We start from the raw sequence: 72,089 nt of genomic DNA, 5'->3' as shown, positions 1-72,089 counted from the left end.
ATTCAGCGTCAAAGAGAGATTTGCAGCCAAAATTAGTTAACTGCGTGATGGCATTTTTCTGCAAAATAACGAATCAAGTTGTGAACGTAAGTAAGAAACAGGGAAAGAAAATAGTAAATGCATCCTACCAGGATGTGTCAAACTATACCGTTTTTATCACAAGATGAAATTGTGGAAGTGTGTTCACCAGAAGCATGCTCAAATGTCAAAGCTCCTCGAGAGCTTTTTTTTTTCTTTTTTTTAACCACCGCGATTGTGCAGTGGTTATAATGTTCGGCTGTTGACATGAAGGATGCATAATGGGATTTTGTCCGCCGTGGCCGCATTTCGACGGAGGTGAAAGGCTCGTGGTCCGTGCGCTCAGTCAAGAGCCCCAGGCCATCGAGCTTTCCCAAGACCTCATGTACGGCGTCTTTTGAGAATATATCGCTGTTTTGTACGTATAAACCAAACATTTCATGCTTTTTTATGGTGCATTAAAAACATGTATCTTATTGCCACAAACAACGGCTGCAGTTGACCTGAAAAAAACTACTAAAACATTATCATGGGTTATTGTTGCGGAAGCGAAGAATATATGTAGGTGTGTTATTTCAATGGCTCGATACAACTCAGGCCATACTGTGCCGAGGAATACATTATGGGTGTTATCGTTAGTTCTGTTCTTTACGTTCACGGATGACGTGCAGTTTGCGTCATGTAGCATGTTGTATCAGCCTATTTTATGCATTGCAATCAGATGCTTTGTCCCTGCAGCACCTGGATTCCACTGACAAGTCAACGCTTGATTGATTGATATGTGGGGTTTAACGTCCCAAAACCAAACAAGTCAACGCTTCGTCAAGCTCATGAACTCCATAAGAAATCGCGTGATTATACACACTGATACAGTGGATTTCCGGCATGCTAGTGAGTTTGAACGGTCGACACTTGCGATGAAGCATGAAAGAAAAATAATGGGGTGGGGTGGGGTGGGGGGGGGGGACACAGGAAGGACGCTTCTCGCTTACGTAGTGCTATAGCTTGTCTTCTATCTTGATGATAGCGCCCAAGAAAAAGTGAGCTCTTGTCCACATTGTGGTCTCCATGCATGCCTTCCAAGAAACCAAGACAAATCGTAGGCCACAGTTCGATTAGTAGGGAAAATAACATTGAAGTGCAAGTGAGCAGGCAGCCGAGGTCTGCGGAGGACCTCGACCCCTTCGTGTATTTATGCAGACCGTGTAAAGCGAAGCAGATATGTGCCGATCTCCTGGCTTTTTCGTAAAGCTCGTCTTGACCATATTTATTCAACTGTGTAGCCGAGCTCCTCTTTCGCGCTTAACAAAAGTTTTCCTAGCCTAATCAGTCAAATAATTGAAAACATTGTCCACGCTGAGGAAGCTGATTACTGCGCTCTTAGTCAAGTCCTGGCTAGAACACACGCCTGCAGGGAGGAAATCCGGTCAAATTATGGCCGCTTCTATTCAGTTCGTTACGCGGCTCTGTAGCCGTGTCTCAGAGGAAGCAGCTCTATTTCCAGTGGCCTTCAGAATAGCCGTGACAAAAGTTAGCCGGGATGTTACGTCAAATTTTTTCTGGCTGGTACAGCCTGTCCTAACGCGTGACAGCCCGTAGGCGGTCTGTCTGTAGGAGGCCCTAAGAAGGTTGTATGCTTTCAGTGCGCTGCAGCGCTTTGCCAGTTTGCCGCATTAAGTCTTTTTACTGATAATTAGAAAACGCACATTACCACACACATTCAAATCTGTGACATTAGCATACAAATCACACACCAAATTGGAATCGGGACAGCATGCATTCGAAGCAGACACCTTACACCACAGTTACACTGCATGAACCATCGGTGGAACGTTTGACTTCTCTTTTTGTACCACATGCATGTGTTTGAATGTATATTAGGTCAGCGAACAGTTGGCAGGATTTCGTGAAGTTAAGAGAACTATGGTAAGCGCCATTGGCTCCGACTTCGGCTCGTGGTGCGCCGTGACGCAAGAACCATTAACATGTGTTTATGCGTCGTTTTAATGCTTTTGTGTACACCGGAGGTATTTCACAGACCGAAAATTCGCGGATGCCAGCGGGACGAGGCTATCTTCAGCTCTCGAAGCCCCGGTATGATTCTCTTACGCGCGTGTGCTGTGAGCGATTCTTTTCGCGAGGTACGTGCGTGTCAGTGACAGCAGTCCATTCTCGGCTGCTCGAAGACCATCATCTCTCGCACGTTAACGTTACATGGGTATTATAGCGTGCCTACAAAAACATTTGCATTGCGCGCGCGTGAAATATCACGAGCTGCACGCTTACCCTGCAGCACCGTTGTAGTATATAAACGATCATCTACTTCCGCAATAGCATTTATACGTGCTTCTGCAATATCGGCGGATTTTTGCAGTCCTTAACTTACCTTATATATAGAGACTAGCTACGCTTACCTTTATTCAGCATCACTCCGTTGTTCAAGTGAGTGCCGAGAAGTGCGCCAAGGTCAAGGACGACGTCCAGAAATCAGTGACGGATAACTCTCCTTCCAAATAAATAGCTCGTGCTTTTGCACATCTCTTTCGCAAACGTCTGCGTGCAGTTAGGGTGAAGAAATGGTGCAGTGCGAACCTGAAAATTTGTATTGTTAATGCATACCTCAATAAGAAACAGCTGCTCTTTAGAGAATGAGGACTTTTTTTCATAGCTGGTGCATTATTTTCACAGCAGTATACACAGGTACTCTGGTTGGCTAGATCGTAGTTCAATGTTACAAATGTCGTGCTGGATTGTGAGAACTGTAGCATATATTCAATAGTGAGAAGATGTCGGTTGCCCGCGCTCTCCTGCTCACTTCAGCACGGGTAGTTATTGTTCAAGTTCATCATACAATTTCGTAACCATTGTAAAGCATGAACCGAACAATTTTCACTGTTGATCGCTTTCGGTCTCGCTGCCTTCCGTTTATTTTTTTAGAGCAACGCTTCACAAAAACCATCTGTTGAACTTGTTTTGTAGAACACGAGCATTACCATTTACAAGCCAGTGTATCAGTTAGGTGTTGTGCTTGTGCGAGTACTTTTTTAAGTGCATGACACTTGTCACAACTTGACAACTGATGAAATAAATGTTGTTCGTAGTGTTTTATTGGCTCAAAACGGTAACTGGGACTATGCTAACCAGAGTGTATGCCCTAATGAGGGGAGGTATGATATCTTGAACAAAGTGTGCCATGAGGCACTGGAAAGTGTTGTCCGTCATAGGCCATCTTGTAAAAAGACAGGTGGGCCAGTAACTCTCGCTGCTTCACCAGAAGAGTCTTCCTGAAAAAGATATAAAACAAAAAAGCGCCAAGGAGACATTGTGCAGCGGATTCGCAAGTCCACGCTTTTGCAGGACCAGCGCCACGACGGGGATGCGATCTACGTTCACGGCCTAGACTGCGCATTCAACCACGTGGCCTGCGTCATACACCACCGCGCTATCGATGAGACAAGAACACTTTGCGCAAGGTTTATCTACATGCTTGTAGATCCTGAAGAAACGCACTCTTATTGAAATTTTGAAAAAAAAAACACCCGAACTAGTTAGTATCGCATGACACGAATCGCAGATGACGAACGAGAACACTCACACATAGTTTCACTTTCTTACCAGCAATGCGGTCGACAGCATCAGCGTGCTCGTCGGCCATTTGGGAGGTTGGTTGCCCCTGTAGATTGGGTCGCAACTGAAACAAATTCATAACTGCGCTCGAAAACATTCATTGCTGGCGTTAGTTGACCCTCGCGACGCTGTTCGTTTGATAAAGTTCCGGCCAGAAGCACACCATTCGTGCGGTTGAGAGCAGTCCTTGAGCTGATGTCACACGCGAGAGGACGCCACTTCAAAATCCGGAGGCCAATATCCCCTTAATGCCCTTCCTTATTGGTTTTGCTTTTCATTGTGCTGTCACCGCGACACACTGTGCAGAACAAGGTCCACAAGCACCCGAGTGACAATGCTGATGTGCTAACAGAACACAGAAGCATTACTTACCGTTCGGTTTCCGGACTGCGTTGAGCGCGCAGCAGGCGTATCATCTGGCTTGGTAGAAGCGGCGGCAGGGCACTCGAGGCCCGAGACCTTCCCGAAGCGAACGGGCTTTCATGTCCAGTCTAAATACAGTCAAGCTGCCAGCACAAAACACACACACATGGCTGACACCACCGATAGATTCGGGAACGACCATCACAAGACAGCAGGACGAAATGGCGACGCATAAAAGCCACGGTGAACGCGTGTGTGTCAGCTGATGCCAGCTTCAGGCACCGGGGCTGGTGAGACGGCGGCGAGGTGGTGGCTTTCTCCCTTTTTAGGGGCGAAGCTCCTTATAGTCTAGTCGCCTGTAACGGAGAGAAGAAGAGACGAGAAAGAAAAGAAGTCCAAATGGACTACCCAAAAGGGTAGCCCATTTCTCGTCTCATTTCCTAGACGGCGTTACTCTGCCGATACTTTCCGAAATGTCGCTACTCCCCGATTAGCTGCTGCGCGCGCTTTGCCAGTGAGTACCCCTGTCAGTCTCCCGGATAGTCACCGTACGTGGCAGATCGCTGGTGGAGCATGGACGGAGCAGAGCGGTGGGTGCGTCGAAGACACTTGCGCTCAGCTTCCTTGGCTCACGTCTCGTCGGTGTTATCCGTGCGCCGACTGCATTCTCGAACGTGATCGGACGCACGGACGCATGGAAGGATGGTTGGACACACGGACGAATCGACAAACGGACGCTTCGCCCCACTCATCATCATTCCCATCGTGGATATGCTGTGATTTTTTTTCTTTTTTTTTCACGCTTGCACCCGCCACTGAGCGCATGTGCGAAAGTGATGCCGGCTCCGGACGCCGGTGCTGGTGAGACAGCGGTGGCGGCTGCCTCCTATTTTTTTCTTCTGCCACGCTTGCGCCCGCTCTTACACGTTTGTTGGCAGCACTCCCGCGCCGCACAGTTGTCACGGCAATTTCGTTTTTTGCTGGGCTTCCTTCAAACAGTATTTTTGTCAGTACAGAAGAACGCGCCGCCTCTATGCCATTCGTTATCCGGCACCTGACTGAGAGTGTAGGTAAATAAGAAATATGGTGTTGTATTTGTCTTTGCGCACAATAATATAGATGAGAGAGGCACAGACATTACGTGAATTCATGCGCATCATGCAGTTCTGTGCCACCTATAACGGGTTTTACACCAATTTTTGTTTCTTGAAGTGTCTGTTTTGTACCTGCTATTCACCAAGCGTTTCAATGGTTCAACTGAAACTTCATGAGATAACGTCGTTTTAGCTTACGACGAATGGTTATGAGATAGTCTGGGTAAATAATTTTAATAAAATTGCAGTCACCCTTGCATAGAAGCAAAGCGATTCAGCGTTCCCAAGAATATATATATATATATATATATATATATATATATATATATATATATATATATATATATATATATATATATATATATGTGTGTGTGTGTGTGTGTGTGTGTGTGTGTGTGTGTGTGTGTGTTTGTGTGTGTGTGTGGTGTGTGTGAAGGGGAAATGGAGGACAGAAAAGTAAAAAAAAAGAGAATTAGAGAAAGAGAGCGGAACGGAACACACAAACACACTAAAATGTCACAAACGTCCGATGAGGCAGGTCGATCGCAGACACTTCAGGAGGGCCTTCGTCGCTTTTTGGCGTGAAGCTCGATCTTGCCGGTATTCCAAAATTAATTTTTCGGAAAGCGGCTGGTCGTCGAGGCGTGCAAACACTGCTGACAGAGACTGTATCTGACAGTTGCACAGAGGGAACTGGCACCAGATATGTTCGATGATTTCTTCAGCGTCGCAATAGCCACACGCCGCACTGTTAGCTCATCTGATGCGGCAAGCAAAGGCGTTCATAAAAGACACCCCAAGCCACATGCGACGGCAGACGTTATGTACCTCCTAAAACAGCACCCCGACAAGTGTGTCGCAAGTGGATCGTTACCTCCCCGTGTTAGTGGTTGTGGGTTGCCTCGTCGTGACATAGTCCTAATATATAAGCTTGGAGTTGGATCTTTATTAGTGCGCGAACAATCACATCATCAAGGACGTGTGGGCAGTCTGTTATGTACGTCTTGTGGCGCCTGTGGGATACAACACCTTATTTCAGAGAATTCCACATTTGTTAGGCAACTGGCATTGCTCATTTAGGAATATGGATTTATTGGGTCAAAGGGCACGATTATTGATAATTGCGTGTATCCGCGAGAGCACAATGCTCAGTGAGACCAGGCCCTGCTAACTATAAATTAGCAAAACGGACTTGGCTTCACATTGATTACCATTTTTCTATGTTGTTTTTGTCCCTGTATGTGTTATTGGTTTGTGTTCATCTTTTCTTTTCGCTTTATCTCCTCAATATTCTCCCTTCCCGAAAGAGCAGGCGGGCGTTATGCACCTTTGGGAGGCAGTTGTCAGCCGGCTGTCTCATTTTTAACGCGATAACGTTAAAGGGCCCCTAAATCCCTTCCGATATTTTCCCAAACATCTCAAGTAAACAAGCGCATCACGTGTAGAATGCCGTCGCGATCAACGATTTCATACGCCGCAGCACTACAGGTAGCAGGTGTGCCACAATTTCGAAAAAAAAAACAATACCTTTTTCTTTCCGGTCCCAGTCATTCCCGCCACTGACATGTGTGACATCACCAGTGAAACTCGATGGCGTTACCTATTGCGATTTTTGAGATTGGCCGAACGACAACCGATGACTTCCGGTCACTGTGCAAACAGGTGTTCGCGCACACCTTGCTGTTCTTGGTCGTGTTGCCACTTGCGAATCAACATCTGCGGCCCGTAACGCAACACAGGGTCCATACTGGCACGATTCGTAGGGGTGCGGGCCGGCACGACAGCAACAGTGGTTAGATAACGATAAGTGCACCCAGATGACACACACAAGACAGTTGACGACGAGCTGGGTCGTCGGAGTGGTAGATCGCGGCAACCGGATGTAGACGCTGTCTCGAACAGTGCGTCGACGGTGACGTATACCACGCGGGATGAGGAGGGGCACTCAGCTGACTCGGCGAGGAGAAGACAAGCGGTTTTGGAAGAATGTAGCGTAGGAAAGAGGGAAAGAGGCGATCGTCGCGTTTCGATCCTCAAACGCGTGTAACTGCGCGGTTATGGCACCCTTTAGAAAAATTCTCACGGCTACGTGTTCGATGTAAACTCGAGCACAACTTCCTCACCTCAACTAAATTTCGACCACTGGGTAGTTCAGCGGCCTTTTAAAAATCTCGTGTCGCAAAAAACCTGCCGCCAGCATCGGCCCCGTTGGTTGTGAGCGAAAAATCGTCTGTGCGTCTGTGAACGAAAAATCAATTTACCGAGATAGCCGCGGGGGGCCGCTACTTGTCCACGCGTGCGCGCGCGATCACACTGAAAAAGCCGCGGCATTCGAAGAAAAAAAAAGTGCCCAAGGTCACGAGGCGTGGTAGTTTCTTTGCCCTGCTTAGCTTCCAGCGCATTCGTCTGGGCGAGAGAAGAGAGAATGCAATTCCAGCATGCGACAAACCTTTGTAACTCCACTCGCACTGGACGGATTCTTGAAATTTTCGCGGTGTTAAATTCGTGAAACAAAAAGCTCTTCTAGTGAATTCATTCTATGGTTACTTGAAAAAGTGTTTCAGGGCCCCTTTAACGCATTTTGTTCGACAGGTGTCACGACAAAAAGGAGCCTATTCGGCGATAATAGCGCGTGCTGGTCCAATGTATGGTGCGCGTGTTTGTGCATGTGCGTGTGTATGTAACAAAACATATGCATAAGTATGCACTTAGTGGTTGAAGGGTGCACTAGGAGCTGAATTTCGCTATCGCGTTCAACTATTGAAGGCGAAGCTTAAGGGTCCCCCAATTTTTTCCTATGTTCTTTTGTATCCAAAGCAAATAATAATAATAATAATAATAATAATAATAATAATAATAATAATAATAATAATAATAATAATAATAATAATAATAATAATAATAATAATAATAATAATAATAATAATAATAATAATATAATAATAATAATAATAATAATAATAATAATAACAATAATCTTTACTGTCTTCTTCAGTTGTACAAAACAAATAACTGGCTTGTCAAAGCCAGATGGTGGCTTGGAGGACTTGGCCCGGCACATCGGCAAACGAGAGAGATGACATCCATATTGAAAAGCTTTTCATGTAAAAAATCAGAGAAAGAATACTTGTAACTCATTTACGCTACATTAAAACACAATAACAATCAATCAAATTAGCAGAAGCAATACTACCTAAACAGCAGAAATGTGAAGATAAGTATTGAAAAATTTTAAACAGATATTACCCATAATGCGATAACTGATGCAGCATTAAAGAGACCTTAGGCTCTTTCATAGACTGCGTTTAGTCGTTGCCGAAAAAACACTGTCGAGGATGTCATTAAAAACAATAGGTACATATGCCTTTCTAGTAGCTTTGCCATGTCGTGTTTTGACGAATGGTACAGAAAAGCGGGAAGTTTTTCTAAGTATACGAGGGGCAATGCATTCGTTTTTGAACTGAGAGCCCCAGAAATGCCGTATTACAACAGTTTGGTTAAAGGACGCTTTGAAAGACAGCAGGCGATGTAGAGAAAATAAATTTACATTGTCTGTTGAGGAACGATCATACACAATGGATTTCAACATACTTTTTATAATATTGTCAACCCGACGGTGCCATCGCGAAGAACAGAAAGCAAATAAAGTGATGCCATATCGTAGGATACTATACGCAAGAGCAAGCATGATGGTCACTTTAATATTGGTGGGCGCATTGGATCTAATATTGAAGAGTAACCACAAGATTTTTCGTAGTCTGTCACAAACGTAAGCCAAATGATTATTCCAGGACAGGTCGCTATCGAAAAACACACCAAGATATTTTATAGAATTAACATATTCAATGGAAGTACACTTACAGGAGGCGCAATCACGGGCATGAAGAAGTAGGTGTGCATTCGTAACAATTGCTTTCAATGAATTTTTAAAGCAAATTAATTTTGTTTTTTCGGATTAATCACCAGGCAATTATCCGTCAACCATGACGCAGCCTCTTACACATTCTCTTGTAGTAGTGACAACGCTTTATTGTAACTTACATGTTTCGTTAACACAACAGTGTCGTCTGCTTACTGAAATACAAGACATTTTGGAACAGCAGCAGTAAAATCGTTTATGAATAAATTAAATAAAAGAGGAGATATAGTGGATCCCTGTGCTACACCAGCTTTCAAGGGAAGCCTATTACTGAAAGGTAACTGATTGTGTAACCGCACTACCCGGGAACCAACAGAAAGATAATTTTTAAGAAAGTCGTGGAACGGACCCCTGAAGCCAAGAAAATATATTTTTTCAAGCAATATAGAGTGGTTTACGGTGTCAAATGCTTTGGAGATATCAAGAAATAAAGCACAGACAAACATGTCATGTTCCAAAGCATCATTCAGTTCATCAGAAAATTCTTCAAGTAAATCAATTGTGCCACGACCGGTGACAAAACCAAACTGGCGGCTTGAAATGAGCGAAAATTTATCTAGAAAGGAAGTCATGCATTACAATAAGAATTTTTCAATTATTTGGGATAAGATAGGTAAAACTGAAATGGGTCAGTAACAGTCAACGCTATCTTTTGTTCCACCTTTAAATAGTGGTTTTACAATTGCTGTTTTTAAGTCTGATGGGAGAGAAGCCGTCTCCAGGAATCCATTAAGCATAAAAAGCAGAATTTCTGATAATGCGTCCAGATTCCGCTGCAGCAAAGATACAGAAATACCGTCAATACCTGCTGGTTTATGCCTTTTGAAGCCGGAAACTATTCTAGCGAGGTCGTATATTGTTAAAGTTGGAAGGAAGGCCGAGACAGGTGTTGATTTCTTTAAACCAGAATGGCCTTTCGCCGCTGAAGAAAGTTCACCAGACACATTTGCAAAGTGGCGATTGAAAAGATCAGCTGTATGCGCAGGGTCCCCAGTAAACGCATCAGTACGTTTAGCATCGCCATTTTCCTTCTCTCGAAGATGGTTTATCTGTGACAACATCCGCGCCGGGTTTCTGGCAGATAACTGAAACTGATGATGGAAGTATCGACATTTTGCGCATCGGTTAAGGGCAACAATTTGTTCCCTTGCAATTCTGTAATTGGTACGAAGTTCTGCTTTACCAGGGGACCATTTAAATTGTTTCCAAAGCATGCCTCTGTCAGAGATTGCTTGTAAAATATCTGGGGACAGCCAGTTGTGATTACGTCTTTGCTTAGCCCTACCAATACGAGTACAAGAATGTTGCAGATTACGCATTTTTGAGCAAAACCTATCATATACTTCACCAGGAGAACCAGAAAAAATGAGAGAAGACCAATCGAACTCTTTAATTAATGAATCCAGTTCGCGTTGATCAATAACGGACACACGCATTTCTTTACGCGGGCAGTCCGCTTTCAAACAGCAAGAGGCATAAGGCAGTGTTTTCGAAGAAAGGCGGCAGGAAGTAAAGTAATGGTCTGCTAGGCGTTGTGCTATGACACAGGAGGTCATGGAGCTCAATAATAATAATAATAATAATAATAATAATAATAATAATAATAATAATAATAATAATAATAATAATAATAATAATAATAATAATAATAATAATAATAATAATAATAATAATAATAATAATAATAATAATAATAATAATAATAATATTGAAACAATTTCCAGCTATACGTTTTACTCTCTTTTTGTAATGGGTGAAATATTCGCCGTCCCTAAACAGATGCGTTCTTGCTTTCTTGAAATTAATCTCATGAGTCGGAATCGCAAAGCAAGCTTGGTTGTCGTACGTTAGCATGAACCTGCTGATACATTCAGATGGGTAATATGGATTTAAAAATCGAAGCCATCGAGAGCCAGAACGAACGTCCGTGATGATCAGATGGCCCATTTTGTCGAGAAACAATACAATTTGCATTTTTAAAGAAACAGTATCTTCGCTGTCATTGAACTCGTTGCTGTTTCCTGCACCAGCAGTATCACGTTGCCTATGGTAATAAGAATGAACGTTGTTTCCGCTTAGAGGATCGTGTTCAATTCAGTTGAACAGGTATGCAGTGCCGGTGATTGTGGAGCCTTGAGCCTGACAAGTATGCTTTCGGTTTCCAAGGAAAAAAGGAAGGTGGTTTCCTTGTGCCACATTTTAGCATTGATCAAATCGCCGACTGTTCATTGTATATTTGTATCGTGTTTATCGACATTTCAGTTTACCTCAAAATATAAGGCCACTCGCTCATTTCAGCACCAGCATACAAATGAAGTCTAAATTCAGACGCCAGCCATCAGAGATCTGGTTGCGGGCTGCGTGTGACCCGTGGGTCTTATTTACTCGTAAAACACAGAGACGAGTTCCTGTATTTTTGTCACTGAAGATTTGCAAGATACTGTGTTGTATCGAGCTACATTCGTAAGACTGTCTTCTATCTTGGATTGTTGTGCAGCAGTGGTGTAGTGGTAAACTCATCGCTGTACAGCACAGAACATGTAAAGACCATACGAAGAGAAATGCGCTTTCACCACAGACAATAACCATATAGCATCCGTGTCGGACCTTGAGAGGGCCTCTATTTTCATCTGCTAATGCGATTCTCAATAGTGCTTCTGCGCATTCCAATATTGGTTAGAACATCACTTCCTCCGTCGCCGCCACGCGCCATCCTCTCATTGTGTGAGGTTCTTTAATAAGGGTTTGATGTCTCGCAAAAAACACCGAGCTTCTGTCTTCGGCCCGCTAAGGCTGAAGTTTCCTCATAGGGTCGTTGATGTTTTTCTTCCAACGTATGGTCAAAACGAGCGCGACGTTTCCTTTCCTCTGTCTCCAAAAAGTAGATTGGCTCTGTGGGGACGAGATGGAATCCTGCAGGAAACCTGCTGCACAAAACGTCCTCAAGGCTGGAGGATGAACGAAAGATGAGAATTTATTTTTCCCCTATATATTTCAGTTTTGATGGGTTGCTACCGAGTCGTAAAGGTCGAACAAAGCGATCGCGGGTGAAAACATAGGAGGAAAGTTACTATAGGACTTTAGTGGCAGTAGGATAACAAGACACGAAGCGAAGGACGGCAGGTTGTTACAAAACAATAACAATTCATTTTTCTCACATCAAACACAAGCAAGCACTAAGTTATTGCTTATTCTTAACTCGACCTTAGTTATTACAGCTTCTTTGTCTATTTTTCAAACAATTAGGAACTGGAGTAGAGATTGTAAAGCAAATGGTGTTAGCGTATTTGTTTCGTCCACATTTTGGTCAACGTTGTTTTATTCCAGGTGCTACACACAGCCACTTTTCAATCCAGTACTTACACCTATTACAGTTATTTCAATATACAAGCCCGCAAACAACAAACATATCCAAAAAGCATCATTAGGAAATGCATCTTCCCTCCATAACCCCTGAGCCCCCCCCCCCCCCCCTTCTATTTTTTGGTTCCTTGTGGCTTTCAAAGAGGTGGTTTTATCCGCAGGGCCATACAAGCATGCATAACTGGCGAGACTGCATATAGACAAGCATGGTTCTCATGACAGATAACTGACAGACTGTCAATACTTCTATGGGGTCGTGGCTTTAGATGCATATGAACGGTGGTACTTTATTTGTAGTCCTTAGAGACCCCACGAGCACGCTGTGGGGTTCTCCCGCGTGCAGGACGGGCAGGCTAAGCCTGACCTCGGCATCGTAGGCTCTCTGAACGGCCCAGAACTGATCCCCCTTGATGCATCTGTCGGTGTGTATTTAAAAGTTAAGCAGAAATTGTTGAGGGTGAGGATGTTGCAAACAAACAAAAATAACCTCGATGAGCCTTAGTTCACGCAGTAGTGGTGGGGTATAGCCTGACCTAAATTTACGGTTTTTTTATTCACTTCAACATTACAGTGACCTAGGCATAGCGAAAGCTTTAGCCTAGTTGAATGTTCGACGATAACTAGCTCGTCAAGCGAGAGTGACTCATTATTTTCTTTTAAACAAGGTTAGTGCTTGTTTTGCTTTGACAATTCAATAATCCTTGACGCTGTCGAAGTTAGTTACGAAAATGCGTGGCTCTTGAACGGAAAGTTACTATAAATGGTTGAGTGAGTGAAAGCTTGCCAAAGTTGATTCAACAATTCTTCTAGCAGCGTTTGATAACGCGATGCATAATTGTAACCAAGCAAGGTAAGTTGAAAAAATTCTAGATAGGCTAGAATTTTTTCAACTTAAGAATGGAAGCGTTAATTCCACACTCTAAGGCAACCTATTCCTGCTACAAGTAAAGCTTAAAGCTCCTGCTGATCCTACGCATTCTGGTTATTATTATCATGAAAAGCAGTCGGCGAGTAGCAGCCTATATGCCGGATCTCTTGCTTCAACCAAGTACCACGAGGTGAGTCAAGTGCACTATGTTTAACGCGCTCAGGGTAGCCCATGGTATGATGCACCGTAGTCATTCACTTTAGAGCAAGGGCGTCATTTTTTATCGACTGGAAGCGCCCGCTACGGCGCGATGATTGTGCATAAGTAGCGTTCGTAGGTGTAGTCGGGCAAAGTTTGACTGTAGTGAGCGGAGTAAGAGGCGCACATGTCTGATATTTACTACATTGATACAAAAGCGGATATCTAACTCTGCAACCACAACTGACGTTGTCCTAACATGACGCTTACTTAACGAAGGAGTTTGAAGCACTGGCGTTGCTTCGAACTAGAATACGTCACTGTCATGCGAAAGGCCCGAGTTCAAATCCCTATCGAGCAGGGATTTCTACTCCTTACTTCCGAAGGGATATTTTGCCTATTGACAACGCCACTGGTTGGGGTTGCGAGTTTTCTACAATACGGGTTAAGATTTACGAATACCACTTCGATATAGTCTTCTTATGCAGCATCAAAGAAAGAACGTCCCCGCACTGCGACCACTGTGATAATGCCGATTTGTCAGGGGAGCATATTATTAGAGAATGTCTGCAATATGATGAACGACGCGCTCAACTGAGTGAACGATTGAACCACCTCGACAGACGGCCACTTACAATTGACAAAGTGCTTGCAACATGGCCACATCTTGATAATTGAAGGCCTACAGTGAGCACTCTTCGTGATTTCTTAATGAACACAACTTTAACGGACTGGTTATAGCACCTATTGCTCCTTGTTATAAACAGTTAACTTTATAGACTCTGTCCGCGGCATGACCACACTGTACGAACAGGAATACGCCCATAGTCTGTGCTCAGGCGTCGTACGTTCTATATTTTATAAACACTCATAGTGCTTCTGATTATTTTAGGGGTGAAGCTCCTTAGGACGTAGGCTAGTCTCTCAACGTTTTCGTAGCCACCCGATAGTACTCGGAGGGCTCACTAGCAGGCGCTGCTCGCTCCTTCCCATCACCAGCTTGTTCACGTGGCAGAAACTCCAGAGCAGATAGCGCGAGTTCACGGGTGACGTGCTCGACCGAGACCTGGCGTTCATGCGTGGCGTATCCAACATGGTGCAATACTGAAAAATGTGGTTCAAAAAACTTTTGTAGCGTTAGCTACACTGGCCTCGCTGAGCCAATTTTGCGCGGCACTGGTTTGCGCATGCGCAATGATACTCCGCCGCCGCCGCGCGCGGCTCGCCGCGGGTGTGCGCGCAATACGATGCGATGCGCAGACGATCAGTGGCTGTGAGCCACTGATCGTCTGCGCAACTCAAAAATGGCTGTGAGTGAGATTCACGGTTTACCGATGTACCTCCAGCGCTTCGCTTACTCATAATCGTGCACTGCGCGGATATGCTGCTATTTTTCTCTTATTTTATTCCTTTCATATTTCTCATGTTTGTGAATATCTTCTATAACTATCATGATTTTAGGATAGCTGGCTCTAACGTAGCATATCTTCCCATATTTTTTATATATCAAAAAATAAAAAAGGCAGTGGATCATTCTGGCATATACCCGCCTACCATGAGCCGCGTGATGCGGGCATGTGCCACACGTGACTGGGGGAAAGGATTGCGCTGCCTGCGTGACATTGAAATCACGTTATTAGTTTCATTACCCGTGAACTGGGTTGGTCATAGACTCGAGTCCTTCCACGTATATCCTGTTATAAAGCAAACTAAGGAGGCCGTCATGCCCTGGCGTATCAACTCTTTCGCGAGTGGGGGGCAACACTCGTCAGCCAAGATATATATATATATATATATATATATATATATATATATATATATATATATATATATATATATATATATATATATATATATATATATAGGGAAAAGAAGTGTATACATAAGGGCTCGTTTTTTCGTGTTCTTGACAAAATATTAATAAGATCTAGCAGACAATTTCATTTCGTTTCATTTCATTTATTTGCTCTCAAAGCCGAAGCATTACAGAGAGGAGCGGGTATACATCGTACAGAAAATCAGGAAATACAGCAAATCAAAATTATATGCGCACAATGGCGGTCTGAAAACCATAAAAGAAAAGAAAGACTGCGTGATGTGAAGAAGAGGCAGGGTGGTTGTAACAACAATGTTCAACATGGTTGCGTCTTTGAATGACACGCGCACACAAAAAACTAACAAGAGAAAACACAGCGTGACTTAAGTGGCGAATTTACGCGAAATGGTTAGAGAGGGTGTTTTTAAACAGAGTGAGGTCAGTGATAGCAGCGATAGGGGCGGGAAGGTGGTTCCACTCATTTGCAGTTTTCGGGATGAATGATTCAAAATATAAATTAGTGCGGGCGCTAGAAACGCCCACTTTAAACTGATGATCATTGCGTGAGGAAACGTACGATGGGGGCTGGAAAAGAGTGTTGCTAAAAGACGGAATACAATGAAAGATCTTATGGAACAGGCAATGCCAAGGAATGTATAGGGGAAGTTATTAGAACCAATGTAATGTAATAATAATAAAAAATTGGTAAAAATAACTTGCCGTGAGCAGGAATCGAACCTACGACCTTCGAATAACGCGTTCGATGCTATCTATATATCAGGAGAGAGAGTTTTATCGACGTGCTGGCACTTTGATATAAATTTGCATATACACAGAGGTACCACGACGCGCATTCTTAGATACCAAAAAGTTCAACCACACTTTAACACGTCGAGGAATGACGCCCTTAGCCCAATTTCCGCGTCCAATGTGCGACGCTCACCTTGCTATCACGCCTTTTTTTCTGATTATGCTTTGACGATTAACATTTACAGATACCACAATACTCTGTTTAATAAATTTATCATGCATGTTAGTCGTCTAGATGGAGATGCACCAAGCATAAACGAGGATACATCCACGTTGAAAGAAGCTATAGCTACCAAATACCAAAACATACATTCGGTAAACCCTCGATCCTTAATAAATACTTAGCAAACATTTATTTACCCCTGTAAAGGCGCATTCTACTTTCGTGTTATATGCCGATTTCCATAACGGACGGACCAGCCATGATTTTTCAAGGAATGATTGCTGTTATATTTTTTCATAAGTATTACACCTTTTCGCATATAATCAGGCATGCGTGTATTAAAATTTGCTTATTTGCTAATAGTCTAATTAGTATAGCCTGATTGCTGTTTCTGGAGCGTTAATATAATAATAATATTGCGATTGTTATATTACCATTATTAACTTATTTTCAACTTCTCAGCCCTTTTGTTTAAAAATGTTTAATTTGTAGTGTTAGGGGCGCAGTAGATTGTTTGCATTCATTGTATTTGTATCAAAATTTTTTAACGGGTCCCCAGATGTCTGTATAAATACACCAACACAAACGGTGTAAACAAAATTTTCCTTCGAAAGAACAAAGTGTAGCCAATCATAACGTTAAACTACCCCGCGTTGCTTCCTGTCGAAATGATCGTTAGCTGTATATTGAATTCAATCAAGTTTATTGCGCAACAAGGTTGCGCAGAGACCAGGTGAGAAAGCTGCACTGGGCAGCTTGAGGGGAATCTTGAGGGAATAATGGTGTAAACAGTCTTTTTCACGCAAGGGGCGGGGGCTGTGGCGTGCCTCTGTAATCCAGCGACCTGGAGCCCAGTACTAGAGGACGGGTTGAGGCTGGGAGTCCTGCCTTACGCTGACCCATGTTGATCGGGTGTCCGCACTAAGCTGGGCGTCGATATGGGGACCCCGGGGGAACCCGGTGGTGACCAGGTCGCCTAAGGAGGAGCGAACCAGCCCAGGGCAGAAGAACAAGCTTTTGTAATGGGTTGGAGCTTTTTACAACCAACTCGTTACGCTGTTCACATTGTGCGACGACTGGTTGTTCTTTCGCTGTTTCAAAACCTTTTTTTATAAATCGTATTAACACGATTGCTTTCCCGACATCAAGCCTGCCTAAGGCAAGATCGTCAACGAGTTCCAAGCACCGGCGTGGCTAAGTGGTCGCATATTGGGCTGGCACACAGCCGACCGGGGTTCCAGCCCCACTATGTCATTGGTACTAGGTTTTTTTCTAATTTCCTGTGATAGAGTTACGGACACCGGCGGGGGCGGGGACGGCGGCGTACAACTACGGCACTGAGCGTGGCCCGAATTTCGATCTCGTAACAGCTTACGCTGTAAAACCACGGCATTTATCATCTCCCTGGTCCGGTGGGTAAAGTTGTGGGGTGAGTTTAAAAGCTGAGCGTCTTACTGAGCTCGTGTTCACTGCTTTATTCGTGGCCACTTCGCGAGCTGCCGCTACGGCTCCAAGTTACCATAAGCAAGGTTGATCAGGTTCATCATAGACTAAAGCGGCAAAAATGTTTAGTCTTTCAGCAGAGAAAACCTAAACATCAAAAACGATTCGCCACAATCATCGGCTCGCAACAGCTTTGACAGAGCAGCGGTGATGGTATATCCTTTTCGAAGAAAATTATTTTGCGGAAGCAACAATGCTTTCCCTGGTACATGAACAAATTGCTCGTTCCCATGGGTGACTGCATCAACAAGTGAGAGAAAAATAAAAACACGAAGAAGTGATGCAATATTATAGGGCCCCTGTTCAGCGCTTGCCTGCTCTGCAATACTACAGGACGAGACGTGAAAGCATCGCACAGGTGACCCGCACCCAAAGAGCTTGCAAGGACAATCATCACAGCGGAAATATTGGTCAAATTTCGCTCTCTTATAACATTGACTCATAACACTTTCATTCTCCCGTAAGAACAAAATTGAGTGACCACTGTTGTGATGAAAAACTTCACCTTACTTGTTAGTTTCCCCAGCGTGCAGCCAAGAGTGACCATGGTGCACTGTTGAAAGTGGGGGGGCTCAGCCCCCCCCCCCCAACTTTTCTTAGGGGGAGAGAAGGGGGGGCTGGCGCCTCTTTCGCTCCCCTGGCTGATACGCCTATGCCGTCATGAACGTTCTGAGACATGCGGCAAGATAACTTGATAGAGACAGCCAATTGTGCCATGGAGACGTCGAGAAATGATTTGCATTAAAGAAATCACAGCTCCATTTCGTCAAGAGTTGAATAGCATTCACAAACGCAAACGACATCCGCGAATGATGACAGTAGCATCTGATGCTTACATTTCCTTTGTTAGCAAAATTTTATTGGTGAAAGAGTGAAAGGGGCTGTTCAAAGTCGAAACATTAGGACGTAATTGAATAATCCACCCACTTCTTGGCCAATTTCGTGCATTGGGCGTGAGTTATGGTTTGTGAGGTGGAGAAAAGGAACAAAACAGAAAAGCAACAAAGTAGATCGAAAGGCCTTCCATTCCCACCAATGTGCTATTACGGCGATGTAGTCACAGAAACGTTTCTAATCGACAACTGTTCGAAGCAGCACCTTTCATCCAATCAGTATGTTTGAGCGAAGATGACTTGCAGATGTTGAAGAACATTCACTAATAATCAAAAAGCAACATAGGAACATTGCATCACAGCATGTAACCCAGGTACACACTGAAGTCACTAGGAATCTCACCGTAGGCCCCTTGCTTGTATGGACCTATAGTTACGGAGAATGTTCTTAGCATATACGACGAGATGTGCTTCGACACATAGGCCTTCTGGGCTCTATACAGCTTACAGAATTCCAGAAAGGGGGCCGAGCTGTCGTGCATTCACCCAGCGCTGCCCATTTTCTCTTCATTAAAACCCATACAGCTCTTTGTTAAGTCCAGAAGTCAACGAAAAACGGCGGTAATTCTTGCTTCACGTACAATGAGCTCTGTCACTTATTTGTTCCACAGTCAGGGGACAAAACGTATACATACGTATTTAGCCATCCAGGCGGTCACACCAAGTTCTTTGCACATACATCGAGAAAAGATGTAGAATGAGTGCTTGCATGTTTATTTTCCTGCTCAAGATAGAGGATTCCCGCCGACGTTCAGCTGATGAAGAGGACATTGCGGTGGATTATAATAACAATAACGATAATTTGGGGTTTCGAGAGACTTGGTAGTGGAGGGCTCCGAAAATACCACCTATTTGGTGCTCTTTAACATTCATTGTCGTCGCGCAGTTCACGGGCCTCCGCAATTTTGCCTTCAGCGAGACGCGACCATTGCGGCTGGCATCGAAACGGTGACCTTCAGTTAAACAGCCGAGCACCGTAACCACTGATACGCCATGACAGACGGTGCGGTGTATGAAGAACGCCCCAAAGTCAGCCTGTTCGAAGGGAAGTGTAATCGCGGTGAACACGGGTTTATCAGCTGGAAGCGCTTGTCCCGTGGTCTTCGTTCCTTTCTTGTGCTGGTTCTAAGCACACTTTTACATCATCTAATCTACTTATATTATACGCTGGACATCTAGAAGAAACTATCATCAAATGCATCTCGTACCATTGTTTCGAAATGAAGTGCTTTCATTTCGTCATTATTAGGTGGTACGCAAAAAATCAATGTCTCGGAAGCTTCCACAGTCTTGTCTGATTTAGAATATTCCGCTTCATTCCCTATTATAGCTGCTGTACATTAAGCAAAACAGCACTCATTTGTTATCTACAAATTGTGGTACATCAACTCCTTCTGATACGTTCTCAAGGCTGTGTTGGAATTCTAACAAATAATTAGACTAGACCCTCGCCTTTGAGGCTCATACTTAGCGTTCGATGTGATGTTTTGCAGCATGCCTTGCTCTTTTTTTCTCCTTGTAGTGTTTCTTTACCTCAAGTTTAAGTTGGTCAGTATAATCTTTCCTATACAATTACCAGCGCGCTTCTCTCTATGCAATGTTCCTGTTTGTTTACATAAGCAAAAGCAATAGTAATAATAATATTAACAATAATAATACAAGTTATGATGATTACCTGTGAGGCCCTCTTTCACAATTTGCAGCGCACCCATTTTCAACGAAACAGTTCAATTATAGTGAGTATTTAATGAATATTCATCTCATATATTACTATATAAACTGTTGATTCAAATGGCGTTTGCTGTGAGCGTTGCACTGAGTTCACATGGTTGTCGCGCTTAAATATAAGTGCTTGGCGATCATCAGTAGGTATACATACGAAAGCAAAACTCGATGCTTGCAGAAAAATAAAATGAGCACTTCTTTTGTGCATTGATAGAAATGGTTATTTAATGTTATGTTTGCTAATAAAATGGCATTAGATAGCGTGAAATTCATGACTGGTATTGCCGTTAATACGTGTAGAACAGCTTACAGTGACCAAGAACTCGGTCTAAGCAGAAAGAAGGCCTTTGCTTGGCTCGTTTCAAAGTAACGTTTTCCTGTACTAACATACGTTGAAGTGTGTGATTTAAAATTGAAATTTTTGCTTTTTTAACGCAAATAATTTTTTCTTCAATTTGCTCTGAAATCACATCTGTCTTGTTAATTGTATGAGCTGGGTTTTGTTCTTCAGCACAAACATACACAACTTCACCATGGTATTGATTGATATGTGGGGTTTAACGTCCCAAAACCACTATATGATTATGAGAGACGCCGTAGTGGAGGGCTCCGGAAATTTTGACCACCTAGGGTTCTTTAACGTGCACCCAAATCTGAGCACACGGGCATACAACATTTCCGCCTCCATCAGAAATGCAGCCGCTGCAGCCGGGATTTGAACCCGCGACCTGCGGGTCAGCAGCCGAGTACCTTAGCCACTAGACCACCGCGGCGGAGCAACTTCACCATGGTAAAAAAATGCTATTCATTCTCGGTTGGCACACGTACCGGTCGCGCTACTACCTGCTTGCTTGCGTCCACTTCAGTCGTTCTAAGCGTTATAAACCTCAAGTGCGCGTGCGTTTAATGTGTTCTGTCCTTGAAGGCTATTTTGTGCCTGCCCACCAATCATCCAAAGTGGAATATCCTTGTGAGATTGTTTGGAAAGTGACGTCTGGGCACATGCCATATCGCTGGCAGAATGGACGATTTCGTCGATGACGCATTGGTCGAAGCTCGCAGATGAGGGAGGGAAGCATCCGCTATTGTTGTTATGCAAACAGATAATTCACCATATTCTGTTCGTATAATGTTTGTACCATTTTTCAGCATAAATGCCAACAAAAATATTTGAGGTGTTTATTTTTTTCAGTTTATTTAAACGAAACTAATTGCAACTGACAACACGGCCGAGTATGCTGCATCATCTTTCTGTCAGTCGGATCACGTCATCAGAGCAACCGGACCCTACATTGCAGAGGAATTGCAGAAATCCGACTTCGGCGGTAATCAAGAATAAGCCCAGTATTCGGCCCTTAGATTCCCGCAGCATATACGTATAGTATGTAGCTCGTTATTATTGGAACTCTTAGTCTGATTCGACTAGACAAAGGAATGAAGGAACGAACAAGAAAGAAAAAAACAAGGCAGGTATGTTAATCAGTCGAAAAGGACTGGTATGCTACAGGGGGAAGGGATGAGGGAGTGTTAAAGATGGAGAAAGAGAAAAAGTAAAGAGTACGCACATAAAGTCGGACTTCACAGTTACCATAGCGCAGTAAGTTTATTATCGCTGGCGCAAGTCTTGCCTTCAGGAAGTTGAGCACCGCCTTCGTCGCCTTCACTCGTGATGTCCTCTCCGTTCGACATGCAGAGCTGCTTTTGAATAGCTGAAGATTGACCATTGTTGAGGCTGGTCACGGTTGACCACCTGAAGTGAATACAGCGTGAAGAGCAACAAGTTCTGCAGCCGTCGAAGTCGTTGGGTTGTCTGTGTCGAAATTGACAGACAGTAATAGCCTTCGCTGGGACTATACCACTGCTCCGGACGAACACTATATAGTATACAGTTGATCTGTCGGTATAGATGTGCGTGTGATCAGCGTACTTCTCGTGAAAAAGAATAAGAGCGAGCTATTTCAGCACTGGTGATCACAGCTCCAATTTTTTTTCCGATTTCCGGTACGTTTAAGTGCACATCAGGTCGAATGGAGCACCAGGGGGATATCGCGGTTTTAGACGCGGGGCTGAAGCCTCACGGAAAGTGGGCTGCGTTGCTGACTAGGAAAAGAAGATGGGCTATTGGAAGGAAATATACGTGGTGGCGCGAGAACGATCTTGCAATGCCATGTGAGGGAATGAACGAGATTATGTCATTTATTGATACCATCCTTTTTTGAATTGAAAAGAGTGACAAATAGTACCTATAATCATCGACGTCTAGAATAATGCTCAGTGGAGCGTGATTTTGTTTATACATTTGTCGCTTGACAGGTACCAGTGTGTGAAATATCAAAGTGAGAGCGTCTCACTACACTTCCGCAAATGCATAAATTCTCTTTCTCTGGTGACGTGCAGTCGAAATAGAGGGAAATAACCGTATTTGTACAATGGTTTGAAGACCAGATCCCCTCCTGAACGGCTGCCAGTAGCCCTTGGGCCCTGGTGGCACATCCAGCTGGCTGAACGGACCAGAGTTGCTCATCCGTATTTGAGCTAAGACACTTTCTTTGGACGCTTTATGCGGCGCAACATAGTATAACTTTTCCAAACAAACTTATTTTCTCGTTCAAAGGTGCGCTTAGTTAACGCAAATGCAGCACAAAATCAATAAAATACAGGACGCATGACGTCGAGCGCAAATCCTATTCCCATCGAAAACCTATCCTCGTCGTTCATTCTAGGTGCAGCAGGGTGGAACAAAAATATGGCAGTATAAGGTGACCGGTCAAGCGTGAGACAGCCTGCAGACGGCTGATTTGGCCGTTTCGGTCACGCGGTGTTCACTGGGCACGCATATTGATCAAGTGGATCTGGTTCCCCTGGAATCAGGCAGGTTCCGCATTTCACTGATGTTTATTGCGAAACTAATTGGCGAGTAGAAGTTTTGAACGGTAATTTGTAAATATATATGAATGAAAAATGTTGTATATTAAAATCAGCCTATATGTGCTTATGTAACTGTTAAATTGAACCCAGTTCCATTTTCTCAATAGCTGACTCATGGTGAAAAAAAGTTATCATATAGCATTGCATAAACAATTTTTTTCCTAGCGCCTTATTCTCACTACTTTCAACCTTTAGATGGAAGGTTATCGCGGAGCTGCACCAACCGTTCTCTGTACGCACCACACACTCAATTTTCTTGGTCATTGTTTCATAGTTGCGAAAACGATTCGAGACTCACAACTGGTCATTCTTGCACACATATTTATTCACATTGTTTAAACACATTACATAGCAATATTTACACCATCATCTCTTCTCGCGTTAAGTGGTCAATGATTACGAATCGCAATAATGAATGGTTCCGTGATAACGTAGTGCTCAACAACGTGCCACCACTCTCCTTATCGGGAAAGTGCAGCAGAACCCTTCTCATTATAATATCAAGTCCGAGAATCGAAATAAAAACGCGTCGTGATATAAAAGATAGTAGAGGCAAAAAGAGTGCAACAATATTTTTTTTGTGCACTGGATGGCTACCGCACGGAATGTCATTTTGCTTCTTATTCGCTTTTTTTTCGCTGAATGAAGTGGCAACGAATTTTCCTTAAAGCTGTTTTCGTCTGTTTGCCGAAAAAGACCTTAGAAGTATACCTAGACAGCCACTTGGCTAACAGCGACACATTACTGTGCACTGCTGAGTATGCCAACCTCTATGTTTATAATAGATCCGGCCTTGATAGCCTCCAGTCCACCATGTAGTCACCAATGGGTGGTCTCTCCATAATGCAACTTGCCTCAGGCGGGATGAGCGCTGGTGTGTGGGATGACTGTCGATACAACTCTGCAACCGTTGCCATGCGGTCGGTGATCCTTTCTTATTTTCGCTAGCTGCCGCAACGATAATGGAAAACACGTACCTATCAAAGTTGCACTTAATACTGCGATAGAATTAAAAGGTGTGTGCGTGTGGGGGGGGGGGGGCATCTTGGGTGGTTACGAAATAGTAAACACTTCCAGATTTCTTCTTTTCTTACGAGTTTATGTTACAATTTCCAAGCCTTTTCATGGATATCACTTTCATCCGCCTTTGAAGGGAACATGCTGCTGATTTCTAAAGCTGCACCACGGTATGTAGTTGCACTTACGTGCGAGCAGGAGCCGGAAGCACTTTCTTTCGGAGTTTTTAGGTAGATTTTCAAATTAACTGTAATTGTTTCTTAATCACCTTGTATTTTCCTACGTGAATGCCTAAATGCCTATTAATTGGCACTTTGTTAGAAGGTGAGCAAATATGCGGCCATAATTGCTTTTGGTAATTGAGTAGGGCAACCTCCATTACTATAGCTCTGAATAAAATGACAATAGTTCAAAAATATAAGATAATTGTACCTCGGCTATAAATACACATGCAAAGGGCGTAAAGCTATTTACTGCCCTAATCGGTTGGATCGGTTGGATTCAGTCATGCTAGATTTGCATTACGGCTACAAGCGTCTAGTCATTAAAAAGGTCCTCGAATCATTTTCTCAAGTAATCATCGACTTCCATGAGAATCAAAATTTGTTGCCTCGCGAATATAATACCGCCAGAATTTCTCGCATACGACAAGAACAAGTGGTATTCAAAAATTTTGCTCTGCACAAAGAGGAATGGCCCGGGAAAAAGAGGTTGCGTCTGCACGCGTCATGACCTTGAGCGTGCGTTATGAAACTCGATCGCTCTCTACCGCTGTGATTCCTGCGCGCAAACGTGGCCCACTGTATTATTAGCAGACTGTGAAGCGCAGCGCTGGCATGTGGTGGCACCCCATGGCAAGAAACGCATCTTGTACTAATTCTCCTCTATATTTATGCCGGCTGTTGCACAATTTCGTGCTATCTGCTGATCGACGTCACACGACAGGCACCGGCGGTTCTGAAGAGTGAGCACTGGCCTCTGTATTAAAGCAGGGCACATGAAAAAAAGGGAAAACTGGCGCTCCGCTTCTAAGCTTTTTGCCGCACGCGAATGAAAAGTTTTGCTTAGTTGTAAGTTCGCAAAGCAGTGTCTGTACTTGGTAGAAGCTGGTTTCTCATCAAGGCCCATTAGTGGTTTCCAACCCCTTTATCATATGTACGCACACACATGATGTGCCAGTAATGAAGCAACCTTTGGCGTGCCGTTTCGCAAGCGTGCATACGTATACTGTAATCGTGTGCAACAGAGTGGTGGTCATCCTTAACTTCCTCTAATAGAGCGAGAATCTTATTAAGCGGCCATATTTCCCACCCTTGCTTTGTGTAAGACGTACCGGTGAGCTGATTGCTTAGTCGTGATAGTTTATGGCATAGCGTCTCAGGAACAAGGACAACGCAGAAGCTTGAGAAAAAAATACGTTCCTTGTGTTTTCATCCTGATGCTTCTGTATCGTCTTAACAAAGCGCGATGCTATACGCCATGAGGCCCCTATGGAAGATTCTTGATCACGGGGTGTTGCCAGAGCCAATGTTTCGACAAGTGGTCATGTCTTATTCAAGACAGGTTGCTGCCAAGAAACGTTTCTGCCTGGGAGAAGAATGAGGTTTACGGGCTCCAGTACTCGAGGCTTTGGCTCCAGTGACAGTCCACATTTCAAGGTTTTTCATCTTTTCAAGCTTCTGTATTATCCTGATTTCGTGTCTTATGATACCCTCAAGTTATTCGAACGGGTGAACCTCACGTCAGTCGAAAGCCGCATAGAGATTTCACATGAACCCTTTGTATATGGTTTCGTCACACAATCTCCGTGTGTGGCATTTTATAAGGATAATAGAGTTCGTTTCAGAACAGTTGCTCCGCATTTTTGCATGGAAACTTCATGAGTGATGGTTTGAATGCCGGCGTGACATACAACAACGCATAAGTTGAAAGCGGTATGTACAGCACAGTGAAAACGCGGCTTTCTACACGGGTTGTCAAAGTGGCACCAAGGCCTCATGACAAGTATTGTTTAAAATGATGGTGTATGATATATTATACCATGTACCATTCATTGTGCCTAAAACACACTTTTTTTTCAGAAACATTTGTCAAACATAAGTAAACTCACATCTGTCCAACTCACGCACCTTAATCAGCCATAACACCACAAGCCCAACAGGAAAGAAATTAAGATGTGCAATGCTTCACGACGAGGACAGAAGATGCACAGTTTAGTTGCCGTAATTCGTTGAGACAAAATGAGGTAACGATTTGAGTACATCCTACGACAAAAGGCTGACAAGTGGGTGAAAGCAAAGATATGGGGTTTCAGTATAGGAGAAATGTTGCTTAAAATATGGTTCTGTGCCCTAGTTGTATCATAATAAAAAATAAGCGAAAAATCGTTTTTTCTTGTTCTCTGCCCGGCTGCTTTCACAGCCTGTGTTCCCGTATTTGTTGGCCGAACGAATAAAGTCGCCGATCAACGAATATTACGAGAAAGAATAAGAGAGCGGGCGCTATTATTGCTTCCTCGCTAAAATTCTGCCCTAGATGTCCTTGCACCTGTGGTTCCGGCAGTTCTCTGCACAGAGGGCTCCGTATACGTTGGGCCGTTAATTCTACCCGTACCCCTGACGTATAGTGGCCGGTGGGCGCACCCGACACGATGAATATCGCACAGGTGTCCTGGTATGTATTCACAAGTTTCATCACCCATAAGGGGCGCAGTGGGTGATTCAATATGGCGCCCACAGAGAGTATTAGAGTGCCTCTTTCACCAGACGCCAAGGGCGTCTTTCACAAACACTTACGTCTTTCTCTAGGTTTCACAAACATTACGTCTTTTCACTCGGCGTCTTTTACAAGACGCTGCAGTGCGTCTTTCACAAACAGTTACGTCTTTCAAAGCATATGGGATGGCCTAAGCTGCTCGTTCCCATTGCGCTCTCTACAACTCTGCAACTTGAGCTCGACCTAGTGATGGCATAGTGGGTGCTGCCCAAGACGTAAACATATGCGTTTCTGACGAGTCCAGATGTAACGGTCACCAAGACTGGGGCTTAACGCCAGCAAAAATCAGATATTAGAGAGTTTGCGAATTGAGGGCCCAGGACAATGGGTCTCCAAGCAGCGTTGCGTAGGTTCCTCTTGCGTTCGGAGGATGAGCACAGTTTGAGAATGGGGTCAAACGCAGGCTACGTTGGGTAAAACGCACGGGGCGCCACCTGAGACCAAATTAAAAATTATGTGAGACGCGGGCCATACAGCACAGTGGCTCTCGCTGCATATGTTTCGTCTCGCTGGCGACCGAAGACGCCTTGGTGGCCCAGGATAGCTCAACACGAACGCAAGAGCTCAATATTGGCTTGGGTTCTGCGCATGCACCCTAGCGCGTCACAAGTTTCTTGGGTCCCAAGCTCTTTGGTGCTCCAATTCTTCAACTCTCTATTATCGTGTTCTTACCTACGCTGCTCCAGAAGTAGTCGGTGCTGACAAAGTGCGCGCTGCACACTTTCATCAGCGAAGTGACCGACTTGCCGTTTCTCAACTTCATTATTCATCCCTTTTTCCTCGCTGCATCTTCTAAGAAGGAATGGAGGCTGACTCTCGGTAATGCTCTGTTTGTACACTGCGGCACACAGCAGATACTGTTGCTTTTGAAGCCTCTAAATTTAGGCATTTTGTGGCCGCGAAGACGACTCGAACAACACAAAGCAAATGCACCCAGGAGCACTGCCGCCCCGCAGACCCACACTCTTTGAATAAATTCCGCCGGGGGCTACGGGGCGGTGTACGAAACCTGGGAATAGTAACGACAAAATGCTCCCTCCCACTTCCCTGGACGGCGCAAGACTACAGCCTGCAAATGTCGCCACGTTCGCACTCAGATCCGGCGGCGATAAAGCAGCTGCCCGTCGTCGCTGCCGCAGACTCCGGGACAGCGTGCGCTATGCTGTCGAGCACTAGGACACCGCCGGTGGTCCTGGCGGGCTGCTGTAGATGCGCCATGCATGCAGGGCTGGCCTCCGCCTTGCGGCTCTTGCGGTAGTCGTTCAGTGCCCTGAACAGGATCTTCTCGACGTTGATGAACGGCGTCTCGCACGTGACGCAGCCCACAAAGGCAGCCATGTAGCACGCCAGCAGGTGCGCGAAGTAGACATAGACCTGCGCCCAGGTGAAACAATGCAAACAGGCCTGTTATGACAATACACTTTGTAGCGTCCGCTATTAAAACTCTAGTGCCACCCTCTGTTGCTCGTATTTTATGTGAATTTTCGCCTTGTGTGGCGATCGTCGTCGTTTGAAGCTTGCGTGGTACAGAAACACACACATTCATATGGGTAATCATTTGTCTCAATGTGAACTGACCTTGTGTGTGGAATGTGTACATATGAACGCCCCGCCGCGGTGGTCTAGTAGTTGATGTACTGGGCTGCTGACCCGCAGGTCGCGGGATCAAATCCCGGCTGTGGCGGCTGCATTTTCGATAGAGGCGAAAATGCTGTAGGCCCGTGTGCTCAGATTTAGGTGCACGTTAAAGAACCCCAGGTGGTCGAAATTTACGGAGCCCTCCATTATGGCGTCTCTCATAATCATATTGTGGTTTCGGGACGTTAAAACCAACATATAGATTTTGTTTATATGAACCTATTAGCTGCATCTGAACGGATTTGTGACGTTTAGCTATTGTGTACTTTCACATCATATGTTGTACTGTCTTGCATTTCGTGCCTTATTGTTTATCTTACGGCATACCTTGTCTACTAAGAGAAAAGAAGCAGCCGATGCCACCATAATGGCACCAACCTCTTCTATTTCAACACTGTAATAAAAAAACCTACATTCTGGAGGGCCTACAATAAACCAGTCATCATGGACACATGACAAACGTTCAATTGTAACTTGAAATAAAATGTCATTGTGACAGATAATAAGTATTATTACAAAGCTTTATATTAACTGAATATGATAACAAAATACGCCTGTATGCGTGGGATAGCTGTAGCTTATCGAAACACTCACACATACTCTAGTGAAAAATACAAAAACAGAAGAAAGCTAATAAAGGAGGGGATTCACTGCCCAAAACTCTTTCTAGTATTCTGAGTGATATATATGGCATGGCCGCTATATACTAGCGTATGGCATAGTTATTACGAATGGGTCTTCCAAATGCAATTATGCCATGTAGATAATGTCTGAATTATTAGCAAAGGCGTGCGACACGTGTGCTACTACTGCAGCTCTCGAGAATGGCTGCTTCCCCAGTCTGAAAACTTCGTATACTTCGGACACTGCCTCAGCCTGGTATAAGACGGTCGATTTTGGAGTCGTTAGTATGCTCTTGAAAACCAACATTTTGTCAACGTGTTCCCGTTGGAGAGCCTCAGCCGAACTTCTAAGGAGTCTGTCAATTATGGCAACATTACGTGTTCGTTTAGATGTTGCTTTCTTTGCAAGATGCCCTTCAACATTATCTGAGCTTTGCCACCAAGCTCAGCTCACTTTTTTAGTGTGTGTGTAATCATTAGATCATTCTGTACCGTCTTCAATAGTGATAAAATGAGTGAAACTTTTTCGCCGTTTTTTTATTACTGCAGTAAATTACGGCTTGTGCGTGGGACACATTGTGACTATATAATTAATAATATGTCTATTAGTGACTGCATACACTAACGTTGAGCCTTATTGGTTCATTTCGAGATCATTTTCAGAAGACAAATTGGCAATACACCTGCGGTGATTAAGATCACGTTTTCTTGTCTAGATTCCTTGCACGGAGTTGCAAGGCCAAAAGGACGTATACATGTTCTGTACTATGAAGCATGGGGAAAATGCTGTATTGTTCCTTCATGTGCTGTTTTCCTCCCGATTTTCTGAAAATGGCTGGCTACTTCATGTAGGCTGGCGAGTTTTTTTAGGTGTGTTATAAAAATGCTTCATACCTCGCGCAATACCTTATTTCATATGCCATGTTTCAAAGCTGTAGAGAGCCTGGAAACATCACTATTGTAATGCAAGCAACCAATCCATCAAACAACTATTCACAATCAATCGCAATATATCAAAAGAACAAACAAGCAAAGTGTAAGAATCACATATTGGCAGCGCAAAACTAACGGGACGCAAAAGGAGGATACAAGCAAGCGCAGACTGAAAGTTTATTTATTAACAGAAGATAATATATACCAGAAAAACACTAAGGGAAAGGAAAAGCACACAAGGGAAGGTTCCACCGTGATCAAGCGTTGTTCGGAAGCGAGATTTCACAATGTAAAGGAAATACAGAAGGCCCGTTGATACCACTATCAATATTATTTTCTATGAAAAAGGCTCCCGCGATCTCCCTAGTTTTTGTGTATAGTACAGACGAGCGCGAAAATTCAGGTACGCAACCAAACTTGGTGCAATGGGCGGACAAGTGAAAACCCGGGGCCGACTTCAGTGCATTGTAGTGTAGTGGACGACACTAGATCACGGTGGAACCTTCCCTGTGGTATTTTTCTTTCCCTTGGTGTTTTCATGGTATACATTATATTCGGTGAATAAACCAAGCTTCGGTCTGCACCCGTTTGTCTCCTTTTGCGTTTGCGCTACCTTTATTTCAGTATGGATCTATACCACCTAGGCCGCCTTTCGATTCTTCTACAAAGTGTAGGAAGAACAAATTAGATAAAAAAGACATGCGATCTGCATCAGTAAATGATATCTTAACGAAGATTGAATAAATTGATTGATATGAAATATATATTGATTGATATGTGTGGTTTAACACCCCAAAACAACTATATGATTATGAGAAACACCGTAGTGGAGGACTCCGGAAATTTCGACCACCTGGGATTCTTTATCGTGCACCCAAATCTTTGCACATGGGCATACAGCATCGTCACCTCAATTAAAAATGCAGCCGCCGCAGCTGGGATTCAATCCCGCGACCTGCGGGTCAGCAGCCGAGTACCTTAGCCACTAGACCAGTGTGACTTTTTTCTTTTTTATTACACTAGAGATAACTGCGGTGGGGCGCTTCTTAATGCGTAGTAGCATAAAAATTTTTTAAGGTTCCTTCAGTTTCTGAGGTATATTAGTTCTATCTGAATGTTTTTCTTTACTTCATCGCATTTCTGGATGGTAAAAAATAAACTAATTTTTTTAATATTTTATATACTGAGAGTTCTCGCCAAAATAAAAGAAAAACTCTAAAAAATTGCCTGTGGCATACACATATATACCATAAATTTACTCACTGAACTAAAAAACTAGAAGAGGCTATTACTATTATTCAATTCTGTAATTTAAATTCAATGATGACCAGCATCTTCCTAATTTTCTTTATCGTTAATTATTTTGGCTCACATATTCTAATTTAGTGAACGGAGCCATTAGTATTACTAGGCTCATTTACTCGCAACAAAAATTAAAACTAGCACCTCCCTTGAGATAATCAAATTTGCAGAAAAGAAAAAAACTAGTTTTACGCTACTTATTTTTTACAAGACGCCTTTTCATGCGTACAAACTCCAGCATTACTTGAATACCAAGGCGTCACTTTAGAAGCTTGGAAACCTAAATATCGAAATTGATGTTTTCCTCAGAAGTCATTCCAATTGGATGTTACTTTCATGGTGGCCGGCTGCCATTTTAATGCAATAACGTCGAAGAGCTCACTTCATGGAAATTCTGGTGTCGATGTCGTTGGTTGTGAGCGAAAAAGAGGCATCTTGTGCGAGGTCAAAAAGTCTAGAAAGATGCAAATAAAATAAATATTATAAAATTCAGGTTTCTATGGAGGATTGAACCCAAGTCTTTGCGTGGAAAGCAGGTGTTCTACCACAGAGCCACGGGTGTTTTTTTCTTTTGCATGGTAGTTATTGCAAATGTTCCGTATATAGCGTACAAATTACCTAAGCCTTCTTCTACAAATGTACAATAGGCATTACAAAACAATACCATACAACACTGCGCCTAAAAGAGTATTTGAGCAGCACACTTCATGAGCTATTGAGAAAGGTCTGCTTGAAAATACAGTGAAAATCACTTCCTTTGCTTGAAAATGCAGCGAAAGTAACTTGCATGCTTTATTGACACACGCGTCCTGTATACAGGTTTCACAATTCAACATGTAATATCGCTGTATTAATGCGGGGTAAAAGCTTACACTGCGACCATACGTCAGAAGGTACATGTGATTATCATGACTTAATGGCTTAAAGCGGGCCACCCACTACAAAAGGCACACACGTTATTTCGCCTTTTTCATTAAGACAACGTAGTTTGTGTGCATAGCAAGTTCGAAAAGATTTCACGTGCTCGACTGGCCGTTGTTTAAAGCATGCTACCCATTACATTGAATGCAGCCGTGTGTGGAAGATCACTGTCACAAGCCTCTTTGAACTCAGCACGCACTAAGGACAAGATATTGCTACCCCGTTCAACTCGTAAAGGCTAAACTGAAGAATGTCCCAATTTTTTGAAGTAAAATTGTAGTACAGAGAAACTTCAATAGAAAAAAATTGTTAGCTTGGGCATGCAGGTACTTCTTTTTTTCAGGCGCACTTTTTTTTTCTATATCGACGATCTTTCTTGTGACGTGACAGAATCACGATGTGATTTTGAGACACGCCATAGTGTAGGACACCGGAAACTTTGACCATCTGGTGTTCCTTAGCGTACATGCACTGACATCGCCCAATACATGGGCCTTTAATATATTTCGCCTCCACCCAGGGCTGATTTCACGAAGCATTTCAGAAGAGATTACTATCCGGTCCCCCAGCATGCCCGACATCAAGACTGGCTGGTGGCTGCTCTTACCAGGAGCTTGAGCGTGTAAGTGGTGATGGTGCTGAAAGTTGTGTTAGCCAGGCGTCCTCTACAGAAAATCGTTCCAGCTGGGCGTATCTTGCCTTATGATTACAGGTGTTAAACAAAACGTTGTTTGGCAGTCGTTCAAGTATTACTATTTCAGATCATTCTAAGAACAGTATACCTACACACGGCGTTGAAAGTTCTTTCTTTAGGGGTATACGCTATTACGATTTTGGCCATCACCACGGCTACCAGATGAGGTGCGCGCATTTCACTCCTTTTATGAGACACTTTCAGAAGAAGCAATAAGCTTTTCTTGTGTGCCACTCTCTTATCGGCGACGTCCAAGTTGGACATCTGATGGCGATTTTTTCTATCAAAGTGACATGTCTTTCAAGTGCCTCTAGGCATCTACACATGATAATTGGTTTTATTTTACGTGTGGTACATTAGAAGCAGTGTTAGCCCATATTTTGGAGTACGAATAATTGAAAAAAGAGCCCGGCAGTAAAAGGAAAAAAAAAAACAAGGCTTTGAAAGCAGAATTAGCCGCTCGACACTCCGCACCACAGCGCGCCAGGCGGTGAGCGCAGCCTTGGTGTATACGCACCACCATGAATTGGGTGACGTAGATGGCGTTCATGGTGTGCGCTGCGTACATGAACATCAGTGGTGGGTGCAGCAGGTAAACCATGAAGGTCATCTTGCTGAGGGGCACGAACGCCTTCCACGACAGCAGTGTGTCCACGAACCCTGCGAGTCGATCGGGGCAGATACGTTGGCTGCCACAGGAACGCGGAAAGACAACATCGCGATAGGACGACGTCCCCGCATTTTGTTCGGTCGTCCATTTGCGCTCTGCTGCGCTAAAGTGACGTCATAAGGGCACAAGCAAAAGACGAGAGAAAGTCATTTCACGGTTCAGGCCAGATTGGCTATACTGTGGAAAGGTTACGGCATTAATGACGTGCGCTGGGAAACATGTTTATCTTGTTTTTCTTTTTTTTGGGGGGGGGGGAGGGGGGGCGAAGGTTCCGGGAGGTTTCATCGATGTCAGCAACCTTTATGGCGCCTGCTATTATGAACGCTCTATAGAGTAAATTCAGCAGAAAACAATAATGCAATCTGGTAGCTTTTGGGCACAAAGACGACGTAGTCGAAAGTGGAACGGAAGCCCGTGTGTAGTCCAATATACATGACAACGATTGATCAGGGACACCGACCACCATAGTTTACGAAATGCAAAGGCCTTTTGGCTCCCGCATGGCAGACTTGTTTATAATGCGGGTGAAGGTGGGAATGGTCCTGCTTCGCACTATAAGAGGTCATGTAGGCAATGAACGTACGCATGCGTAGAGTTGCCGTCACTGCGATTAAGTGTGTGCTCAGTAGTATAGATTGCCAGATAACAGATAAAGTCGGGAAGTCTACTTCTTTTCTATCTCCATTACATTTGACTTACAGCCGTATATTTCATGGCAAATTGTTTCTGTGTGTTCGGCCAGCACGTTTTATGACAAGTACGTTTTTCTTACATAGTTCATGTGCTGCCTCACTCCTTGCTAAAAATTGTGTCACTTGCTGAATGTCTTCAACGCAGTGTTTGTTAAGTTAAAAAAAAAACCCTAAAGTTAAGAACAGCCAAGGACGTCGAGTATTTGGATACGCGGAATACGCCCCGTTTTTGACATACTCGTCTGCAGAATTTGCACCTATAATTTCGAATGAAATTATTTTAGCTTTGGAAGGTTGAGCTATTTCTGTATTCATCACACGTTTGAACAGACAAATTATGACAAAAGTTGATAATACAGGTGAAGTGCAAAGCAAAATGTTCGCCCGCCGGAGAAATGAAGAGGTGAGATAACAGGAACACTTCGGATATTTTTGAACGTTCTTGAACTTGAGTGAAAATTGCGCTTGTATAGTATATCATCAAATCACAACACACATCGTTATTAGTTGGGCGAGGAAGCTCCAATTAGTTCTTTTTCGCGCATTCGAAATCACAGCCGGGTCATTTTGACCACATAAAGACTTCGAATAGTCTTTTCAGAAGCTAATGACACTTGCCGAAGTGTTCTTCAGAGTATACAACCACCGCCACCAGCAATTCCTTCTCTTATGATGTCCTACGTGTTGCTTTAGAATGCGTCATACCATTGCGGTCACATCATTCTTACATTACAAGGAAGCCCATTAAAGTTCTCAAACTGATTACCTCACATCACATGGTTCACCAATGGTTGGAGGCAAAAGAGAATAGCGGAAAAACTGGGTGAATCACCTCCATGGCCAGAAACACATGCGAACGTGACCCAGGCGACGCACAGTGTCCACGCGGGACGGCTGGTGGCCCCGTATAGCACGCTGAGAAAGGGGCCAGGAGGTGAATGGGCGTTCCATTCGTAAACGCCGTACACGATGGTCAGCCCCGTGGTCACTGACGACAGCCACCCCACCAGCTGTATCCGCTGCGAGACCACAAACGAAATGCCAGTCTGTTACATGTGTTCACTGCCTTCACCGTTGCATTTATAGACCTGCGGGAACCTCGTGACTCCGCAAATGTCGCTGCAGAAACCGGTAGCAGGTTACAAGCTAAGAAAAAATATAATTTTCGACCACAATTACCACCATACAACGTGAAAAATGCTTACACAAATGTCCCAGCCAATTGCGTTCGTCAATGTTCATGTTCGTTTAACATTGCGCCGCTTTCGATATCAGAGCTTTATCATACAGGCATACGTTTCTATAGAAAATTTTATACACAAAACGTGGTATTCCCGACGAAATTCGTCAGATAGTAAGCCAGGCATAATATTTTAGGCACAAATGATGACTTTTAATTTTACGATAAGCCAAGTATTTACACTGGCTGATAGAAAGTGCTTGCATTTCACACAAAAACTAACTGGTGCGGCCCTCTTGCAGAGGGGGAGTACCAGTGTACTGTGGTTTTGTGGCTAAAACTCTTATTTAGTCCTGCGTGGGAACCGACTACACATATCATAGTATTTTACAGTAAAATTGTTTTTTTTCATATAGCCATCATAGGAATCCACACTTCGATAATTAATTTGTTATTTATTAATTAATTATTGGTGTTCAGTCAGACAGCTTTAGTATTATCGAAATACGCAAGTATAATGTTTAATCAAAATACAGCTTAAGGGTAAACCCGCCTTTAATAAGTGTGTACGATGACCTAAACTTTGTTTTGTGCATCTGAATACGCCTTACAGCCTCTAGTGGGAACTAAAAATACGGTTTACAATAGTGCGGTATCTCTCTGGTGTTGAGCTGGGAACTTGGACCTTTCATAAATCGTGGTAATGCATCGCGGGCAGCAAAAACGGTTAGTCGTCCTCCGCAAAACTGCCCCGACTGGACATATTGGTTTCCCGTTATTTTGCATTTTTTATACATTGATTGCCTCTGCGTTTATTATACATGCGAACAGGTATTTTCGTGGGTTGACCATGTCATTTGGAGAAGCATGCTGGGTGTAACTTGCCGGGAAACATAATCGGTATCGGTTATTATTATTGAAGCAACTAGAAACTTCGATTGCACTATACAGAGAAGTTGAAGGAGATGCAAAGCTCAAAGCCACTCCTGGCCGAGCGCACCCAGAGATGGACGGTGTGCATGCAGCGCCGCTTACCCTGCTCATTTTGACCTGCCTGTACTTGTAGATGAGGTATCCGAGGCACAGGCCAACGGCGAAGGACGGGAAATGTGTGTACGGACGGAATGCGATGTCGTTCAGGAATGCGTTCAGGTTTCTGCAAGTAAAAAGTTATAAAAATTCTCAACACCACTCTCCCGTCTATGTTATGTTTTAAACGTTTAACGTTTAGAAGATGCCCTGGAAACTGCTAGCTGGCTACAGGTTTACGAGACTTGTTCGTTGGCTATACTTTGTCGCAAGTTTTGTATACGTGCACCATTTATTAGTTCTTATTCGTAGCAATAGACATTACATTTTTTGCCCTTTAATAATAGAGTTTGCCTTAGATGTTGTGAATTCGAAGAAGAAAACCGAAGTTTTTCGGTCATAGTTACACGCACTGTTGATTCCCACAGCACTTGTTTTGTGAAAACCGGTCATTGAAGAAGAAAAACAAACGCAACACCGATAGTCACTTGAAAATTCTGAAGCCTGGTCTTCAATGAAAGAACAGAAATTAATCACGGGGAAAGGCACACGACCACTCTATCTCAAGCGATAGTCTGTAGAGGGTATCGGTGTTTGTGAACTAACTGGCTCGGGCCGAACGGCCTACACCAGAAGTCTTCTGGTGCATCACTTCCAGTAATGTTTTTTTCAATGGTCCGACGGTGTTTTCGTGGTGCGTTTGAGTTTGCTGCTCTATTATTTCTGGCAATTTTTTTAGGGTGCGTATAGAGCAACGTCTAGCGGCTACACGAAGGGGCTCGACGTAGCGCAAGGGAGGTACAGGTGCGGCCACTGCTGCAGGTAACACGGCTCGCGTGGCCGACGGGCGCCACGCGAAATATCCGTCGTGACGTTCCAATGAGCGCAACCTCCGGCTTCGTGTTACCTCTAACAGTGGCCGCGCAAATACAAACAGAAAACACATGAACTGCAAATGTTAGCGAACTTAATCGGGCCAGTTGGTGGTGGTAGTGGTTAGAAGATGAGAAAAGGCACCTAATTTCTGCAACCCGGTCGGGAGCACGGCGCAGTGCCTAAAGTTGGTTCTGCGTGTCGACGATGTGCGTGCGCTTTGAAGACGCAGAGAGAGAATTGAGCCGGGACCCACCTGTCGTTTCCCTGTCCGCGTCTTCAAAGCGCTTCTACATCATCGACATGCTGGACAACAGTTGCCTGATTCATAGTGAAGTTGTACAATTCAGCTTTTCGACTAGAACTGAAAGTCTGCCTCCTGTCGAACCACGAACATATGTGTGTTTTCGTCTAAGCACACAACTTCAGAATAAAACGCTTATTTCGGCGCCTGTGTCACATCGGGCACCTTTTGTAGAGATCAGCGGGGCTCGGAGTCGCTCAGAATACGAAGTGTTCGGGTGACTGAGAAATGATAAAATGTACTGTTTACGTGAAGTGTGGTTGAGTCACGCGAACTATTATGGTTTACTCATGAGTAAGCTATTCATGAATCAAACTTTCAAGTTGAACGTGCACCTATAAACCTACAGTCCCTGTTCACACCCAAAAGATAAATTAGCTAGAATACGGCGATGTTCATTAGTGGCAGAAAGACAGGCTATCAGTCATTTGCTCGCACTAATGAGAGCCCACTAAGCGGCGTTCTTTTCAGGAAAATAATACGCAGCGACGAAAAAACGTGGACACGACGACGTACACTATGCGGCGATTTATGTTGATCGCGGCTACTTTGTGTCCCATGTTGTTTCGCACAGTACATATCATTGATGCCGCTCAAACTACACTAGAAACACCTTCGCGATAGACTGTCAGTGTTGGGTTTGTCTTTTGCTACCCAGTTCAAGTGTCAGTAAAAATATCTGCCACGGGTGGCAGACGACAGCGACAGATGCGTTCCCGGTAATTGGGGGCCTTCGACTTTGGTCTAACGTCTGAGTATCGCCTCTGAGTCATTAGTCTGTGCTGTGCTGTACGTTGCCTTTAATGAAGTGGGCAGTACAAACCTACACGCTCTTATTGGGAATCCAGTTTTCTAGCGTAATCGCTGCAATGCAGGCGCACATTATATCGTCATCGGTCGGAAAACAGAACGTGTTGGCTAGCATATGAAATTAGTTAGGACTTGCTGACTGCATCCTGTCTTGACACAGCTGTGCTCTAGTGGCGAGCGCTTCATTGGAATAACTTTATCCGCATAAAGCATCGGAACACAAGCAGCCGCGGAGAGCAAGAAGGGCTAAAAGCATGCAAAAAGACAAGGTAAACAGTGAGTTTCCAAGGGTATTTTTCTGGTGAACGCACAATGTTGCCAGAGACCTGCAGGCGCTGGCGAAACCGACTGTACAAATTCGCTTCTCGCTGCTGCTCGCACGCTGTCTTGCTGTATATGCCTCTTCGTCGGCTGCGCTGCTTGGAAGCTGCACCGCGTGGCTAGTCATGCGAACGTTTCAGAGCTAGCGCTGCCGGTACAACATCAATTATGTTTGCAGGTGTCAAGGCCGGAAATTAAAAAAAAACAATAAAACAGATGCAGCTCCACTAGTGTGAAACCTGAGCAAATGCGCATAGCACGGCGACGCAGCGATTACCACTAGTAGAATTCTCACTGTTCTGGTTACCAAAGCGTTGGTGACGTTAATGTTTGAGGTTAGCTTGTAGGATTTCCCCGGCACGAGCAGAATCATGTTAGTGAGATTAGCGAAAGTGGTGTGCCGCGTGGGCGCTACTTTTTGATACATGTCGACTGCAACGTTTGAAATATGTGTCGTCTGCGACTACTTCCACTAGGTCATTACCCTTATCGTTATGCTTAGTCGCTATGCGACCAAGCACCAGCGAAGTGCAGGCGCGAACAATCGTGCGCTCTGCGAGGCGGTGGCGACCTCTTGTATTCGGCTCAGGAGTCAACCTCATGTGTCCGCAACATTTTTTATCAATCTTAGGTTAATTACTATGATTACTAAATGGTTATTATGGTTTGTTATATTATTTTACACCTTCTTCGTTCGTGCAAACCCGGTTTGAGTATTGCTACCCATGTTGTAATACTTAATTGGGGGCTTGATTGTGAAAGTGACTTTGACACGGGAGATTTATGGATGCACTGAAAGCTCGACCCATAACGTTCTTCACACTTAAAAAATGAAGTGTGGCTGGAAATGAAACACTGGTTGCAAAAAATAACTAAATAAAACGATTCCAGCAGCCAGAAGTTTCCACGGACTAAGTCATGCGCACTGAGCTATTCCCAATAATGAATGCATGAACATTTCGCAGAATACTACGAGTGAAAGCAGGAACAGAACGGTGCCCGAAGCTCAAATGAAGCAGTGCCGTCTCCTGACATGTTTTTTTTTTCCACGATGATACCGATAGTAACTAGACGATAAAAAGACATCAGGAACCTCTCAAGACGCTGACGGAAATATAGTAGTACCGTTAAAATCAGTAGTACTATTCAATGCTGTGGCTGGTAATTAGGCAGGTGATTATGATTAAGTAATATGAAGAAAATAGGATTTCCCATTGACGCTGAGAAAATATTGTGTTTCTTGCAGGTGTGCGGAAGATTCGCAAGGAAGAGAGACAGTATTATGTGATGTATGATGAGACATCCCATAATGATGAGGTATAAAATGGCAGCGGAAAGCATAGGACCGAGTTGATTGGTGGAACAAGGGAAAGGCCTTTGTCCTGCAGTGTATGCAGCCAGGCTGATGATGATGATGATGATCCATACTAATTAGATTAGCTCAGTCAAAGAGATGCCGGCCCGGTCTTCTAAGCTAACTCCACCTGTGGCAGCATCATCGCCAGAACTACCGCCTAGGTAGGCCAAATAATTGTTCTGTTATGCAGCAGCCGTAATAATGGCCCGAAATCTCGGCTCTTATTGCGCTAAAACTGTTTTTTAGAACAGGTATCAACAAATCATGCGTTAACAATGAAATCGCCAGGGTAATGAAAACAGTTGTTACGGTTGAAAAGCTTCCTTAGTTATGCCCCAGAGCCTTGCAAAAGTGCCACATGAAGTGGATTAAACTAGCAAAAGAGATAGTGTGTTCGAGACAAAAGGAATGGTTCCGCAAGTTTTCTCTCTGTAGCATAATTTAAGACACCGCCTCATCATAGAAATTTAGGGAAAAGGCTACGCTATGGAACAAAACTTTAAAAATGAACACGAATTACCTACAGAAGCTTTGCAGTTTGTACAATCCTATAGGCTGCAGGTTCCAAGCAAGGACTTTTCGGCAACGAACATCATCAATAATAGTACTAGGAATCGGAAACGCTTAAGCTTCGCCTTTAAGAGTTGAACGCAATAGCGATATCCTGTCCCTGAGTGCGTGCTTCACCCACTTAGTGCATACTTTTTATTGTATGATGGTACAAAAGAAGCTTAAATTCCTGATTACTGCACTGTAGCCTATGAAGTTGAAAGTGGCTTCTGTGAAGGAAGCTTTCGCATATACTGCATTATGAGTAATGAGTAGCATGCTTTAAACCACGAGCAAGTATGCGTGGAAAATGTTTTCGAACTTGCTATGCACTCACAACGTGGTCTAAACAGAATACGCGCAGTAACGTTTGTGAGTTTCGTACGGGGTGACCGGCTTTGAACCACAAAGTAGTTATGATGATCAAATGTTCTGACGCCAGATGGCAGTGCATGCTTGCATCACGCTATATTACTGCGAGATTACAAGTTGTAGTGCGAAGCTTGTATACAGGACACGCGTGTTTGTAAAGCGTGAATGTTACTTTCATCGCATTTCCAAGCAGACGCGTGGCAGGGCGGTAGAACCCCTGCTTGCCGCAAAAACGGCCAAGCTTTGATCTTCACTAGGGCACAGAACTGTTTACTTTTATTATTTTATTTGTATCTTTCTCGTTTTTTATGGTCACCAACAAGATGATTTTTCTCTCACAACTAATGACACCCACAACGGCACCGGAATTACAGCTAAACGAGCTCTTCAACGCTGTCTCGTTGAAATTTCACACATAGGTAGCATGTTACATCAAGGTCATCTTTCCAGAGGCGACACTTATCGTGAAGATGGCACATTTTACTTGTGTACTTTGTAGATCATCACCGCAGGTACGCCATAGTCGTTGACGCCCCAGCCCATCTAAAAAAACAAAAACATCAAAAACAGGATCATGCGAGTCAGTTTTGCAGGGTCGTGGAGTTTTGTCACTGTTGTGAAGAGCCACGCAGTTTAGAGTCATGCTGGGCAGCAGCCCTGAAACGGCACAACTGTCCAGAAAGAAAAAGAATTAGGATAAATGAAACGCAGGGAGGTTAGCAAGGGCTATGCCCGGTAGGCTACTGTCCACAAGGGAAGAGAGTGATGGGAATGCTAGTTAGAGAGAAGAGCAACAATTTCTATTCTTCCCCCCCCCCCCTCGAAGAAAAAATGAAGTAAAACAGTCAAAGGCCACATCAAGATTTATAAATTTGCTGGCTGTTAGTATACATTAAAGGTGGAGCGCATTCAAACAGACGGTACTGACTGATTCAGAACACAGAGACAGCCAGAAAGCGATGGTGGCTTTCTTGTCATCAACGGAGGTCGAAAAAAAAAAAAACCACGGCCAAATCTGAGCCGTCACCACGGCTTTTTACGCCAGCAGAAGGGTGGAGTTCTCTTTCGCGAAAACCACCAGCGCCGCCAACACTAATACCAGAAAACGCGTGTCAAGGAGGCGCAAGTATGTTTACAAAAACGGCAGTTGTCTCTTGGCGCTCGTTACCAAAAGTTCACCCGCAAGATTTATCGCAGTATATTGCATCAAGTGCTGATTATTTACTCGACGAATACCTACAAACGCTGCTGTGTTGAGATCATTTGTGATAGTGATGTGCACGTTCCTTAGCTGAATGGCAACCTAAACAGCTTGAAGTGCACTGCTAGTTCTGAATGCCTTAGACTCGGTATACTTACTAGCACTCAGCTTGATAACGTATACGGGGCTTCCTATTCTGTTTGAAAGGCAACCGAGCTTTGTGACAGCCTGTGAACGTGTGACAAAAGCTACTATGACTGGGCTCGCATCATTTGTTCTCCCTTCGATAATTCATTTTCTCGTTTTTTTCCGGCCCATTACTGCAGTGTCCGTCATCAAACCACATACAACCTCCTCAACCTGTTCGCATTCTCTTTGCAATTCATCTGTTTCTTTCTGTCAAAAATAAATGTGTCAGAATAACCGTAACATAGGACGGGCAGATGAGCCACGTATTTGATAAGTCCTGATTTTAGTTCAAATATCCAAGAAAAGGCCAGGATGTCATGAGGCAACTCAGAAACAAAGCATTTATGGGGCAATCATTCATGCTTAAGCGGGAAATCGTTCGTATGCAATATTTTTCGGATGTCCACCGTATGATACACGAAACTAGAGATTCCGAAAAACGTCCTATTTGGTATTCATGACGGTGCAAAGAAATAGAAACACGACTTGCATGTCCTTCAGATGGAGTCTTGTTGCCGGGTTTACAACTATATAACAAAGCGTGCGGTGCAATCTTGAATGCGCTTAAGCTTGCAGTATTATGCCAGCTTTACTGCACACAAAGCTACATTTACTCGTCAGAATTCAATATTTCACAGGCATATCCGCGGATTGGGTGATCGAATTCAAACAGGTTTTTCTTCGTAATCAGTCTTTGCCACTTACCATACACCCTGAATAATTATTACTTCTTGCGCCATAATTTTATATTTGTTTTTGCGAGAAATTCTAGTGTAAGAATTTTTTTTTGTAAACACGGGGCCCAGATTCCTTTTTCTTCTGGAGTGACTATTATGCTTGCTGGCTTAATATTCTGATTTGCAAACAGCTTAAATATTTGGACGCGACCACAAGAAACAAAGAAGGGAAAGTCCTATTATCAACTGCTTATTCTTAAAAAACACACAGTGCCACGTACATTTCACGTATAGTGTACTTTTGTTTTCCGCGCGTGAAAGCGGGACGGTGGAATATCACCAACGCGTGTCACGTACAAGCAGTAGCAAGCACAAACTCGACCTTGCGCAACGGAGTTGACTTAGACGCATAATTGAGACGTCAACCTCTCGAGGCGAAGCGTCAAGCTGTAGCTGCATGAGCACTGCGTCAACTGTATTACACAAATATCCTGCTTGTATCTGGCACACGCGGTCTTCCTTGATGATGGGCCCTGGTGCTTTCGCATGGAAGTGGCGTATATAGTATGTGTTGAAACGAGCTTTCACGTCGGTGGTTTTCTTTTAGGAATGAATATTATTCTAGAGGCAGCTCGTCCTTGTGGGCTCCTCGCAACCATGACCGAATTTCCTGCGCCATGTTTTTTGGCCAGGTCGCCTGTAGCAACAGTAAATTGCAACAACAACAGCACTAAATTACAATGTGATTGCACATTGTAATGAAGCGCCTTGCGTCCTGATTCTCCTTAAGCTGTTGTCTAAAAAAATGTAGACCATAAAGCTAGATCATCGCCAGAAAAGAAGTACGTGACCGAAGACTTACTCATCGTCCGGTATAGAAAAAAGGGCGACTGGCCCATAGTCGTAGGAGTATGTGACCAAGCCCGTTATGGCCATGCTGGCGAAGGCGAAGGCACCTATGAGGCCCAGGCCAACCGCTGGACGCCTGCATCATGAGTCAAAGACTAAGTCCTCACGAATGATGTATCCGCCAAAGGCAACACACTGAACTTACCTGTAGAGCGTGATAAAGAAGATGGGCGCAATTATGAAATACTGCATGTCACAGGACAAGTACCAGCCATGCGGAAGACACTGAAATACGCAAGCATAAATATCAGCCAAAGCGATGGATGAGTAGCGATAGGGCTGTTGCTAAGTGCATTGGACGGTAAAGTGTCGAGTACGGCAAATTTGTTCTGCGAATTACCTTTACAGTCCACTGTGCTACTTCTCACATTGGATCGTACGCGATGGGATCGAATCATAGGCGAGTTAAATAAAATAGCGTTGTAAACGAAACGTCCGTTAGAAGACGATGTGCTTCCAAACACTTCAGAAGAAAAAGAAAGTTTTGGCTTTCGTTTATTCATACAAAAAGTTCTGATAAAAGCTACTTAGGATGGATAGAGAAGAATGCAAGAAGAACACCTGAAAATTGGTGTCAAATGTATTGGAAGCGCAAAAAAGGTCTATTTTTGAATAAATAATGTTCTTTTGAATTATTAAGAAAAATCAGTGAGCGTTCATTCGTGTAAGCTTTTAGTAGCACCGTGCTGGTGGCATGCGTGAACGCACCAAATGGAATGTAATAATAACTTATGGGGCTTTACGTGCCAAAAGCATCATGTGATTATGAGTGAAGACGTAGTAGTAACCTCCGGATACTATTTTAAACTACGAGGGGTTGTTTATTGTGCTCTGACTACTCCTTGAAAAGATGCCTATAGTATTCAGCATCCATCTAACTGTGACCGCCGACGTCTGGATCGAATCCACGTCCTTCAGGTTTGCAGCCGAACGCTGTAAGTACTTAGCCACCACACAGGCACATTCAGTGTATTAAAGCGCATTCCTCGTTTAGACTATCAACATATGAGTGACAACTACAAAAGCACGCACTTATCGATGCACTCAGCAATGCTTACAACTTCCTGGGTTTTCATCCAGGCGCTAATGTAAATGATGTTGGTCCACCAATAGCGTTTGCATCCTTCCGCGAAACGGTCCACTGTTTCATGCCAGAGTGGACCGCTCATCCAGGGTGGGCCAAGTATCAAGGTGAGAGACACCATCAGGAATGGCGGCGTCAGCCTGTAACAGAATAAATAGATAAATAAATTATTACATACATGCATAAATGCAGCATGCATATGTGGTGGACCATACAACCACTTCCACCACTGCGTATAGACAATAATGGAAGAACAGAAACACCTACAGGTGTTTCTCTTGGATCAATACATAAAAACCTTCGCTCGTATTTTTCTCACTCAAACCTCACTCACTAGTTTTAACTATATGTTTAATATTTATGATAACATACCTCGGCGAATTAAAACAGCTATCTTTTTATTTAATTGCGTTAGCACAAGCTAAAGGAAGACTGTTGATTTTTCATCTGTACACCTCATATCTGAATATGAAAGCATTGTAACAAAAGTTCCGAAACTATGTTCAATTACTCACCATGAAAAATATATTTTTCATGGTCTGAGTAAGTATAATATTTCTGACCAATAGTCTTGAAGACACTAATAATGACAAAATCACATTTTCTCGAAATTTCTCTTTGTACAGAAATCTTTGTACATTTTCTCGAAATTTCTCTTTGTTTTGCAGGAACGGACACACATTGCGTGGTAGCCTATCACTCAAAACGTCGTTTTTTACTAACGGTCGACGATTGCCGCTCGTTAGTAGAATAAATTGTCACGAATCGTTTGGACATATATAAGTAACAGAAATTGTCCAATCGCATGCAGCGCTCTTTCCTTATCACTGATCGTTTGTTGCAGCGAAAAAACTACCACGTGCTGCAATTTTGTTCGAGGCTTTGCTGAGAGCCGCTTCGCATAGACACAAACTGCTTCCAAAATGTGAGCTTCGCGCCCAAGTGCAAAGATATTTTTGTTCGTAATAACGATTTGTCATTGGCATCCTGCATCTCACTGCTCCTGCGACCTTGGGTATGATTGAAAATTTGGCTTTCGCTACGATTTCTCCCATTTCATCCGCTTAGCTCTCTCTCTTTATCTATCATTACTCGTCTGCGCCTTTCGCAAGAGCCGCTTCTAGTATAAACCACTCCGTGAGAGCTAGCCGACTAGAATGCTACGCTGCGGCATGGGAACGAAAGAAGTTACTTCCTGAATACTCAATAGCCAGTCACTTGAATGGTGATGTCGAACTAGATCACGAGCCAGGATTGTTGCTCTGCAGCCGCTTTGAAACGTGACGCACAGAGTGCTCGTCACGTGTCGAACTTTCTTAATATGACAAAATTTATTGAAAAGATCTATATATAAAAATGTTCGCGCTGTTTTGTATCATACTATATTCCTGTCTCTGAATATTTAGAAGCTTTTTCGTTTCGTTGAAGCGTCGTCGTTTTATGAAGCTCTCCGATCTTCGCCTTCCCGTTCGGGCACGCAGGAAAATTAGGCGTGCTCTTGTGCCATACCTTCCGCGGAAACTTGCGCCTGACTTCTGCCACGAGTGTATTCCAGTGTCACGGAACACGCAACGCCGGACGAATACTTTCGGCCGCCGACATCGGCAGATCCCGAAAGCAGAGCACTGGGTGAACCGAGTCGTTCTTCAAGGTCGAACTGAGTCAGGGCGCCTCTTACAAGGCAAGCAGCCACACCGTTTGCGTGATCGAGAGAGCAGCACTTAAGTTTGTATTTTTTTTTTTGCTGTACAAGTGTCTTATGCCACCATACGCGCGTGCCAAGCGTCTTGTGTACAGCGTCTACTGCTCCAAAGAATTTTCATACAAGTTTCGCCATCGAATACATAATTATGTTTAAACAGCCGCCTGTAGAGATTATCACAGCGTTCACCTTCCATCACATGTTTTTCCCTCTACCGTAACATCATACCTTACAGTATCACCTAACCCGTGCTTCTCCCGTGCGTGTGCATTTTTTCTTACCCTACCGGCAAGAAATTTGCTCAGCTTGAGAGGGTGTTTGTCGGGCTCATCTCATGGAACGAACGCAGAGGGGTGGAGGGTGGTGGTGTTTCTAATCAGCTCGTTTTTACTTTTTTCTTCGCTCGTCGACCACTGCGGTGTCCCGCAACGGTGCGTTAAAGACAGCGAATCCTCAGCGAAGAAATGACAGATGCCAGAGCGATGACGTGCACGAGCCGAAAGAGTTCAACTACCTTATGCTGCCGCAACATATACATGAGAAGAGGGGGGGGGGGGGGGGCTGGTTGGGGTAGTTTTATTGGGAATGTTCTGTTGTAGTGTGCAGCGTTTACCTGATGTAGCGGTGAATGTAGTACATTAAAAAGTCAAATCTTCCTTTATCTTGTTGAAGCTTTCCATAGCAGACGAACATAAGAAGCAGTCCACTGAAAAAGAAAGCGAGCAGTTTGAAGATTTCGTTATTTACGCCTCCTTTTTTTCGACTTTGCAAAGAACCCGTTTTTAGAAGATATTATTATTATAAAGGGGAGTTATATGAGTTTAGCTTTAAAAGTTTTCAAGGCAAAAAAATTATTGATATGTAGCTCTAAAAATAACTCTAAATTAAACATTTAGTGTAAAACAAATTATATTTTGTGCTACTGCGCATGGCACTCAGTCAGTTGGACTTTAGCAGAAGGTTCTTATGCCCAATCAGCACGGAGCCAGGCAAACAGGGAAGGCGTCATGTGCCGAGCGAGCCACGCTTCTTGCTAGTGATGAATAACTGTGATACTAGATACCACATTTAGCTGAGGTAGTCTTCGTAAACATAAAGCTACGTTAATAGCTGGTTATCATATTAAAAGGTTCTTAAAGCAAGGCCTCCAAAAATAACAGAGCAATATTTCTTTATGTTTATCTCTGATGCGTTAAGGTGGACAATATGGCTATTAATTACCTTTGTTAAGCACCTTAACCTATCAATTATTTCGTGGTATCTCATAAGTTGAGTTAGAGGCACAGTTACGGACAATTGATACGCGGAAAAGAAATTACAAAGTGTAGTAAGTGACAACTCTAGAGCACAATCTCGCGTCGGTATTTATGTGATCCCAAAATATTGCTTGGGTTTCTCACTAAATGTGAAAACCAAAATCTTGCTGACAGTCAATGTACACAGGCGAATACGCGTTCTACTTAGGCCTAACTTGTTTTTATTTCAGTTGAGCATGACAGTAGATCTACACGTGAACTATAGCTACGGGTAATGTTAGCAACCTTCGCTTACCTTAGAAGAAAGAAGGTGTCTACGGATAGCGAGGCGTTCAGTACCACTTGGAAGGCGACATCTTTTCCCAAGCCTTTGGCTCGGATAGCTCCCGCTGCAAATTTAGGATTTGTTTGAACCTGATATACTGCCGACAAAAGAGGATCGAAGAACAAAAGGCGTGCGAAATAAAAGAAATGGTTTACCTCAATGTGTAGAACTTAAACTGTGTACGTTTTTTTTTTTTCAGTCCTATTTCAAATTTTTTTCAGTCCTATTTCAAGTTTAAACCACCTAGTGGTAAGGAAGTGTAGGTTAAGTCTAAAAACAAGCAAAAATAAAAGCAAACTACACGTGCCTGTTTGCCAAATTAAAACTTTCATTTGCGGTAAATATGAATTATTTATAGCTATTTATTTTCATCTCTTAGCACTTGCGCATAAGTTGTACTTTTTATTGCCCAAAATATCTTAATGGGCTGCAATGAATATTCAAGTTTGCACTTTAGGCTGCAGTTTACGAAAAGATAAGGGCAACATTTTCCCAGACGATTAAACATATAGAATAACTATGCATTCGCATTATCACTAATTCCATTACTGCATGAAGCTAACGCAACATCAAGCAAGTAATCCTGCGAGATTGCTTTGCTTCTGTCAGATAATATTTTAAATGCTGCTAAATTGAATAGGGCAGTGCTGCCGTCGGCATTTCTCTACGTCTGACGTACTTTAATAAACCGAAGATAAATCTATCTAGTGTTAAAACTATGCAGTGGCGGACTCTTTGTTTCTTGGTGTCACTTATCAAAACTGGTCGATCTGCTTGTGGATGCAGTATGCGTAACGTATGGAACAACTGCCACGCGACAGTTTAAAATTGCTTCTTTTTTTACACCCCACGTCGAAATTATGGGCCACGTTTCTTGTATGGTGCAATCATCATTTCCAGCAGCTTATGAGAGACCTCTCCGAGGACCCTAACTGCGCGCTACAAACTGAGCGGACCCTAATGCCGGGAACATTCAAGGACTGACTGCATGCTCGATGTCTCTGCATTGCCAAGGTGCGCGAGTTTTCACATTTTTTTGTTGCAGAGTCTCATATAGCGAGTGTGTCTCAGAATCCCTTACTTCTCAATGGGAGCTGAAGGTTAGGTCAACATTCATATATCGGTTCTCAAACTTATAGACGAGAAAAAGGTGACACCTGGCTATTTTGACTTGGCCATATGATTACCCCTGTTTGAGCTGCCACCGCGCTTTGTGTACGTTTTTTCTTACTTAGTCAGAGAGACCATTTAAGCACGTCAGCTCGTAGACCATATAACATTAAAACATCTCCTTGACTTCAAGTTGCATTTAACGGCTAAAATACCAAAAAGTACTGACTCTGTCACAATATTTGAAAATAAGCCAGTGGCCATAAGCAACTTACAGACTATCGAGTTGTTACGGCTGAAGTATACGTGACCAAGCATCACCCAAAGCATGCTGATGAATCGTATGCCGTGAAGGCATCTCAGGCTCCGGTCGTTGGTTTTTGTCGACAAGATTTTCCGACCATTGGAGTACGCAGAAAACGCCTCCAACAGCTGCCGAAGAATGTCTGCAAAAGCACAGTGAACGCGTTTCAAATACAGTTGCATGCTAAGGCAGCCACAATACATGCGTTTTTATACATGTCATTGCTTTATTTAGTTCTTTGATGCCGCCGTACGTCGTCGAAGTCATGCTGCGAACATAGTCCATACTTCACAGGTTACAGCCAACAGAAACAATACACATATTATGACATGCTGAGCAGTGCGTACAGTTTCGGGAAATATATAAAGTGACACCCTAATGCATGTTGTGTTTTTATTCGTCTCAGTGCAGAAATTAACGTGGTGTGTTAGCCAACTTCACAAGTATCAATTTTAAGACGGCGCTTCTGATATGAAAGTTCGAAACCTTCTATAAAAAACAACTAATTCAGTTTTTGTGACCTTGATGACCTATTGTGTAAACACTTTTTCGGCGTCCTAAGCGAAAGTAGGGAAACATATGGGGAAAAGAGGGGTGGGGGGGCAAAGAAGAAGTTTTTACGCGTCGCAAGAATTGGGAAGTATGAATGAACAATGCATTTGGTTTGCGTACTACCAACACGACCCCTTTTCAGAGCAAGGGAAGAACATCATTGACTTAAATCACACAGCCAACGCCTCCACTAGCTCGTCTTTGTTATAACGGTAATTATTAAACTTGCGACACACAAAGACACTTTCATAAAAAAATCTGACGACAAAAGAACGCTAACGTTCAAGAAAACATTTCTTTCTCGCTTATCGTGATTATGCTGAGTGCTCGCGGCTTTAAAACACGACAGTCACAATACCTGGGAAGTTAACACCTTATCTGATTGCGTACTCACCAGCCTGTAGTCTTGGACTTCGTTCAGCCTCATTTATTTTACAGATGAGGCCGCGTCATTTATAAATTTATACATGTACAATTCGCTCCTTTCTCCGGAACAGCTTGTTTCTACGTCACTTCTCTGAAGCCAGAGTCTTCCAGCTCCTTCGTTAATCCTTCCTTGCTGGTGTTGCCCATGAATGCTTTGCGCTGTTGACGGATGTTGCACTAGTGGAACTGCAGAATACTTACACAGTTGCTTTGAACATTGCTGTTTGACAGAGGTGCTCGCATTAAGGGCAGGTTTAAATGTAGTGTGATATTTGTGATGTTTAATGGGCCCCTCACCAGGACACACTGCAAGTTTCGGTTATGCATACACTGGAAGTTGTTGAGCACCACGTAGATATTTTTTCACCAAAAAGCTTTCAAATCATTTCGTTGCTGGAAAGGAAAATGAATTGAGCTGCCGTGTCACTATGCGGCCAGGAGGCCAGTGTCCCTGCCAACTGAAACTCTTCTTTCTTCGTCTCGGCAAGCGTCGGCTTGGGGCCTTCGTGTATTCGCTTATACAGCCCAGCCGAAAAAGAGCATTTCCTTTTTATTTCATTGTGATAGTAATTATATGAATACTCCTGGCGTACAGTTGACGTCGGCGTTGGTGCCACCACGAAGTCCTGTATAATGTGCAAACTGATGACGTCTCTCCGCACATCTCATGTTGTACGTTTGAGGAATGTTTCCTCCAACATTTGTCTTTTCACAGATGACTGCGTTGTCCTCCACGAAATCTCAGATAACAACAATAACAAGTCTGTACAAGACGATATAAACGCTATCTCTAACGTGTGGCTAATGAAACGAAACATGTCTAAATGTAAAACAATGCGTGTAACTTGTAACAATGTTCCTCCGCCTAACTATTACCTTAAAAACATTCTCCTAGAAGCCGTAAAATTTTTCAAGTACCTTGGCATCTACATAACCTCGTCACTTTCCTGGTTTTTACACACTTATAAGCTAATTAGCAATACTAACTGCATGTTAGGATATATCTGGCAACCTTTTTCTTCTGCTCCTTCCTCATTAAAATTGATCTTATACAAACACTTATTAGGAGTAAAATGAATTACGCACCATTCATCTGAGACTATCGCTCCACAACTCATATTCAATCGCTTGAACTAATCCAAAATAATGCCGCTCGTTTCATTTATAATTATTACAGTCGAACATCAGGCGTAACTTCCATGAATAACGTTTCACTACTTCCTCGCCTCTCATCCCGACGTAAGTGTTTTCGCCTTGCTTTATTTCATAATTTATATTTCCCCAATTCCTACCTGCGTAAAAACCTTATGTCATCTCCTTCTTACATTTCTTCTCGCATTGATCATGTCCATAAGGTTGGGATAATGCACTGCCATACCAGACCCTTAACGAGTAATTTATTCCATTTCCAGGTCGTCTCAAGAATGTAACAACCTCACCGGCACTATTGTTTTCATCAAGGACCACTCAAAGTTTTGCTTTGACTAGCCCAACTAGCCCAAACCACTACACTTCGCTTGGCCATTTCGGACATCATCACTCCCGGATTTAACTGGTAAATCATTTCTTGTGTTACCTAGCCACTTTTGCTGCTTTGTTTTTTGTTTTACTTTTGTATGTGTTGTTAACTACTTCCCTCTGTAAGACTCCAGTCCTGAGGGTAAAATAAAATGAAAATGAGGGCTGTTTGTAGTCGCTGCTCGAGTGGAAATGAAGCGTGCCGGCCGTATTCGTTGCGCCAAAGGCCCATGAGGGCCCGAAGGCGGAAAGGAGGGGTGGCTGTGCACCTCCGGCAGAAACTCCATACTTTCTCTGGCCGGGCCTTATCAACCCTGGTCGCACGCGTCGTATCTTTAGATGGATGTGGTTCATACCTTTGTACGGAAAAGATTGCGTTGAAGGCATAAACTGAACGAGTGTCACTTAACTTATTCTAGCGGCCGGGTTTCGTTACGTCAACAGTTTGTTGAGTTACGAAGGTGGCACGCTGAAAAAGTTAACCGCTAGACTTGCCTTGTGTGACATTCCAATTTGTTGCCTTCGCGTTTACTACTTCGTCCTTGTTACCCATTTCTCGCTCCCTTTTTCATTCTACGTCACGATGCTTTTCATATGCATGGCATTTTGCATTGAGCCTCGCTCATTGACCGTAGTCATCGCAGTATAACCGGTAGACTACGCTGCCGGAGTAAAGTGAACGTTTTCGGTTATCAAAACAGCAGCACACACACAGACGCACACAAACATGCGCACTTACGCCGTTACAATTTTTTTCTTTAAGCGTTACTCTTTGGCGTGCTGTGCTATCTTATGCTACGTTTTCAGCAGGTCGAAAATTCTCGATGATATTAGGCTGTACTTACTTTTCTCCGGCTCCTTGAGTGGTTCTGGCTCACGCCTTACGGCTCTTCTTACTTTAGGCGTAATTTCAAGCAACGTGCCAGTGATGACAACAAGGATGCCGCAGCCAAAAATGGCCCTGTGAAAATACGAAAGTAACGTCCTGTTTCTACTAGATGCCTGCGTTATACCGGTTCTGTGTCGACATCAGTACGGGCAACATATGTGGAGCCTGCAAAAGTGAGGTGGTCAAGCTGTGAGGCGTGAAATTGCGCTTTCGTGTGCTCTCGAATGTCCTTTCAATCCACATTACAAAAGCAAGAGTACATGTTCTCGACATAACTCAGGCGAATATACAGTATTGTAGCATTTGGAGCAGAACACGAAACTCGTGGTTGACGAATTAGTGGTATTTCAGGTAAACTTGACAAAAAAAGCCCAAGATTGTCGAACGTAATTTAAAATTTGTCAAAGTTCTGATTTAATATGTGGAGCTTAACGTCCCAAAACCATCATATGATTATGAGAGACGCCGTAGTGGTCGGCTCCGAAAATTTCGACCACCTGGGGTTCTTTAACGTGCACCCAAATCTGAGTACACGGGCCTACAGCATTCCCGCCTCCATCGGAAACGCAGCCGCCACTATACCGGGATTTGATCCCGCGACCTGCGCGTCAGCAGCCGAGTACCTTAGCCACTATAGACCACCATAGCGGGGCTTTGTCGAAATTCTGGCAACAACTATATGATTAGGAGGACATTACAACATCTAAAATGCAAAAAATACAATAAGCGCGCGCACAAAAAACATGACACTATAGGCTAGATGCCGTCGGATAAACGGGCATACCGTTTGTGTTCGTCAAATTATACGATTGAGTATGCCACACAGCTCTTTAATTTATGCACAACAGTGGTTTTTACGTGAGTGCTCAGACATGAAATCATAATACTCAGGCACCGCCTATAGACTATAATTGTGGCGAACTTGAACAAACCACGTTTCTCAATTTCCCGCTTCAACCACGTGCCCGGAACCATTTCAAAGTCAACTCCTCCTTCCAGCATTCCCCTCCATACGCACAAAAACGTTTTTGGTTGAAGTGCTGTATGTAAGACCGGCATCTAGCCACCCGTTACATAGAATCAAACCCACCCTAATGTCATTGACCTCTCAGCTGTCCTGTGGTGTGCCCTGATACAATGTTGTCTTTCTTATGGTGCCCACGCGCCCCATCGGGGTGGTCTAGTGGCTAAGGTACCAGCTGCTGAGCCGGCGGTTACTGGGTCAAATCCAGGCTGCCGTGGCTGTATTTTTGATGGCGGCGAAAACGCTGTAGGCCCGTGTGCTCAGGTTTGGGGGCACGTTAAAGAATCCCAGGTGGTCCAAATTACCGGAGCCCTCCACTACGGCGTCTCTCATAATGACATGGTAATTTGGGGGCGTTAAACCCAACATAACAATAAATTATTGTGTCTGCGCTGCTTTTTTGTCACTAGGGCAAGCCACCATATAAAAGTAAATGCGCATGCACCTATTCAACGTGGCTAGCATTATTTTCCATTTAAAAAGCAAACGAATAAAAATTGACTAGTTGCAGGAAGAGACAGAAGAAAAAAAAACGTGGTTGTGGGCTCACAGGATCGCAACGTAGTAATCGGGAAGTACGACTTTCTGCTTCACTTCGCACCAGGGAACCGTCACGTTGGTCTTCATCTGCTTCCCGACTGAAACAAACAAACAAGCGAGAGGAACTGAAGTGTGATAGAGACGGAGGCGTCTAGCGCCGCTGATGCTCAGCGTTCCGCCCCGAAGGAGGCGTGCTCGCGAACAAAGCACGGACGAGGAAGAAGACCAAGTTCGGTACCACTCACAGTAGCTGGCGAGACTCCGGATGTCTTCGAGACTGCAGGTGGAGGGGACGCAGATGCCGATGCGAAACTTGAGGAAGTACATGTAGGCCAACGAAGTGTCCAGTTCCAGAGTCTAGAATAGGCAATTGAGCAGGCGACCATTGTGAATTTCGAAGGCATGTCGCCGCTACAGGCGCTTTGACGATGTTGGGTGCGGCAGTCATGTTGGGAACGTTAAGCACCGCGACACACGCACGCTCTTACGCCTTCGTATTCGGTTTATGATTCGGCACTTTCGCGAGAATCACGGCGTACATTTTCCTCTCAGAAGCTTTTCAGCGACTGATAATTTCAGAGGATAAGTAGAAAATCACGATTCCAACTTCACCTGCCATTGAGAAGATAAACAAGACATCAGCGACAACAATAACTGTACTACTAGTAGAACTGTTACTACTACGGCAATCAACATCACTATCATTAGCACCACTGTATACTATGACCACTGCCAACAGCGAGATGTTATGCCGTGTTTTATTCAGGGTTTCAAACCGATACGAAACGAAAATAGTGCAGAACCATTTTTTTCCAAAACTGAACCCAAACAGAGCTTATGAAAACCTATATCGGAAAACAAATGGAGCCCGATTATATATTTTCCTAGGCAGGAAGATATTTTATCTGTTTGAAGCAAAGCGGTAAAGAGCATGCATGAGAGGCCGCCGTTCCCGCGTTTTACATGCTGAAAATATTCAAATAGTCACTCGTCCATGTGGTTCTAAGTTAATGCCATTGTTGCGTAGATGCTAGGGTTTCTGATGGAACGGTCACTCTCGATTTAGACAAGTAAGTTCATGATTCCACCACATTTAAGAAGTTTCCGTTCCTTCGAAGTGCCGGACAATAATTCAGGGAGCACGGCGCTCGCCACATAGAAGCGCCTATGCCGTACATCGTTTCTTATAATTAATTTCGGTGGGGTTGTGTACCGAGTGTGATCCTACTGTAGTGGCTTACATATCATGTACATCCCTAATATTGTGCACGCAATTTTGTTTCCGGAGAGAGTCAGCAAAGCTTTATATTTTATTTCACTTCAATCCATAATCGAAGGTCATTTTCTTTCTAACATTCCTTTCCGACGTGGCTCGAAAATTGCGCTTTGTGAGCATTCATGAATACTTCCATTGTTCTTATTTTTAGCTAATAACGACTAGCAATAGAAGAAAATACGGGAAACAGAGAGCTCAGGTATGGAGGCATCTAAGCGCCGCGCGCACTTGGCATGCCATTCAGTGCTCAAGATGAACAGGTGTATACGAGTGTGCCTGCTGCAGTTAACTTCACTTATTGATTGATTTATGGGGTTTGGCGTCCCAAAATCACCACATGATTATAAGAGACGCCGTAGTGGAGGGCTCCAGGAATTCCGACTACCTGGGGTTCTTTAACGTGCACCCAAATCTGAGCACACGGGCCTACATTTCCGCCTCCGTCGGAAATGCAGCCGCCGCAGCCGGGATTTGATCCCGCGACCTGCGGGTCAGCAGCCGAGTACCTTAGCCACTAGACCACCGCAGCGGGGCTTAATTTCTTTTATATTTCTTCCGCCCTCTTATAAAACTTGCTGCTATGCCATGCGCACGGCACGGCACGTTATAGGGAAACAAACATAAATAACTGGACAAAAAAAAAGCTCCTGTCAACTAAGGGGCGCAATTCACTTTAGCAGAGCAGCCTAGATTTGAGCTCAGCCCGGTTATGATGATAGTGCAGTGCAACGCATCGAAGATCAAATTCTCTGTCTCTAATAGCTTTACGAACCGGTGTAGCATTGCGAACGGCTTAGCGCGCGGAGAATTATTTATTTTTATTCCTCGAACCAAAACTGAATCGGTACTCGTTTAACCCGAAGTGAACTCGTATTTTTTTTTCTATTCGACACCTTGGTCTCTTAGCAGTCACTGACGTGAGATCAAAATAGGGTCCAAAATAATATTTATATATAGATTATGCCGTGCTGTTAAGCCTGAACTATAAAAGCGGGGATAAATGAATTTAAATGTGAAGCATACCAAGATATGCGCTCATTTGTTTACTGTTTGCTTCTTTTATAAGGGACGCATTTCACATTCGAGTGGAGAATGTGGATGCGAAGACATGCTCAGACATCGGTCAGACGGGACTGTTTTTCCGAACGTGCCCCAGTCGTAACGTTGTCGCTGGTTCACTGCGAATCAATATTGTAAATGAAAGTGACTCAAATACTTTAACCTCACTGGCTCTATTGGTGCATTTGCTAAACACCTATGAGCCCCTTAACTCAGCCTCAAGCAACCAATTTTGTGATACCATGTAAGATGGCTTTCGCAATCAAATCGTCGAGCTCACGGAAGCGGGTTACAAATCGCATTTAAATTTAGATATTGGTGAAGATTTTTTGCAGGAAATAAAAAGCCTGAAACCAGTAAGGAAGATGCAAGGAAGGGAGTATGGAAGGCAGGAAGGTAAACCAGAGGCACGTCCTGTTCGCTATCGCACACTAAAGGGGTGGGGTCGGGTATTAATGGATGAAAACAGAGATAGAAAGAAGGCAAAAAAAGGTGCACCTTAGTTTCTAAAGCACACTGCTGCGTTTGACAGTCGTGGATGCGCGATTTCTGGCGTGTCCTATTTCGCTGTAGACCATCTAGTTATGGTTCCTACTGAAGGTTTCCAAGCACTGGACAGAGCATCCAGTACCTGTTTTACGGACCCTGCGTATGGTGATTTCAACCTGCCGTCAAATTCCCGAAGTGGGCTTAACAATGATCGAAGCACTACGATTATTAACTTTTCTTCTGGCAAGTTGTAAGTCATGGATTCAGAGTTCACACTTGACGATGTTCACAGTGAGTCTGCATGTCGCTGTGACTTCGGTAACGGAGGCCAAGCTGCGTCAGTTCTGTCCATGCCTTACACGGTGTTCTGATTTGTACCGGCCGTCACCGATCCGCGTGGCTGCGTCTCCAGCAATGTATAGACCTAGAGGAATCCACTACAGCCATGCCTCTCATTTCATTCTGCTTTATACTAGCCACTTGGAGTCCAGGTGGCGAAGGAAGTCAAGTAGGTCGTCGAATGCTGGCCGGGGATGCAGAAGCATTGGATTTTGCTGATTAACGTCGGCGAGGACGGTGCCACCTTCGGATGGTTACAGCGGCCTCACGATGTGATGAATTATCTCTCCATATTTGTCTCAATACGGCTATCTCTCTTTTATATGTTGGACAATCTTTCGATGAAGCTTTGTGGGGTCCATTTCAAATTCAAACACTTGAGAAAATTGCCCTTAGAGCTGTCCGCAGAATGGGATTCAGTGCAGCAAGAACATACTCGCTAGTGTTCGCATACGCTACTCACCTGACCAATCTTCATGCAATTGCGACACTGCGGAGGCTTCGGCACAGAAGGTCTTACAGGATGACGGAAATGGCCCACCTTTACGTACGAAGGTAGATTGCCTTTAAAATCTATTCTCAAGCAGTGTGAGGTACCCAATTGAGCAACCTTGGCTACGACGCTGGATTCATTAGCTGGCTTTACTATAGACCATGCACACAAGTGGGAGCTGGGAATGGCAGCGTCCACATCGTAGATGACGCCAGTGACGACGTTGGAGCCCACTGGGATGTAGGAATGGAATTTAATTCCATCCAGCTCTTTAACATTGCGCAGTATGTTCAGTACGGCAGCATGCGAAACATCAATCGCCATGACGTTTTTACGCGGGTTCACTCGGACGTCGATGACTTCAATTGGTCCCTCGAGCAGCGCCGGAACATATTGCTTATTGAGGCGTTTCATGTTGCCGTTGGGCTCAACAAGAATGAAAATTATAAGTGAGAGAGAGAGATAAAAAGGAAGGCCGGGAGGTTAACCAGATATTGGTATCCGGTTTGCTGCCCAGCACTGGGGGTGCAGAAATAAGGGTAAGAAAGAGGGGTAGATAGAGAAAAAAAACACACGTGCACACATGAGACAACGAACACACACACACAGGAAGGGCGTTCCGGCTACAAGCGTTCAGAAAGGCCGGTCGATCGCAAAAAGTGCAGTAGTGCTTTCAGATCCTTCTTCTTTGAAGTTGCATCTTGTCGGCATTCTAAAATTCTTTTCTCCGACAGAGGTTGATTATCTAATTGGCTGAGTTTTTTGCGAAGGAATAGTCGTTGTATACTATACTCTAGGCAGTCACAAAGGATATGTTGGATGGTTTTTTCTTCACCATAGTAGCCAAGGGCTGTGGTGTCAGCCATCCCAGTGCGGAAAGCGTAGGCGTTGGTAAACGCAACGCCCAACCACAGCCTACAGAAAAGGGTCTGGTCTGCTCGGCAAAGCCTCGACGGGACTTGCAGACTTAACGTACGGTCAAGCTAGTACAGTCAGGTATTCTTGAAGTGCAGCTGATTCCATTGTGATATGGTTTGCTGGCGAGCAAGCCAGCGGAGCTTTCGTACAGCATCTGTCCTTGAAAGTGGTAGTTGCAGTTCATGGTATTCTGCGTAGGCTGAGTGGACAGCTTGATCGGCCCATTCCTTGCCGATGATTCCGCAGTGACTGGGTTACCACTGAAATGTAATCGTGCCCTTTCTCAGTCAGGTGGTGTGTAGCCTCTGCTATCTCTAGTACCAGCTGCTCGTGCGGTCTACGGCGTAAGGCTGATAATAGAGACTGCAGTGCCACCTTCGAGTCGCAGAAAATAGTCAACTTGCGTGTAGGTTGATCAATGAAATTGCAGCGCGGTACGAAGAGCTGTCAATTCTGCTGCCGTTGATGTTGTTGCGTGGGATGTCTTGAATTGGTACCACGACTGCTCCGGTTGAGCTGCTCGGTCGAACCGATCCGTCAGTGTATATATGCATGGAGTCTTGGTATTTTTTATACAAGAGCACTATATAGTGTGAGCTTCTTAAGAGCCGGTGATGACAAATAGGCTTTTTCTGGACGCCAGGTATGATAATAATAATAATTGGTTGAGGGAGGCACCATGGTGGAGACACAGGCCTAGCGGCAGGAGAAAACGAAGTTGGGATCGACTCGCCATGTTCGGCCACTGTTTTGCAGCAGGGCGTGCGTGATCGGTCCACTGGTAGAGAGGCTAGGTGATGGCGAGGAGTTCGAGCAAGATGTCGTATATATGTCCTCAGCACTTCAACACCAATGTGGGTCTTGATAAGGTAGTCCCTTGTGATGGCGATAGTTGCCGCTATTTATGCACTTTGGGGCAGGCCTAGATAAATCCGGAGCATTTCAAGCATTCGTATACTTGTTTTACTTGCGTTGGTTAACGCAGGTAGGCTGTACCGAATGAATCCAAGGAAAATAACCCTGTATAGTCGCAACATAGTGGGTGTGGACATTCGCCAACTCTTTTCAGCGAAGAACTTGAACAAATTGCAGATGCCTGTCAGCCGCCTTTTCATGTATAATATATGTGGGCTCCACGAGAGGTGCTCCTTGATTTGGTGTGTGCGGGGATGAAGGGGCCCTGGTGCTGCGCATCTTCGCCTTTCGGCTCGCTACAAGTTCGAAGTCGTCCTCAGGTGACCCCTCACCTGTTAATGAGTCGACATCAGTGTCCTCGCTGTCGCAATGATGGCCCGTCCGCTTTCTTGACGGGGCTGCCGCGGACACCACAGGACCTTGCAGATATCCAAACTGGTCCTTGTACATCACCGATGAACACTGGTAAGCTTCAAGAGGTTAACATATTTTTTTGTGGAAAATTGGCAAGGGATGATCGAACAGCGTACTGCTAGGCAGACACTTCGTCGTCGTCTTTTTCGCCTGAAGTCGTGAATACTCGGAGAAAACTTTGAATATTAGTTATGTAATCCCCCATATTTATCATGCATCACATAACATTGAAAGAATGGCGCCAACGCACGATGTCGTTTTAGTTTTTATAGCCCTTTGGAAATTTTCGAAGTTGTGTACCATGAAAATAAAGAAGCACAGTCCCTTTGCACGGTGGGAATAGGACACGCTACACACCTTATGCTTTCAATGTTGTCTACAGGTTTCTCGCCAGTTGCGGACGTGGCATATACGTACGGGAAATACTGTAAGGTGCTTTAATGAAAGGACAAAGGAAAACAATTGGAATGCGAGCAACAAGACTGGAAGGTTTTTAGCAGAACACTAGGAGGGGGGGGGGGTGCGCCTGTCTTCAAGAATACTCCGCTTCTTAAGTGCGGAGCACGTTATGCGCCAGAGCAGTCGTATGATGTTGTCGTCACATGTAGCTTTGCGTAAAGTTGGCAAAACCAGGTGTTTGTAGGATATTGAGCAGCACACGCTTTCTCGGCAAGGAATTGTTTTCTTTCTACTGTTCTTCGAGCTTCTTGATGATGATGATATTCAGTTCGGAGATCTTTTGGGGCCCGCGTGTCGCAGGCTGTCTGGCGTAACGCAGGCAAAGCCACGTATAAATGTAGAAAAAAGAGGAAGTAAGCGGGAACTAGAACGAGAGAGATAAAAAATAGAAATAAATACAAATAAATAGAAAAATGCAAAAATCTGGACAGGAGAAAAAAGAACATGTGAGGAAAAAAAGAGAGAACCTAAGGGAAACAGAGGAGGCTGCCCAACTTCTTTTAGGTTTGGCATCGCTAGTGCGAAGCTGCCTTAATTAAAAAAAAAAGAAAGCAACAAACAAAACCCAGCCTGAACTTGTTGAATCGCTTTTACGAAAGAGTTCAAATAAAGTTGTGGAGTCGAGCCGTCTGGTTTGATCACTGAAACCGAGATTGTGTGCCCAAAATATAATACCAAAGCGCAGCGCCAATGAGACAGGACACCAAAAAGGTCATCTGTCAAAGCCCCCGTCGTGAATCAATATCGCAAGCGCTATACATCCAATATCAGGCCAACTATATGTATTTTTTCGCGTCTCTCATAATCATATGGTGGTTTTGGGACCTTAACCCCCACATATCAATCAATCAACTATATGTATTTTTTTTTCTCGCGGATGTCTCATGTTTTGAGATGCAAAAGAATATGCAGCTGCCCGAGCTGAACATTCTCTTATCTCCTTCACGTTGAAAGCGTTAGGAGGTGACGTGCGGTCGTCGGTACTGATAAAACCAGCACACCATCTCCTCGCGTCCACACGTGGCTTCGCGGTTCCACTTCTCGCGTAAACAGCATCACGAGAGGAAGGTTGCTACATTCTTGAGACCGTTGTAGTGAAGAATAGTTATTTAGGTAAATAACAGCGCAATGATTGCCCACTTATCTTTCCCTCCTGCTATTGTTTTCTTTTTTTGTTCTGCTGGCGCAATAATGCCCGGAGAAAAAAAAAACGTGCCCCCCCCCCCCCCCTCCCCCGTGCGCGAGAGTTCTCGACAAACCAGTCAAACACGGACTCGGCAAGGCGCAACGGCGTTCCTCAGACCTCCTCTAGCACGCTATGTTTGGTTACATTGTCCTTTTCTCTTTCATACGTACGTATATGAAGTAAAAATAAACATGAAAAATCGCCTGGTTCACTGACCGTCGCCTACACGGCAAACCATCTCGATCCCTTTGCGACATTTCCTTCTCCTTCTTTTTTTTCTTACCCCGTCCTTCGCGATGAATGTACATACGTACCTCTAGGCACTTGCTTTATGCATCGCATAACCACGGTGAGTCGGGGAGGTCACAGAACCAGCGGATTTTTCGTATGCAAGGTGTGTCTTCGGGGCTAGTAAAGGGGCCCGCCAAGAATCAGCGATTAATGATATCACCGCTATGGGACACTTGGACTTATCACGTGAAGGCTACTCGATATTTTATTGATATTCAGGAAACGCTTAACTCGGCTTCAAAATGATCCGAATGCATTCTGAATTCGCTGAATACCCACATTTTCGCCTGTATGTCTTTTATTGCTATATATTTTACTACAACTGCACGACCGAAATGCATTCAAACGCGGGAAAGCATAGCACAGCAATTTTTTTATTTTTCAGCCTAATTGTTTATTTTTATGCTTGTGTACACTTGGACCACACTGACACCATTCCCATCATGTGAGGGGCGTTGGCTGAATGCACACGTACAAACGAAAAAGAAAATAACAACCCGAAGTGTCAGGCCTTTGGATGACGCGGGAGTCGAACTCATGACTTCACGGCTCGCGATTATAGGCATCGGGGACTCCACGCACTGCAATACCGGCACACGTCTGTACATGCTCACAAACGTGTCTTATATTCCTCCCACCTCTCTCAACGCTCTTTGTTAGCGGGGGGTGATGTCGTCTAAGAGCGATGAAGTACTGCACCACGACACCAAGGAGCGTAGACCGGAAGCGCTCTGGTAGTTTGAGCACAACGAAGACTTTTGGTGTAGGAAACTCTACGGCCAGTGGCGCATATAGCGTTTACGGTGATTCCGTTTGCTGAAGACGCAGTTACGTGTTTTGCCTTATAGCGTCGTCTGACCGTGTGACGGCTCGTTGTTGCTTGAGTAGCGCAGCTTCCGCATGCACCCCGCCGCCAACTGATTCGAGTGCGATGGCACCAACTAATAAAACTGCAGCAGAAAGTGCCACTGAAAGAAAATGACGTTGATGGACGAATTTTGTGTATGCTTTGGTGAAGTGGGAGACAACCAGCGGGAAGCGGAACGCCATCCCGCGTTCATGGCTCAGGATATAAAATCTTCTCACGTTCCTGAAGCGCTGTGTGGTATGTTCGTGAACACAGGCGTGGGTTAACCCATTACTGGGGTGCGCACACCTAGTAGTTTCCCGACTTCATTGACGATGCTTTGAATGAGTACAGTACACATCGAGTACCAGTGTTTATTATATGCTTGATGATGCCGTTTTTGTACGAGATCCATCATATGATATATGTCTTCAGGTGCATGTTCAGTTCTGGTACAGCCGATGTTTAGTCTTTATCAATCAATTGATATGTGAATGCTCTCGTATATCATTGTACTTGACGGCAAGAACACATAGCAGAGACGAAAGAGTTGGGACTATTAACGCATTTCACTGTGAATATACTCTTAGCAGCGGAAGAGTTCCTTAAATTGGGCCTTTACTGAGTGCGAATGCGAAAAAGCCGACAATGCAAGAACCGTTATTAAGAGGAATTGTCCTCATTATATGTGACGAACATTTGTCGGATCGTTAAAGTAGGCTTTGCAAGAATGACATTTTTTTGTTAAATGGTGATGTCACAGTAAAGGTGGGCCGGTTTTTGGCATCAGAGGGGCATTATTTACACGTCAGCCTAAATAAATCGCTCCACCGCGGTGGTCCAGTGGCTAAGGTACTCAGCTGCTCACTCGCAGGTCGCGGGGTCGAATTCCGACTGCAGCGGCTGCATTTTAGATGGAGGCGGGCGAAAATGCAGTAGGCCATGTACTCACACTTGTGTAGTCAAAATTTGCGGAGCCCTCCACTACGGCGTCTCTCATAATCATGTAGCTTTTTAGGGACAAATCTTTCTCAGATCAAGGCTCGTCCGTTGGCGCTGTTGTTCGCCGTAACTGCACATATGCTAGGTACCCGTTATACGTCATGACGATGACACTGATGACGATGATTATCACAGAAGAGTTGCACGCCGACATTCGAAAGACCTTGCAAATGGCGGAGAGCCTGCTGACCTTGGACACAGATCTACTGAGGCGTCCGCGAACGCAGACCCACGCACACACCCGCAGGTGCTACAAGCGCGGAAGGACAAAGTGCAGGTTCAGGGGAACGTGCCCAGACCTCGGCTTGGCCTATTTCAGACTAGATCTAATACCACAAAGCAGTAGCAATGAAAGCGAAACAATTCCCAACTGAACACAATATACCAGTTATGACCACTAAACATTGTATAAAGCTCTACACCACTGTGTCACTCTCAGCGTGTCACAAAACACGCTTGAGTGTTTTGTGTCACGGGTGATTTACGGTAACAACGAACAATCTCACTACTTCACCCACTTATGATCATTCAGTTCGTGGATATGCCGTGATTTTTCTGGGCGTTCAACACCATCACTATCATCATTTCCTTGGCTTTCTTGTCTCTTAGCTCCCAGCAATGCTCTGTTTAAAGAACCACGTTAACTCTTTTTTCGAGTCCGTGCGCCTCAGCGGAACAGTGACTAGGATGCTCGGCTGCTGACCCCAAGGTTTGATCCCGGCCACGGCAGTCGCATTTCAATGTTGGCGAAATGGTAGAAGCTTGTGGACACTGTGCGATGTCAGTGCAGGTTGAAGAACACTAGATGGTCCAAATTTGCGGAGCCCTCGACTAGGGCGTCCTTCATAATCATGTTGTGGTTTTGGGATGTAAAATCTCACATATTAAGCGTGCTTTTATTAGAGGTAAAAGTATGGCGAGTCGGCGTGCCATGCATTTCTTAGCCATGTAACACATGAAAGAAAGGACGCTGTCGTCTTGCCCTACGTTCACAATATTACTCACAATCTTAAAAAAAAAGCAAAGCATGCGGATGTTAATGTTCCGCTATATGCTCCATTAACGCTATCGAGCTTGTGCGCTAGAGTGAACGCGGGTAGGTGCGCAAGCCACGTGGGTGTAACGAGAGGCACCGCAAACCGTTTGTCTCCTGTGTCAGGGGCATAGCCAGAATTTTTTTCGTTTGTGTTTGGAGGGGTCATTCCGACACAACGTGGGGGGGGGGGGGGAGGCACAGGCATCAGCTTTCAATTGTGACGTGACTATCGGTGGAAGTTTGGCCAGATTGCGTACATGTATATCAAAGTCATGAGATCCCCCACCCTCCGCATGCATATATGCTTGTGAAGAGAGACAGCAAGCAGGCAAAGAACTTTATTTCATCCGGAGACGACGCTCACTCCCCCCTTAGGGGGCGATATCAGCGCGCCGCACCCACAACAAAACGGGGAGCCATGTCAGGGGCTCTCTGGATATCCCGTCTCTGGTCTTCCTTCTCGTTGCCTATGAGACGAAATCCCCAGTCCTTCTTCATTGAGGGAGACCCAAGGCTATCGCGCAGGGCAGGACATTGCCACAGCATGTGTTGCAAAGTTCAACGCGGGTTATCACAGCGAGGACAGCCTGGCTGTATACCGTGCATATATTTCGGGCGTTTAAAGGGAGAAGTGTATGCCTCAGTCTGTAGTTGACGTAACGTGATAGACTGAGCTCTGTTTAGAGATGGATGCGGAAGGGGGAACCTCCACAGTTCCAGTTGATATAGTACTTGCAAATTTAATAAAAAGTTAGAAGCGGATTTTGAATGCGAAAGTGCGTCTTCTGCCTCCGAGGGGTTTTGCCCGACGTGGAATGTTAGGGCTCAATCGCGCCCGGGAGTGCGCCAACTCGTTGGCATTAGAGATGGTTTAATGTACGTGTCGGTCAACGTGTGCCCGGAACTAGATGATGTGCAATGGACCATGGTGACAGTATAGTAAAAAAAAGGTGGTTTGAGTAAAATCACTCAGCGCTACTTTTCGTCCACCTGTAAGGGCGCATGTTCAACTGATTGAGATATATTGCTGAAAATCACTTTCACAGCCTGGCAGAGTGATTCCATTCTCTCCCGTGGCCTACTACTTTTTGGTGGCACCTTTCACTTGCAGACGTCGTTCACGGATACGAACGGTGTGAACGGCAACGCAACAACTCAAGTTTGCATGTAACGAGTCTCGTAAAGTTTCGGTAACATATGTGACATGCAATATGACATGTAATGCAGAGGATAGTATTTTTGCCAATTGATAAAGATAATGAACAGTATTCCGCTGTGCCATGTGTCTGTTTGCTGCGTTAAACATTCCAAGCACAGTGTTTATTTTATTTCTTCTAAAAAGTTATGGTTACTCTGTATATTGTTCTTCATTTTACATGATAACATGTCCACGTCCACCAATGTTTCTTTATTCTGTGCATTTCTTGTTGTGCGTTACGTCGCTGGTTGCAGAAGTAGCTTGATGTGCCCTTTTAGTCATGTCAATGTAAAGGAACGAAAATAAATCGTATCAATATAAATATTTTTATTTCGTCAAATACTTTTTTCCTCACAGCTCTATGTTCTTTATTCTTGCACTATTTGCCACGCTACACAACAATAAAACTTGTCCTTACTACAACTGTCCATACAATATTTCTCCTTATGCTGCTTTAACTTTATGACCAACATCTTTTTATTTAAAGTTAGGTTCCATGATGACTATTTTAGTAGGAATTTATAAAGTTTTGATTGGCCTGCACATTTGCCTGTGTTGAACTTTCTCACTGGAAAACACTTCGGAGTGCAATTAGCCGTTAGGTAATGGTAAAGACATGTATCAATATATTGTACATTCGTGTGTGTGTGTGTGTGTGTGTGTGTGTGTGTGTGTGTGTGTGTGTGTTGGGCGAACGTGCGAAGGTTCAGTAGAAATTGTAGTCTTTGGCTTGAGTATAACTTTGCATACGTTTGAAGAGTCACAGAGTAATATGCTTCAACGTGGCCTATCAGACCTTAGAACTGCGTCTGGCTTATACAATTAAAACAAACCTCTGCGTAGTGATCGACTCTGGCGAGATCTGTTCCAGCGCGCACACGTACGACCATTATGCAGCATTAATCCCGTCGCCGAGTCTACTTAAAACGCTCGTGGCCGATATTCCAGCCCAAAATCTCACAGAATGCTAAAGCATTGACAAACATCGCGAAAAGCTTTTGCTGTATGGAGGCACTATTCACTGTAAAACGCCCAGTAATTATTTCAGATAGTAGCACCGCTTGTTTCTAAATCATGTCCGCGCGAAGCAATGAAAGAAAACAAAACAAAAACAAAGATGAGTAAGTGGCGGGAGGAGGAGTTGTGCAAAAGGGTTTTGAACCCCCCTAAACTCCTCTTGGCTACGCCACTCTCTTGTATACAATGTGTAATATATTCAATTACGTTCACGTGCATAGGAAAATTGATATGTGGGACACACAGGCAAGGGAATGAGTGATCGCTTGTGGGAGCACAGATACAATGAAGAAAAACTCGTCTTGTCTGGCCCCCTCGCAGCGCATTGTGTGTGTTGCAGTGGCAAGCCACTGTTCAACCATGTGAATTCACTAGCCCAAATTTTCGACCGACTTACACGAGAAATTATTGATCCGACAGAAAATAATTATAGGGATCGAAGCGGTAGTTGGCCTTCTATCTGTTTATCTGAAAAGGGAAATGATATTTTTATCGCGTCCGGCGCTTGGGTCATATGCTGGGTTCATCACCTTGTGTGCCTTTTCGCCTCCCCCTCGCCTCCCTTCTTTTCCAGTTGCATGGCGTCTGCATCTGAGTGTTCAGTTCAGTGCTGTGTCCCGTTTTGATCCGTTGTCATCCATGTGACACTTTGTGCTACTTTACCGATTTATGCGCTACCAACTAGCGCACTGGTCTGTCTTTTGAGATTTCTGCGCCTCACTTGGTTTTGCGGTGCCTCTGTGATCGGTCCACATTTTACCAATCGACGATGTGGTATAATCGCAACATCAACATCGCACGACGTGATGCTTTGAAACACCACAGTGACGTCATGAACCGGTCACAAGTTTTGTCTTTGTGGTGCCGTGAGGCCGTCATATGACGGCGGCGTCACAGGATAATGACTTCATTAACAAGAAAGTGTTTAATGCCGGAGTCCACGACGGCTCCGCTGATGTATTTCTGTCACCTATATGATGTAATATATATGTATATATATATATATATATATATATATATATATATATATATATATATATAACAGCGAGCTGTGATAAATGGTTTTATTTACAGGAGGTGAACGATGGTCATTCGCGGCAGCACACTGCGATCGTGCCAAGACTCTTCGTCTTCCTCTCCTTGTCTTTTCTAGGTTTTACTAGTCTGTTAAACTCCCCCGCAAGCAGACAAAGCCCGTAGGGCGAGTTATGATGCACAAGGAGGGTAGAAAGGTTACAGGCGAGCAACGTGAGTGAGCTGCGTTCTGCTCGATCATCGACCATTGGACAAAAGACGAGCTATTACGTAAGTGAGCTGGTTGAGACGCTCCAAATCAACAAATGGGCCTGAATACCGTGACAGAAGCTTTTGACACAATCCACGCTTGCGTTGTGGTGTCCAAAGTAACACCAAGTCACCTTTTTTGAATAAAACCGGTTCGTGACGGTCGTCGTATCGTTCCTTAGAACAACGTTGAGAGGCCAGAGTCCGAAGACGAGCAATTCGACGGGCTTCTTCCGCGAGGCACAGGGTGTTTGATATAGAGTCGTCATTGTGTAGAATGAAGGGTAAGAAAGTGTCTAGAGGGCTTAGTGGCAAGCTGGCGTAGAACAGATAAAATGGGCTGAAGTTCGTTGTTTCATGTTTTGCCGTGTTGTACGCGTACGTGATAAAAGGCAGCACTTAATCCCAGTTCTTGTGATTGGAAGAAACGTACATGGCAAGCATGTTGGTCAGCGTTCTGTTTGTCCGTTCAACGAGGCCATTCGTCTGCGGATGATACGGTGTGCAATGACGGAACTGTGTCGTGCACATGCGTAGTAATTCTTCAACGGCATCAGCAGTGAACTGGCGGCCACGGTTCAAAACGCGGTGGGCCATGGCGAAGGACCACGGAGTGGAGCAAGAAGTCTGCCACGGATGCAGCGGTAGAAGAGGGAATGGCTGCGGTTTCGGCATACCGCGTAAGATGATCTACGCACACGATTATCCAACGGTTCTTATTGTAAGATAACGAAAATGGACCCATAATGTCAATTCCTACTTGTTCAAAAGGTGTGCTGGGTGGTGTTAACGGCTGAAGGGGACCTGGTGTAGCGGTGGCCGGGCGCTTGTGACGGTGGCACGTCTCACAGCTAGCGACGTAACGCTTCGTTGTTTCGTACATCTTGGGCCAGTAAAAGCGTTCCTGCGTGCGGTTCAGCGTTCGTATGAAGCCGAAATGACCGAACGTCGCATCGTCATGCATGGCACGTAGAACATCGGAGCGAAGGCTTTCGGGGACAACTAGAAGAAAACGTGCTCCAGGCCTAGAGTCGTGAATTTTATACAGCAACTTGTCCCGGACCGTAAAGCGACTGCTGTGTTGGGAGGCACGTGCGGCGGCAAAAAGAGGATCCAGGTTGAGATCGTTGCGTTGTTCTCTCTGGAAATCAGCCACTTTGGGGAACGTGCTTGTAACAGCAGCAAGGCAGTCGTCAAAATTCTCAGCATCGCAGTCGGTAGTCGCAAGGGGAATCCGGGCGAGGCAGTCTGCGTCAGCGTGACGACGGCCACTCTTGTACGACTACGTAAAGTGTTCCTGAAGTCGCAGCGCCCAACGTGCGAGGTGGCCAGAGGTGTCACGCAAACCGACCAGCCAGCATAACGACTGGTGATCGGTTATTATCTTAAATGGCCTCCCGTAAAGATAGCAACGAAACTTCTGTACGGCAAAAACAGCTGCCAGACATTCCTGTTCAGTAACTGTGTAATTGCGTTCAGATTTGCTCAGGCAATGGCTGGCATATGCCACGACATGCTCTTCGCCATTGTGACGTTGTACAAGCACCGCTCCTACACCGATACCACTAGCGTCTGTGTGGACCTCAGTCGGGCAAGATGGATCGAAGTGACGCAACAGTGGTGCTGACGTTAGTACAAACTTAAGTTGTGAGAATGCGGCGTCACACTCTGGTGTCCAGTTGAAGGTTGCATCCTGTCGCAAGATGCTTGTCAGCGGGTACACGATCTCCGCAAATCGTGGAACAAAACGACAAAAATATGAGCATAGGCCGACAAATGAGCGAAGTTCTCGTGCGGACTGCGGTGATTTAAAAGAGCTCACTGCTTCTATCTTGCGAGGATCGGGTCTGGCGCCATTCTTGTTGACCAAGTGACCCAGCACGAGAATTTCACGTTCGCCAAAGCGACATTTTTTTAGAATTCAGAATCAGCCCAGCTTTTTCGATGCAGTCGAGAACAAAACTGAGACGGTTATGTTCCTCAAACGTACGGCCAAAGATCACAACATCGTCAAGGTTGCAATTGCATATCTCCCATTTTAGACCACGTAATACTGTGTCCATAAATCTTTCAAAGGTGGCTGGAGCATTACAAAGACCAAAAGGCATGACATTAAATTCAAATAAGCCATCAGGAGTTACGAAAGCAGTCTTTTTTTGTCGCCGGGTTCCATAGGTATTTGGCAATAACCTGACCGCAAATCAAGCGTTGAAAAATAGGAAGCGGCATGCAAGCAATCTATGACGTCATCAATCCGTGGTAAGGGATATACATCTTTCTTCGTCACAGTGTTTAGACGCCTGTAATCTACGCAAAATCTCCAGGAACCATCCCTTTTCCTGACAAGAATTACCGGGGCTGCCACGGACTGGACGACTCTTGCACGACACCTTTGTTCAGCATGTCCTTTACTTGTTCGGCGATAACTTTGCGCTCAGAGGATGACACTCGGTAGGGCTTTTGGCGGATGGGGTGTGCAGAGCCGGCGTATATTCTGTAATGAGCGCGGGATGAGGGTAACTGAAGGGGTGCATCTCTATGTTTGAAGTCGAAAGCAGCAACATGCCGGGAAAGGACCTGCACCAGCGCTTGCCGTTCCGTCGTACTGAGAGTCTTGCTTGATCATACCGAGCATTAAATCTTCATTATGGCGAATATCACAAGGAAAGGAAGAGGTGGTGAGGTCCGTAGCTAGTGCTGCTATCGAGCTGCATGAGGCTTCATCGAAGAGGGCTGTCTTCATCCCGCGAGGAAGCACAACTGGCGTGGCAGAACAGTTCAGCGCCCACAATGTTGCTACTCCTTTGTCATG

The 72,089-nt window shown here is 44.4% G+C and overlaps 1 protein-coding gene across 1 annotated transcript; it reads right to left on the bottom strand.

Moving 5' to 3' along the window:
* Nucleotides 1-23,607: 23,607 nt before the first annotated feature.
* LOC119162263 (nose resistant to fluoxetine protein 6) lies at nucleotides 23,608-55,410 on the bottom strand. The gene is made up of 13 exons (XM_075878987.1): nucleotides 55,300-55,410; nucleotides 55,065-55,152; nucleotides 53,447-53,562; nucleotides 50,077-50,247; nucleotides 48,662-48,755; nucleotides 47,724-47,816; nucleotides 45,383-45,548; nucleotides 44,470-44,549; nucleotides 44,278-44,400; nucleotides 36,769-36,889; nucleotides 35,386-35,572; nucleotides 33,709-33,851; nucleotides 23,608-28,454 (listed from the first exon to the last, which is right to left on the bottom strand). The coding sequence occupies exons 1-13, from the start codon at nucleotides 55,379-55,381 to the stop codon at nucleotides 28,143-28,145; spliced, it is 1,776 nt and encodes a 591-aa protein (XP_075735102.1). The 5' UTR covers nucleotides 55,382-55,410; the 3' UTR covers nucleotides 23,608-28,142.
* Nucleotides 55,411-72,089: the final 16,679 nt, after the last annotated feature.

This window comes from Rhipicephalus microplus, chromosome X, assembly GCF_043290135.1.
Source record: "Rhipicephalus microplus isolate Deutch F79 chromosome X, USDA_Rmic, whole genome shotgun sequence".
NCBI lineage: Eukaryota > Metazoa > Arthropoda > Arachnida > Ixodida > Ixodidae > Rhipicephalus > Rhipicephalus microplus.
Note: the sequence above shows the minus strand (reverse complement) of the source record. Positions and strands in the feature narration are given on the sequence as shown.

Bases quoted from the DNA above. Each gene is read 5' to 3' on its own strand.
- LOC119162263 (XM_075878987.1), bottom strand. From the start codon at position 55,381: ATGTACTTCCTCAAGTTTCGCATCGGCATCTGCGTCCCCTCCACCTGC. The intron at 45,549-47,723 runs GTAAACGCTGCA...ATTCTGTTACAG, and splicing joins TACATTCACCGCTACATCAG to GCTGACGCCGCCATTCCTGA. The intron at 36,890-44,277 runs GTAAGTCTTCGG...TTTTACTTGCAG, and splicing joins TTTTCTATACCGGACGATGA to AAACCTGAACGCATTCCTGA.